This window comes from Perognathus longimembris, chromosome 12, assembly GCF_023159225.1.
Source record: "Perognathus longimembris pacificus isolate PPM17 chromosome 12, ASM2315922v1, whole genome shotgun sequence".
In the NCBI taxonomy this organism is placed as follows: Eukaryota; Metazoa; Chordata; class Mammalia; order Rodentia; family Heteromyidae; genus Perognathus; species Perognathus longimembris.
The window spans coordinates 33,338,339-33,410,427 of NC_063172.1; the positions used below are offsets into that span (position 1 = coordinate 33,338,339).

The 72,089-nt window shown below is 40.9% G+C and overlaps 1 protein-coding gene, 1 non-coding gene and 1 pseudogene across 2 annotated transcripts; 1 reads left to right on the forward strand and 2 right to left on the reverse strand.

Annotated features, from left to right (window-relative positions):
* The first annotated feature begins 4,701 nt into the window (after positions 1 to 4,701).
* On the forward strand, positions 4,702 to 56,576 carry Cdh17 (cadherin 17). The gene is made up of 18 exons (XM_048358949.1): positions 4,702 to 4,924; positions 14,911 to 14,981; positions 18,507 to 18,605; positions 24,544 to 24,678; positions 26,168 to 26,306; positions 28,859 to 29,017; positions 29,113 to 29,312; positions 31,682 to 31,813; positions 32,097 to 32,247; positions 37,962 to 38,177; positions 39,801 to 39,877; positions 42,417 to 42,608; positions 47,452 to 47,696; positions 48,502 to 48,632; positions 50,792 to 51,031; positions 53,797 to 53,913; positions 54,043 to 54,156; positions 55,645 to 56,576. The coding sequence occupies exons 2-18, from the start codon at positions 14,934 to 14,936 to the stop codon at positions 55,743 to 55,745; spliced, it is 2,496 nt and encodes an 831-aa protein (XP_048214906.1). The 5' UTR covers positions 4,702 to 4,924; positions 14,911 to 14,933; the 3' UTR covers positions 55,746 to 56,576.
* LOC125361103 lies at positions 27,548 to 27,654 on the reverse strand. The gene has a single exon (XR_007212889.1). It is a non-coding gene; the product is annotated as a U6 spliceosomal RNA (small nuclear RNA).
* Positions 56,577 to 71,691: 15,115 nt separating the features above from the next.
* Positions 71,692 to 72,089, reverse strand: part of LOC125360600 — a 938-nt pseudogene continuing 540 nt past the window's right edge.

A 72,089-nucleotide genomic window follows, 5' to 3' on the forward strand; every position in this document is an offset into this window, starting at 1 on the left:
AGGATGGTTGCCTCCCCTTCACTGTTCCTCAATAAGCACTCCTTGCCTGTTGAGACTGAGTCCAGCCTGTTCCTGTTCTTTCTCCTCCATTTTCCTAATAACAGATGTTTCACCATTCCTAGCTCCTAAGAAACAACTCCTTCAATTTCCATTTCCTTCAACTTTTCTCCTCTTCCTTCTCTCTCTCCTCCTCTTTCTTCTTCCTTCATACTGGTATTTAAACTCAGAACCTTGAGGTTTTTTGGGGGGGAGGGGGGCAGTCCTGGGGCTTGGACTCAGAGCCTAAGCATTGCCCCTGGCTTCTCTTTGCTCAAGGATAGCACTCTGCCACTTGAGCCACAGTGCCACTTCTGGCTGTTTTCTATATATGTGGTGCTGAGGAATCGAACCCAGGGCTTTATGTATATGAGGCAAGCACTCTTGCCACTAGGCCATATTCCCAGCCCTGAACCTTGAGCTTTTAAGGTCAGGCACTCTACCACTTGATTCATGCCTACAGCCCAAGAAACATTTCTTTAGGGCAAAATTTCCAGAGGTAATCCCATAGGAAGACAAGGGAGAGGGAATACATACTGAGACCCTATTATCCACACTACAGAGCCCTTCTAGACAAGGCAGTGAGACTTAGGCATGCATGCCCATCTTCTACGTGAACCCATGACAGGACATATGAATGAATGAAAGCACAGTGAAGGCCGTGAGATGCTGAGAAGGCACCACCTAAAGACGGTTCCTCCAATTATCTCAAGATAAGCTGCAGTCTCTGTGGAGGGAAGGAGTGGAAGCTGGATGTAGGGATCCTTCGTGGACACTGATAAGAGAGACAGCGTTTGTTCTCAAGATTACTTTCATTCCTAGGAAATGAACTCAAGGTCAAATGAAAAAGTTCAACTGACTGGAAAAATGTCTATGGAAAAAGGAACGTGTGTGTGTGTGTGTGTGTGTGTGTGTGTGTGTGTGTGTGTGTGTATTCCAGGTAATTCAGCTTGTGTGGTTAATGTCTGAGCAGTCTTATTGCTGTCTGGGACACTGCTGTAGAACAGATCCTCCATGACAGGATGTTTAATCTCAATTAAGCACGGGCCTTCCTAAAGACTATATTGACAGATAAAGAAAGCACAGAATCACTAAGCTAGTATTTCTCATGGATGAGTATTTTTAAAAATATTGATTCCAGGTGCTGGTGGCTCATACCTATAATTCTAGTGACTCAGTAAGCTGAGATCTAAGAAGCACCATTCAAAGCCAGCCCTGGCAAGAAAGTCCATGAGACTCTAATTTACAATAAAAAAGTCAAAGGTAGAGCTGTGGCTCAAATGGTAGAGCACTAACCTTGAGAACAAATGCTCAGGGCATCATCCAGTCCCTGAGTTCAAGTCCTAGGACCAATACACACACACACACACACACACACACACACACACACACACACACACACACACAATTCCCTGGGATTCTGGGCCTGCCAATCCAAGATATCACAGTACAAGCCTAGGTTTAATCAACTCTCTAGGTCTGGAAAGCCTGGAAGTTACCTGTTTAATGTGCAGCTGTTGATATAAATGCTACCGCTCCTCCCAGCGGGTCTCCCTAGTGGCATGGAAGGATAATTGCAGCCAGATGAAGGGCCCTGAACTAAGAGTTAAACTATACCTGGAACAAACAACTGCAAACTGGGGAGACTACTGTCAAAGGAGATAATGGGGAAAAGGACTTCATTAACTTGAAATTACTTTTGTTGAATTTTTTTTTTTCAGGAAAAGCAGAAGGTAGCTATCAGCTAAAATCTTAAAATCATGCTAAATGTAGTTCAAATATTTCTTCCTTCGAACTAGTGACTCATTTTATTATCTTAGTTTTAAATTCATCAATGAATCCACTGGAGTGATTTGGTTTAAAATATTTCCAAAATACAAACAAAACCAACAACAATAAAACAGCCACAAATCAACAAAACTCCTAAATGAACCCAGAAATAGGTATGAGAACTATATAAAACTAGAAGCTATTTTGTTTTAATTGATCAGAAAACCAATCCTGTCCAATAATTAGGGGTGGGCCAAGAACGATAGCTTTTTCCTATAATCCTAGCTCCTTGGAAGACAGAGATCTAGACTATCAGAGTTCTATAGTAGACTAGGCAAAAAGTTAGACTTAATTTCCACAAACAAGTCAGATGTGGAACTCACATGTATGATCTCAGCTATACAGAAGGTATTGTAAGGAGGCCCATGGTCAGAGGCTGGGACCAGAAAAAAGCATAAGACTTTATCTGAAAAATAACCTAAAGCATAAAGGGCTGCTGGCTTGGTTCAAATGGTAGAGTGCTAGCCTAGCAAGTGTAAGGCCTTGAGTTCAAACAGGAGTACCTCAAAATTAAAAACAAAACCCATAATCAGGGAAGATTCTTCAGTCTAAAGCGTTAGGGAACAAAAAACATAACAGACTGGTATAAAATCATTTGCTTGTGAAGCTGCTCATCAGCCTTGGGTGGGCCTGTAGGTGAATTTGCCCGTGCTCAATTATTGCATGAAATAACTGAAAGTTCAGTACTAAGATGTATTTTGCTACAAACCAAGGGGACACAAGTTGTTTTTATTTCCTTGCCATCAGTAAGTTAACAAGAGAAAGACAGATAGTAATTAAAAATATCATTGTACACTTCTGTTAGATGAGCCTTATGTGTTGATCAGCTCATGACCAAAGGTTCTCAAAACACAGGAAGTAGAACACATTGTGAACTCATATTCAAATGTAAGTCCTGATTTTTCTGTCACAGGCTGAGCAACTTGGGCAAGATTCAGTACCTCTGTTCCTCTATAGTCTATCCATAAACTGGAGCCTACTTCATAGATATATAAAAGTTAACTGAGAAAAGAAATTAATTCATATACCCATTTGTCATAAAATACTCAGTGTTGCTAAAAATAAGAACTTGTTTACCAAAAAGAACTTGTTGAAAAACAAGAAATTATTATACATAAAGGCACTTTTATTTAAAAAACACACAACAAAACAGAAAGCCTTGTGGCCTTAAAAATTTTTTTTTTTTTTGGTCAGTTGTGAGGCTTGAACTCAGGGTCTGGGCACTGTTCCTGAGCTCTTTTTGCTCAAGGCTAGCACTCTACCACTGAGCAACAGCACCACTTTCAGTTTTCTGGTGGTTAATTGGAGATAAGAGTCTCATAGACTTTCCTGCCAAGGCTGACTTTGAACAGTGATCCTCAGATCTCAGCCTCTTGAGTAGCTGGGATTGTAGGTGTGAACCACCAGCGCCCAGCCTTAAAATAATTATATATATACATATGTATACATATATATGTATATATATTACTAAAAAGCTTCCAAAGAAGAAACAAACCTTTTTCAATGTGATGCCATGATGCCAGAGGATACTCATTCTGGAAAGTGAAGCACATTGCCAGTGGAAACCATACTATTGGGGAGGTCCTGCCAGCCAGTAATGGAAGGGCAGAGGTGGTCAGAATTTGGGAAATACTGTCCTGGCTCACTTGATTCCCTGAACGTAGTGATGCTAGATGTGTGAGAGAGGAGCAGGGGCTCTTCCTGGACCCTACTTCCACTCCAGAAGCTGTTCAACCCTGTGCAGTGAGATGCTTTGACTTTTAGAGTCCCCAAGAGAAACAAGCTCTCCTTGCTGCAGTCACGTAGAAGCCCTCAAGCCAAAGACTTAGCTTGTGCTTTAGAGAGAGTTGACTACTGACTGTTTCATGAAGACCTGGAGAAAGGTCTTTGAACAGCTTTTCATGAGAGCTGGGAAGGAAAGAACAACCTTGCGAGGAGGCCAAGACCTCTACTTGGCCTGCGCTAGAAGCTCACAGCCAACTCCAGAAGGTTCTACAAATGGTTAAAATGTGACACAAGTATTTCTGAAATGACCTAAATTTTCATCTTGAATGTTGATTCCCAGGCAATGAAGGTATGAGAATCTCACTAGACACTATGTTGGAAATGAACTTTTTCCTTGGGAGAAGGGGAGTTCCTGGGGTGAGGGGGGACAGAAGTGGGAGAAAACAAAGGAAGGGGTAACTCTGTTAAAAAAGAAATGTACTCATCACTTCACTTATGCAACTGTAACCCCTCTGTACATCACCTTTATAATAAAAATTTTAAAAAGTAAAGTATAAGAATCAGCGATCTATCTAAAAGAGGGCTTTACTTAAGAAGTCTGGGCTATTAGCTTTTATGCATTAATTTGAAACCTCTTTTTTAATTGAAAAAATGAAGAACTTGCTTATAAGTAAGTCTGTTTGCAGACAGTGGGGGGCAAGGCTCAGTTTGTGTTTGGAGAAGATTTACTATTGGTAATTTCATGGGAGACTTTGTATTCCAGAAGCAGGGGCAGCCATGCATCCAATCTCACCTTCTGAGTCATTTATGACATCCCCTGTGGCTGCTTCCCAATGGATAGATGCCATCTCAGCTCACACACGGAGCCCCACGTGTTTCTCACTTAGAATCCTCACAAATAGTTATTGGCTTAGTGCTCCCTGTGGACATTAGACTAAGTGTTGGGGTGGGGGTGGGGGTGGGGGATATATCACAGAGCTAAAGATTGTGAATACCCAACAATCTTTTCCACTCTTCTTCCTTTTATATTTGTTCCTCCACACTAAAAATTCAGTGATTGAGTCTTGCGATATATTAAACATGAGTGGAACTTCTTTGGAACAAACTTATTTCTTTCCTGGACTGAATGTAATGATACCTTTTATGATACTCTGCTTCTCACAGATCTATAAAAAAAATGTTCATGGTTAATGATTGATGAAAGGTGGAGGGAGAGGCTGGTAGGTAGGCCGCTTGGGGCACAGGGTGTGTTCCCTACCAGTCCCCAGCAGTTGTCTCCACAGCCGAATGGAAGCAAAGAACGTTTAACCACCACTTTCCTACGTATAGAAAGGTAAGTGTGGACCTATCTTCACTATATAGAAAAAACTGTATTTCATCAAGAATGAAAATGAGTTGAGGGGTACTTAAGCAGTTGTTGGATGGGCACATTATGTATTTCTTTAGGTGGCCTGTGGAGCTTTTGCTGGGAAAAGACATTTGTCCCCTGGTGTGATAAGTTTTGTTTGTGGAGCACAGTTGCTTTCTCTTGGGGTTCCTTTTCATTGGTCCACATCTTAGACATTCATTGGATGAAATAACTTTGGTTGAATCAAGATTGATAGTGGAATTAAATGAAAGATTGGGTTCCCTGATGTTGAAACAAGGATTAGATTCCTTCTTTGTGATCAACATATAAAGCTGACTGGTCTTCACAAATGCTCTGCGGTTCTTAGAATTGCTACTTGAATCTTATTTTTGTGAAGTACACCATCTCTTGGATGTGAGCTTTAGACAGCTGAACTCCTTGTCTGCTTTTCAGACAAAATTCTTTTTGGATCCTTAGGACTTTCTAGGACACCATGGGGAGGAGTGCACCAAAGAGAAAAGAGCCTCCTTCCACCCATTTTAGTGCCAGTCCTGGGCCAGGGCCTGGGCACCATAGCTGAGCTTTTTTGTTCAAAGCTAGTGCTCTATCACTTGATCCACAGCTCCACTTGCTCTACCACTTGATCCACAGCTCCACTTCTGGCTTTTTGGTGTTTAATTGTAGATAAGACTCTCACAGACTTTACTGCCTGGCCTGGCGTCAAACCACAGTTCTCTGATGTTAGCCTCCTGAGTAACTAGGATGAAAGGCCCTCAATGCTCGACTAAAAGGCCTTTCAAAGAAAATTCTGGAGTATGAATTAAAGACAGAGAGCCAGGCGTGCCTTCATCATTGGGAGAGAGAAGCCAGCTTTCGGTGCTGCATTTGGCCTACCTGAGGATGAGCTATCTGCTGAGTTTATCCTGAGATGTTGAGTCATGTGTTCCTTATTGGAGCCTTCCAAGTTCCAATCCTGTCCTCTGTCTTGTTTGTTGCTTCATTATAGATGACTTTATAGGGACAGACACCCTCTGCCGTGATGCTTCAAAAACTAAATTAGCAAGCAAGGCATTGTTGGAAAGCAGAAGAAAATACATATTTAGATAATATGGGCAGTGGATGACATTCTGCTCTTACCAGGAAGCAAAATGTCATTTCCTGGGGGGAGAATTTGTAGTGCATTGTGGGCCATGTAGTGGATGATTCGGTCAGATGGGTTGGGCCCATTTCATAATTACCAGCCTGAGGGCCCTGAACAGAATACTTAAGCTCTCGGAACCTTAATGTTTTTAATCTTTAAAACAGAAATGACCTGCCTAACTGGGTGATTGTGACAAGCAAGGATTAGAGCTTATTACATTGCTTTGCATATGGTAGACATTCCACGAATGTTAGCTATCTTCTCCAAGAGAAAGTTCAAGTGGCTCAAGAGAAACTATGAAGTTACTATTCATTTTGTAGGGAAAAAGAAAGGAAAAACAAAACAAAACAACTTTTTATTTTATTTTTCAAAGATAGGGTCTTGCTATGTCACTTAGGGTGACCTCAAACTTGTGTTGCCTGGGTTAGATTCAAACTCTCAATGCTCTTTTCTGAGCCTCACAAGTGCTGACTACAGGTATGCATACAAGTGTGTGCCACCACATACTTGTAAAAATATCTCCATTGCACAAAAGAGGAGGGGGCAGGATCAACAATATAAAAAGAGAATGATAAAACTATTTTATTCTGATAAATGGTCACAACCCAATAATTAAAAGCCCCTCAAATGGTTCCCACGGGTCTTCAGGAGCAGTGTGGGTGTGGCATCCTTTGAAACTAAGATGTTGTTTAAGGTGCGGGTTTTATTTCTTTATTTCTGGAAAGGGCCTCTCTGTTCTTCCCTGTCAGGGAGGTTATACTGAGAAAGGAAGCTGGTGATATCTTTTCTCTGAGGTGGTGATATCTTTCCTCTGAAGGCTCACAAGTCAGCACTTATTTAGGTGCTAGTTTATCTGGGTAGAAATTATGTAGATTCGTTGGTGGGCATACAATTATATTCCTTCAGAAATCTTCTCAGGTGGGATTGAATCTAGAATGGGGTTGGTTGTTGTGTGGCCTAGTCATGTTAAATAGCTACCTACCTACTTGTTGGTTGTGAAAACAAACAAATATTTATTTCCATACAAGAAACATAACTTAGTAAAAGCAGACTTTAAAAATGATTTATTTTTCCACTTATGATCATGTAACAAGCTAAACTGTACTTGGTGATTATGTATGTGGGACAAAGAAAACTGAATTTCTTTTAAAATATTCTCTGAGGCTGACATTTTGAATGATCTCATCCCTGACACTTAGGGTCAATAGTTTTTTTCACATATTTTAAGACCTCAGCACTTGGAGTTCTCAAGTAAAGAGAATTAGAACTACAGACTTGTGCTTTGAAAGAATGTTTAGATTAACTATGGGCACACCTTCTTCCCATGGAAGCAGTCTACCCAGAGGCTTAGCCATTCTCTGCAGCCAGATGTCCTTTCCTCAACCTCTCAGAGTTTAGCATCCTGCTAAGCCTAATGTAGACCTACATAGGTCTATTGTGTTTAAATGACTAGGCTCCCCAAAGTGCTTAACTTAGCAAATGCTCAATAAATGCAAGCTGTTTTTTGTTTTTTAACTTTCATTGAACAATGAATTCATGATGAGATTCCATAGTGGTATGGTACTCTTTATTAGGGAGAATGAAATTAAGTTAATTTTCCTTACTCCTCTGCCAGTCATGAGTTCTGATTGAATTATAGAAATCTGAAAGTTAACCTGCTATATTTGAGCAGGACACTAGTTTTGCCATTACAATTCTTGCCTCAGAGTCCTTTTGTGAATGAGTGAGTATGGCAGCAAGTGGGGTCTGTTTTTAATTCTTCAACATCTAATTTAGACATACCTGAATGGAATCTAATTTAGGAGAATGGAATCTAATTTAGACATACCTGAACGGAATCTAATTTAGGAGGATGGAATCTAATTTAAATTTACCTGAACCTGAATGTGTGATCTCATTGTCTTGACAAAGTACTGGTCTGTACACTTTATAGTCCATGAAGAAGTGTAGAATGCGTGAAGGAACATTCTGTGAAAATAATGAAGCCGTCTTTTATGAGAAAGGGTGATTCCTTTTCTTTCATTAGTCCAGACGTGGAGTTCTGCTAGAAATGAAGAAAAGAAAGTTTTGGCTCTTGTCTTCCTCCCTGATGTTCTAAGAGGAGTTTGCCCATGAAGCCGTGAGAGGAGCCCCCTCAAGGATAGCTAATCTAGTATCTGGGGGTCAGCTTTTAGCTTAGGCTGGCATACTTTGTGTGAATGATGGCCTTTTTAGCACAGTTGTCCCCTTTCTTGCTCAGTTTGGGAAGAGCTTCGGGTAACAAAAGCTAACCCAAATGAGCCTTGACATTTCTGAAAGTACTCCTTGGAATTCATTCTTTATTGGAAAGAATAATACTTATGCTAGTCATTTCTATTGTAATTGATCATATAAATTTAAGACAGGTTGTTATTTAGAGGAGCCAACTCTCCTCCCATGAGCCCATCTACCCCATCATGAAAACAAATAATCACCACTGAGTTTGCATGAGTAAATCCAGACTTTTATATCCAGAGTGATAATTCAGTAAGAGAAGAAGAATGCTTATGTGTGAGTTGGGGTGGAGCTTCCTCCTCCCTCCCTTTCTATTTCCCCTTTTCCCTCCTTTCCTCTTCCTGGACCGGAGCTACAACATACAGCCACTGCTCCCTCCTCAGGTGGAGTTGGCAGGCTGAAGGGTGAGGCAGCAGTCTTGATGTGATGCCTCAGTGCTTGTTTCCAGTTTAGAAAAGTCGCTTTAATTGGGTCCTTAATTTGTCAAAAGTGCAAAGTGGTCAGCTCTCCTGTGGTTTCTCTAAATCTTCAGTGACGTAATTGGTGGCAGTGATTTGTGAGCCAGACCAAAAGACAAGAGTGAGTGATCTGGACCTGACTTCATGAACAATGGTCTGAGCCAGCTTTTAATCTGATCTTTATTCAGATCCGGCTTCACTTTATGATTTATGCTGTACTTAGCAATATATTATGTGGATGCAAAATAAATGACATACAGAATATGTGGCAATGTTCGGGCCCAGTGGTATTATAAATTCTAGTCACATCTTTTCCTGTTCATATCACCCTATGATTTTGGAAAACAAAATTTGTAATTCTGTCCTCCTGCATCTTCTTTGCTCTTAGGAACTGCATGACTCAATATTGGTATTGGGTGAACTATTTTAATTTTAAATCTTCTCCTGTTGTTTCTTCTTTTTCCTTCTCCATCCCTCCTTTCCTCCTCTCCTCTTCCTTCAACAAATCAAAGCAACATGATAAGAGATGACACACTTAAAACGCTGTCCAGCATTTAACTTTCTATAGGTGCCTGGGGTGGGGGTGGGAAACCAGTGTTGGTTGAATTATTTGTGGGTTTAGAGACCCGAAACTAGACATTTCTATCTTTATTCAAATAAATGTAGAAATGACACTAGTGTCTAAACATATCTAAAAGCCCCTTAGAAGCATTGGTGGCCAGCAGGAGACTCAATCAAGCTCCGAGTGGCCGAGTGGAGGCCATGGGCACTAGGTCAAACCCCCTTTGAGGCTGCCCAAGTCCTGGCATGGCAGTTCCTTACCCAGTTGAAGCCAGGGTTGTTTGGTGTCTTAGTTTCCTAGGGATGCCATAATGAACCATCAGAGAATCAGTGGCTTAATTGACAGAAATCTATCATGTCACAGTGCAAGAGTTGGAAGTCCAAGGTCAAGGTGAGCAGGCTCAGCTCCTTCTGTGAGCCAGCCACGGAAGGATCTGCTCCTCTCTCCTTGCCTTGCAGATGGCCATGTTCATGTCACATGGTGTTCTCTTGGTGTCTGAGTCTGCTCCAAAAGGACAGCAGACATTTTGGATCAGGGCCAACTCTTTTACATTCATCACCTCTGTAAAGACTAGAGCAGGTGGCCTTCTGAGGGACTTGGGACTCTTATATATGACACTGGGAGGGGAAATACAATTCATCTCATGACTTTTTTGCTTGATTAAAAAGAAAAATACAAGACTCCTTAGGTGAAGTTCAGTGGGGAAATGAAGAAGGAGGGAGTGACACAGTACTATATTGGCTGTAAGAACAAAACCTTCTAAGCTGATGCCGCCTTTCTTCTGGGTGGTAGGAGGCATGTGGTAGGGGGATGAGAGAAAGTTATGATGTTAAAAACAAAAACAATGGCTCAAGTTGGTAGAGTGCTAGCCTTGAGCAAAAAGAAGCCAGGGACAGTGTTTAGGCCCTGAGTTCAAGCCCCAGGACTGGCAAAGATAAAAAACCACAACAATATTTGGAAAGATAGAATATTTGGAAAGGTGGAGTGGATGAGGTGAGATTGGGTATTTCATTATCAGGATGCTCATGCTTTCAGAGCTAGACTAGATGATTGAGAGCTTAGGCATGGAAATTAGCTAGCAGTGTGACCTTGGGCAAATCTCTTAACTTTTTTGACTTTCATCTTTTGATTAAAAAATTAAAATGTAGATGCTAATAATATCTGCTTCATGATATTGTTCTGAGAATGTAAGATACTTCATACAAAAGTCTCAGCATGGTGTGTTTTCAGTAAATGTGAGCGGTCTTTGTGTTGTGATCCTGGCTGGATACAACTTCAGGATACGTAGGGATTTCCATAATTTCTGGGTGATGAGAATTGAACAAAGGAAGCTCCTGCATAGCACGGGACCAGTGCTCACAACTCTGCCTCCATAAACCAAGGCTCATGGTTAATAGATAAGTACTGGTGGCAATGTCTGCTAGGTGAGGTCCATACACATTTTTAGGGGATCTAGGTTTTTAAAAAACCGACCCCCACTGCTAAGGGTATGTTTGGCCATAAGATAGTGGCCATAGGAACAGATGGAATTAGTCCTTGCATCTGAGGGAGACCCTGGCAAATAGCAGAAATTCCAAGCAGATGGTTGGGCCAGTTTTGTCAGATAATTCAGATAAAAAAATGTCACTGAATTATCTAAATTATCTGGGTGTTCTATGCAAACCCTTTCCAAGTAGTGTTTGTGAGGAGACTTCCCCTGTGAATGACTTGGTAGTTTTAGGTTTTTCAGGCATACACAAAAGTTTCCTGTCAGCATCCTCCTGACCCCAGGTCTGATACTCATGAATGAACCATGTCCTTGAAAAGAGGAAGTAAAAGCAAGACTTGTTGGAGAGAACGAAGTCCTCTCTGGACATAGTCCCAGCCTTAATGTAGTTTGCTCTGAGTCATTCAGAAAAGGCTCTGCCTTGCCTCTCATTTGGCCTTGAGGAAGTTGCTGTGCTGTGGAGGCTTTTGCTTGAAAATTCTTAATAGTGGGCAGCAGGAAGCTGACTTCCTGTAGGGCAAGGCTTGCAGTTCTGACGAAGCATACTTATGTTGTCAAATGAATTTTTATTTGACAAACACTGCTCCAAGCATGAAGTCATCGAATCCGGTAACTCTTAATAGTGGGAGCCATCATCGTCTCCGCCTCATGGAAGAGTAAATGGAAGCAATGGAGGAATGAGCAACCACACTAATCAATCTAGCTTGAGTCTATGGCTTGAAATAAATCGTGGCACCCCATGCCTGGGAGTGAAAAAGAATGACTTCTCTTTCCCACTGGAAACTCTTCCTGTGAGTGGCAAGACTAAATGTAAATGACAAAGTAAAGTTTAAGCATATTTCCATTAAAACATCCCAGACAGTGGCCTGCCTGAGCATCTGACTAAAATAAGGCATTCATTTTTGTTGATATTGACTTTTCTATTCTTCAACTTGTATTTTTTTGCAAGATTAAATGTGCCAAAAAATCATTTCAAAGAAAATGATACATTTCAACCATTTCTCAACTATTACTAAGCAAAGATCTGGTAATGTATTTAAAAGGAAAAACACTCTTTGTCATCAACAATAAAAAATGCATTACTATGCTTTGCATCAAAATAAGACTTTATAGTTCAAATTCATTTCTTTTATATTAATAATTGGTTTTTAAAAATACGTGGGTGAGGGCTTTGGAGAAGAACAGGTTTCTGGCTGTTTATTAATAAAGTAGGAGTTAGATTTTAGCTCTCTGATGGCAAATCAGGAACTCCTTATTTGGTTCTTCTGGTTCTTAGCAGATGTCTGACACTTGTGAGAAGCTTGAGTCAATGATTTTATTTTTGTTTTGTTGAAATGGGTAAGTTGGATCAACCTAATGAGACAGGAGGAAAAGAAGCAGAGGTGTGGAAGGATGGTCTTAATGCAACTTCGCTAAACAAATAACCATTGTCCATTTTCTCTGGGCCAGGCCTGTGCCAGGTGGGGAGGGCAGCCAGTGCCATGGCTCAGACCCAGGAGAGCTGGGCCAAAGTGCACAAAGGAAGGCAGCAGGTCTGTGTGTGGGGAGGGTGTGGCAGATAAGACAGAGAGCTAGGAACACATGTGAAAGATGGCAAATGCAGAGGAGACTGAAGAGAAAGATCCCCAAATGTGTCATTTTATCTTCTGTGTTTTTATTTTGATTTAGCAAATGTCCATAGCTGATCATGTGTATTTTGGTAATGTTAAAAGACACTATTAGCTAGTTAGACTTTTTTTTGGCCAGTCCTAGGCCGTGAACTCAGGGCCTGAGCACTGTCCCTGGCTTCTTTTTTGCTCAAGGCTAGCACTCTGCCACTTGAGCCACATCGCCACTTCTGGCCATTTTTTGTATATGCGGTACTGAGGAATCGAACCCAGGGACTCATGTATAGGAGGCAAGCACTCTTGCCACTAGGCCATATTCACAGCCCCTAGCTAGTTAGACTTTAAGGATTCCAATTTACACACACACACACACACACACACACACACACACACACACACACATCTCCTGTATGCCTAGACTTACTCCTAGGATATCTATGGATACCAAAATCCATGGATGCTCAAGGCTCTTCTGTAAAATGGTGTAATATTTGCACGTAGCTGACACACATCCTATCATTTTAGATTCTTAAATACCTAATTCACTGCAAATGCCAGGTATAAAGTTGTGATACCGTATTCTTTAGGGAATAATGACAAGGAAAACGTCTCTACATAGTCAAACCATACATAACTCTCCTCCCTGCATACTTTTGAACCATGTGGGGTGGAGGGCTGGCTAGATCTCATCTTGCAGTTTTCTAGAACCTGGGATTATGTATTACTTGTGTCTGTGTGCTTCCAAACCAGATAATCAGTCTCCAGCAGTGAAAAAAACATTGTGTTTAATAAGTTTATACTAAAACGATGTTTAGACGTGCCTACCAAAGTAAATTCCATTGCAAAAGATAATTTTCAAACAGTCAAGGGATTTATGAATCTTACAGTTCCAGAAGGATTTTAGTCCTAGCTTTTCCTTAAAATAGCTGTGGAAATTTGGAGTAAAAATGTAAATTTACATGGCATGTAAAATATATACATACATCATATATGTATATATATATAGCGTGAAATATATATGTGTATATACACTTACAAATATATATATATATATATATATATTACGTTGCTATATCTCTGTCAACATTTCTGACCATGTAGTTAGCATACCATACAGGGCCTGGTAGAAAGTGCTGACAGAGGTTTTGAGTTTGGAATGGACAGAGCTTGTGGAAAGCCTGACGATGTTACTGCTTAGCTAGGTGACTTTAGGAAACTTACATCGGTTCTCCATTTTCTCATCTATGAAACTGGCATATCAATTCTTTATAAGAATGTACGTCATATTGATTAGTGAGCTGCTGCTAGGTGTTTTCTATGTGAGGAAACTGAGGCACAGCGTGGAGGAGTGGCTCATGCATGGCCAGGGCAATCTGGGCTATGCGGCAGCACGTGTGCAGTCTTCTGCACTGTGCTTAGCCCAGTCTATGAGCCTTCCTGTTTGATGCTGCTTGTTTCCTTCTTTACCTCCCAGGGGATTTGAGAGACTAATGTGGGACTCTCACCCATTTAAAGTTCAAATATCACCTATCCAAAATGTAAGGCATTTAAAATTTTGAGAATCTAAATGTTTAGAGGGATTGAACATTTAATAACCTTTCCCCATACCAATTATATTAATGATAAACGTTAAATGTGGACTTCCAGAAACTAAAGAAAAGAGGAAATAAACAAGGGCCACTTACCATCCCTCAATGTAACAATAATGTTTGAAATTCAGTGACATGAATAAAGTTTTAATTATTATTTTATTACAATATTTTTATTTAATATTTTGTTACAAATTATTATTTATTACAATTAGCAGCAATGTGGAAATTTATCTCAGCACATCATGACAAGTCTCAGGATGAGAGCTACAATTTCTCTGCAGTATGAAGACAAAGTGGACAGACTTTGGGTGTTTATTTGATCTGTATATTCCATGTGTTACATGGGTTAACAATATTTAGGAGACCACAGAGACAGTTGGTGAGGCTTGTGAATTGCAGGATCATGAACATTCTTTGGTTCTTTCTGATTGAGGGATCTCACACATTTGTAGCTTTGAGCTGGAATCACTAAAATTATTTCATATAGCTATCCTGGCATTTGACAAAACATATATTCCTCAACCATATAAAAAAGTAAAAACTATAAACTCAACCAAAAATAATTTTTTAGAAAATCCAAGAGTGAAAATTATACTCTTTGCCTGTTATAGAAAACTCTTAAGTGAAGGCCTAGAGTGAAGCAATGAAAGGAATGAAATTACAGACAGTTCATTTGGAGATATTGACTTGTACAAATGATGGGGGATCAGGAAGCTTCTGGAAGACTGGCTATGCCATGCAGAGGCAAGCTGGTCTGTAGAGCTCCATTTATCTATGTTTGGGACTGGATGTCAGGTAGCAGTTCTTCCTAATTGGAAAGACCTTGTTTCAAAGGCTGATAAATGATCACCCCATCTCTGGTCTCTTCACAGGCATTTGAACAGAGAATAGCAAGATGACTGGAGCCTGTCTTCGCTCTCTGTGTCTTCTTATGCTGTGTTTGGTAAGAGCAAGGGTGTGCTTCTTTACTTCTTCATTGGGATATTTCCCCATAACAGGGAAAGAACTTTTGCACAGAATGGGCACTGTATTTTGATTGATATTTTCAGTGAAATGGCTACAAATCACCTGTGTATCCTTCAGCTGAAGGAATAATTTATCCTCATTTCTCCAAAGCAGACACTGTATAATGGACAAAGTTTAATTTTATTTTGCAGTAATAATAGTAGAAGCTAGGCCTTTCACAACTAGGCAGATGCTCCATTACTGAGCTACTTTTCCCAACCCCATGGACAAATCAATTCTTTACATATAAAAGAACAGGAACAAAGCTGGGTGCTGCTGACTCATGCCTGTGATCCTAGCTACTCTGGAGGCTGAGATCTGAGGTTCCAACTGCCTGGTTCTAAGCCAGCCCTAATAGGAAAGTCTATGAGACTCTTATATTCAATTAACCACTAGAAAACTGGAAGCAGAGCTGTGGCTCAAAGTGGTAGAACAGTAGCCTTGAGCAAAAAGAGCTCAGGAACAGTGCCCAGACCTTGAGTTTAGGCCCCATGACCAAAAAAAGTAGGAACGTTATAAAGTATGTATATATTTGTCTATATTCCTTGATTTTGACTGTTTTTTTTTTTGGTACTGGGGATCGAACCCAGGACATTGCACTTGCTAAGCAAGTGCTTTGCCACTGAGCTACATCCCAGCCCTAATTTTGACTGTTTTTAAACTTTGAAGACTTACCATCAAGACATCAAGAAATCATCTTCTGTGTTTTAGACCCTTTTCTACTTTGCACTTTTCTTCTTACCATTCGGAATTTTGTTGAATGTTATCTTTTGCCATTTGTTGAGTTCACCCTATTGTCTGGTAGGCTCTGAAGCTTGATGGGAACTAGACAGTTTTAGCACTTGACCTTGGCTAGGTAGAGGGGAGTTAGTTTTGTTTTACTCTTGAGGCTCCTGAGGTTCACAAAGGTTGTCAAAATTTTGTTGTATTATGAAGTGAGATTATGGAGCTGTATTTTCTTTCCTTAATTTCTATATCCTCAGAGCTCAAGTATTGCTTCATTTCTTCTAGTATTAAAAGAATCCTACATGAAATCTCAAGTGCCAGAAAGCACTGTAGTGCCCATTCAATTCCAAGTATTTACAATGTGACAGATATAAAACCAGATTTGTCAGGTTATCAGTGTCTTTCTCTGGCTAAAAGGAGGACTACAGTTCAAACTTTATGAACAATGGGACTTTTATGGCTTGAGAGCTCAAAAAATGTCCCCATTTTTGTACAAGTATGTTGTCAAACATCCATTTTGACCCTTCTCTTCTTTCTATCCTTTCAAGTGTTCTTTTTTACTTACATTATTGTAGGATGGTGTAGAGTCAGATCCAGTTTAAAGTTGTCACTGTTCTTTACCTATCATATGAACTCAAGTGAGATATATTAAACTTTGAAGCCCAGTTTTCTTCTATTTGAGAAGGATCTAATATAGTACTTGAGTTATGGGATGTTTGAATTAAATAAGACAATGCACTTTCTCAGATCAGTGACAAGCACAGCCTAAACATTGAATAAGAATTATTATTTTTTTGGCCAGGTGCCAGTGGCTCATGCCTGTAATCCTAGCTACTCAGGAGGCTGAGATCTGAGGATCAGTATTTTAAGCCAACCAGGGAAGAAAAGTCTGTGAGTCTCTTAGCTCCAATTAATCACCAAAACCCTGGAAGGTGGCTCAAGTGGAGGAAAGCTAGTCTTGAGCAACAAAGCTCAGGAATAACACCCAGGCCTTGAGTTCAAGTCTCAGGCCTGGTGCGCGCGCGCGCGCGCACACGCACACACACACACACACACACACACACACACACAGAATTAGGTCTTAGCCAGGTGCTGGTGGCTCTCATTTCTAATTGTAGTCTGAGATCAAGAGGATTATAATGCAAAGAGACTCATCAGAAAAGTTGGTGAGTCTCCATCTCCAAAATAACCAGCAAAAAGCTGGGCTGGAAGTGTAGCTAAAGTAGTAGAGTACCAGATGAGCAAATGCAAGGCCATAAGTTGAACCACAGTACTAGTGAAAATATTTGTTTTTAATTTAAAAAATATCTATCAGTATAATATCATTTTAAAATTTCAGTATCTATATCCACATGAACCCTGACCTCCATGAAGGAGGAACAGCTTCTTATTCACCTCTATAGCCTTAGCGCCTAGCAAGTTCCAAGAACAGGTTAGAAACAGAATACACAATTGCAGAGTTATATTAGGAAGTGATGATGAGACTTAAGAGAGTGAGAAGATTCTTATCTAATACTTGGTGACTAGTGGCTCACTCCTTTCTTGTCTGAGAAAGAGACATGGATTTCTCCTCCTGGATGAGATGAGTCTTTTTGCCAGGCGATCCCACATTATTCCTCCAGGCTCTGTTGGTGTGGCTTGGTGACTCACTGTGTGCGTTTGCATGTTGAAATCTATATAGCCCCAATAGCCATATTAGTAAGCTGGAGGAGAGATTCATTGCCTGATATAGGATGCAACTTTGAACTCTAGAACTGAGACATACTGTACCCCTCCTTTCCTGTGGTGAGTTAGCTTGTCCTTATAGGAAAAGCAGAGCTTTGTTCAGAAGTCCTTTTGGCCTTGGTAGTTTCCACCTGCTGGGTGGACCCAGGGTTGAGGGAGGTAGTTTGCTGATGAGCAGTAACTCCACAGAAAATACTATTCCCATCTTGGATCAAACAAGCTGCAACCTGGGCATCTGTCTCACATTCCCAGGGAGTGGCAATGGAATTGGACAAGATGTAGAAAAGAAGTAGAAGGCAGGAAGAGTTCCCCAAGAAGGCACACAGAAAGGAGGAGATGGATAGAAGTCTGGAAAATTCATTGTGTGACCTAAGAATACTTTTAGTCAAGTCAAACCAACATTTAGAATCTATCCTACCATAGTGACATTGGCCAACAATGAGAATTTGAACAATGACCAATGCTGGTGGGGATGTGGGAGAAAAGCAACCCTAGTATACTGTTGGTGGGTATGTAAACTAGTACAACCACTCTGGGAGGCTGTTTGGAGATTTCTAAAAACAAACAAACAAAAACCAAACCCATAGATCTTCCCTAGGATACGATAAAGACGCTTGCACATCATGTTCATTGCTGCATTATTGACTATTGCCAAATAACTCAGTTGCCCTACAACAGTGGATCAAGAAAATGAGGGTACATATATACAAAATAATTTGACCTATCCATTAGAAAGAATCATATCATTTGTAGGGAAATACATGGACCTATTAAGTGAGGTAAACCAGGCTCAGGGACAAGCCACACATGTTTTATGTCATATGTGGAAACTAGATTCAAAATGCAACTATTAACTACAATATATCCAGGGCTCAATGCATTTACACACAAACAAGCTGACTAAAGGAGGCTATACATAGGGGTTTTATATATTGCTTCAAACCCTTAAGAAAATCAGCAGGTGACACCCCCATGTATGACCAATGCTAATTCTCTCCTTCTTTGTTAACAGACAACTGGATATGGTCAAGATGGGAAGTTTAGTGGACCTCTGAAGCCCATGACATTTTCTATATTTGAAGGCCAAGAACCAAGTCAAATCATATTCCAGGTAAAGGTTACCCTTGATGGCTATTGGTTTGATTTCTCTTGCTCTCCCAATGGACTTCGGCTCCTTTCTCTACTGTACAGCAAGAAGGAAAATAGAAATGATGGCAAGCCTCATTCTCTAGAATGATTTCAGAAATGAAGTAAAACAGATGGGTGGCCATCGTGGCAAATGAGTTGGACCTGACATCCTCACTTGGTCTTCTTCAATCATGAGGCGAGTGCCTCCATCCCTCCCACAGGACTCTACCTCTCCCCTGGGGTAGAAAGGGTGCTGATCCCTAGAGAGGCTCTGGTCCTCTGTCTCCATTTCAAGCATTTGAAGGTGGGCCATCTCTGTGTGGATGGCCTGCCTTTTCCTCACCACCTCCTCTGTGCCCAGGACAGAGCCCTTGTCTCTATGTGTTGGCGAAAGCATGCTGGTGATGTTAATTTTTCTGTCACTGTGAAAAAAAATGCCTGAAAAAAAACAAACCAACTTAAAGGAGGAAAGCCTTATTTTAGTTCACGATTTTTCAGGGGTTTCAGTCCATGGTCACTGGGCTGGGGGGTAAGGCAGAGCACTCATGGTAGTAGGTTGTAGTGGAAGAAAGTTGATCAGCTCATGGTGGCCCCAAAGCCCAAAAGGGACTAAAAGGGTCTGGAGATAAGATACATTTCTGAAAGCCCCGCTCCCAGTGCTTACTTCCTGAACTAGGCCCCACCTCCTATACCCATTCTGCTATAAGCTTTTCAAGAGGCCCATCCATTGATAAAGTCAGCATTCTCATGATCTGGTCACCTGTCAATAGCACTGCCAGTTGGGAACCAAACCTTCAACGATGAATCTTTTGTGGGTACACTTCCTATCCAAACCATACCACTGGGAGGTGGTCATCTCACTGAGTTAGACTGCTGTGAAAAGCATCTGGCTGAAGGGTGTGCTCTAGGTGGAGTAAAGGACTTTAGCTACCAAGGGCATTGGAATAATTCCAGAAATGTATTGGAGAAGGAGAAAAACATACAACTGCATTTACTAGACTAGTTTCCCTCCAGAAACTCCTTGGCTTTGGAGTGGTTGGAGGACCTTCGAGGAGCCTCTGGGGTTGATAATGGCTCCCACAGCCTGCTACACCATCATCACTCCATTCACGGGACAACACACAGAGGGCTTGCTGAAACATCTTCTAAGGCACAGGAATCAATTTGATGAGGAAGGAAGGCGAGTGCAGCAAAGACCCTGCAGGGACAGCAGCCTTGTGCTATGAGGGGAAAGGGCATGAACAGAGGACTGAGAACAGCTGACATGGCTGGGGAGAAGAGGGTAGGAGGAAGCTGCAGTGACAGGAAGGCCTTGCCTATTGAAGCTCTGAGATTTTATCCCCAAAGAAATGGACTAGACTTAAATTTCCCTTCAGAAAAGACCCTCGCTGGGATGTGGCCAAAAGGGAATCCTACTTCATTGTTGGTGGGAATTTAAACTGGTTCAGCCACTCTGGAAGGTGGTATGGAGATTCCTCAGAAGGCTAAGCATATAGCAGCCCCACTTTTGGGCATCTACCCAAAAGACCACAAACAAGAACACACTAAAGCCACCAGCACAACAATGTTCATCACAGCACAATTTGTCATAGCTAGAACATGGAACCAACCCATATGCCCCTCAGTAGACAAATGGATCAGGAAAATGTGATACATATACACAATGGAATTTTATGCCTTTATCAGAAAGAATGATATTGCCTCATTTGTAAGGAAATGGAAGGACTTGGAAAAAATTATACTAAGTGAAGTGAGCCAGACCCAAAGAAACATGGACTCTGTGGTCTCCCTCATAGGGAATAATTAGCACAAGTTTAGGCTAGTCACAGCAGAGGATCACAAGAGCCCAATAGCTAAACACTTATGAACACCAAAGATGATGCTAAGTGAAATGAACTCCATGTATGGAAACGACTGTTATATCACTGTTGTAATTACTTTCAACATGCGATGTGAAACTGTAGCTTCTATTATTGATGATCTTCTTGTATCCTCTTCCTGTGGTTGTACTTGCACTATCTCTGTATCTTATCTGAGTACATTGGAAACCGTGTATACAGGTATTAGAACTAGGAAACTGAAAGGGAATACCAAAATAGAGAGACACAGGGTAAAAAGACAAATGATTACAAAAGCAATACTTGCAAAACTGTTTAGTGTAAATCTACTGAACAACTCATGGGGGGAGAGGGAAAGGGAAAGGGGGAGGGGGGAATGAGGGAGGAGGTAACAAACAGTACAAGAAATGTATCTAATGCCTAATGTATGAAACTGTAACCACTCTGTATATCAGTTTGACAATAAAAATTGGTATTGAGATATACCTATAGGAGGTCATTAGGTCATGAGGGCAGAGAACTCAGGAATAGGATTTAGAATCCCTGTGAAGAAGGACTGATGGGCTTGTTCGTCCCTGCTGCCATTTGAAGACATGTCAAAGGTGTCATCTACGAGGACAGATTCATCTGTCTCTTGGTACAAATTGCCTGGCTCCTTGCTCTTAGACTGTCCTGCCTTCAGAACTGTGAACAATATAAATCTATTGTTTGTAACTTGTGTAGAATGTTTTGTTACAGCATTTCAAATGAACTAAAATAGGAAAAGAGGAAGAGGTAGACAGGAGGGAGGTTATCCATGTGGATTTGACTGGTTTCTGAGTAAGTACAGGAAGAGGAGGGCAGGATAACTCTTAGGTCTTTGGTTTGCTTGATTGGTGATGTGAGTGCCTGTGTGTACTAGTGAGGAAAGCAAAGGATTGTAGGTAAGACAGCTAGAGGAAGAGTCATATGAGAAAGTGACCATTTCAACCTGGAGAGAAACTATGGAGGCTTCCTCGGTAATATTCAAGTGCTTGAATGTGACAGCTCTAAGTGCTTCCAAGATCCATTCCACTGTACACAGATGCAATCTCCAGCTACCTTTGTAGACATCCAGAGCTAGAAACTGTTGATAAGTTCATCTCACTATGGGTGAAGATAGCAGCCAGACGAAAAATGATTCTTTGGGCTATTCCATTTCTGTTTTGTGCTTTTTTTTTCATTGGTGTTACTGGGGCTTGAATTCAGAGCCTCATGCTTGATAGGCCAGTGCTCTACAAGTTGAGCTACATGTAATGTTTAATTATGGTCTGTGTAAGTTTGGGTCTCTTTGAGTTTAACTTTTTTTTGGAATTCATTCATCTTTTGGGATATGTAGATAACTGTTTTCTTCAAATTTGGGACATTTTTAGTCATTCTGTCTTCAAATAATTCTTTTTCCCTCCATATCTCTATCTCCTGAGTATCTGGGATTATAGGAGTGAGACTCTATATCCAGATGATTGAGAAACTTTTTCTCCATTTTTTAAAATTTACAATTATTATATCTTCTTTTTTCTTCTTTATTGTCAAAGTGATGTACAGAGAGGTTACAGTTTTATATGTTAGGCATTGGATACATTTTTTTTTTTTTTGCCAGTCCTGAGCCTTGGACTCAGGGCCTGAGCACTGTCCCTGGCTTCTTTTTGCTCAAGGCTAGCACTCTGCCACTTGAGCCACAGTGCCACTTCTGGCCATTTTCTTTTTTTAATTTTATTAATTTAATTTATTTATTAATTGAACACAATTTTTTTTGACAAGGTGTTGTGCAAAAAGGGTACAGTTATATAGTAGGGCAGTGTGTACATTTCTTGTGATATCTTACGCCCTGTTTTTCTATCCCTTCTCTAGGTCAGGTAGACATATATACAATATACAATGTATCAAGAACATATACAGTAGCCACGTGGCCACGCCCAAGAAAGTTCACCAAGAAAGCCTAGGGCTTTAAATGTAATGTCGATATTAGACCATATGTCGACAGTAGTCTTATATGAACGTACATACATAGCTTTTGAGCTATTGTATTCCCCTGAGAGGTCAATTTTTGACCTTTATATGTTGAGTAATTGTTTGGTTTTAGTTACATACTGTTAGGTCGCTGCCCCAATCCTGTGGGGAATACTATTTGACAAGCAGTTTTTGGTTTCACAGACTTGTTCTCTACTGTCTCTCTGTCTCCCTTTGTTAACAGTCATATGTCAGGGCGATCATTCCCCTTTGTTTTCTGTGTTCTAGGCTTGTCTCGCTCAACATTATTTGTTCGAGTTCTGACCATTTCCCTGTGAATAACAATATTTCACCATTCCTAATCGCTATGTAGTATTCCATTGTGTATAAGTACCATATTTTTTGGATCCATTCGTCTGTGGAGGGGCATCTGGGTTGTTTCCATATTTTGGCTATTGTGAATTGTGCCGCGATAAACATGGAAGTACAAATGTCTTTTTGATATCTTGGGGTTTGCTGTTTAGGATAGATGCCTAGGAGTGGTATGGCTGGGTCATAGGGTAGGTCTATATTGATCTTTTTGAGAAACCTCCATACTGTTCCCCAAAGTGGTTGTACTAATTTGCACTCCCACCAACAATGGAGAAGGGTTCCTCTTTCCCCGCACCCCCGCCAGCATTTGTTGTTGCCTGAGTTCAGAGTATAGGCCATTCTAACTGGGGTGAGGTGGTATCTCAGGGTTGTTTTTATTTGCATTTCCTTTACTACCAGGGATGTTGAACATTTCCTCATGTGTTTCTTTGCCATTTTTATATCTTCTCTTGTGAAGTCTCTCTTTAGCTCCTTTGCCCATTTCCTGATTGGTTTATTGGGCTTGGAGGGGCTTAGTTTTTTGAGTTCTCTGTAGATGACAGATATCAGGCCTTTGTCTGTTGCTGGGCTGGTAAACATCCTTTCCCATATCGTTGGCTGTCTTTCTATTTTGGTGGCTATGCCCTTAGCTGTGCAGAAACTTTTTAATTTGTAGTAGTCCCATTTGTCGAGTCTTTCCCCTATTTGTTGTGACTTCTGGCCATTTTCTGTATATGTGGTGCTGGGGAATCGAACCGAGGGCTTCGTGTATATGAGGCAAGCACTCTTGCCACTAGGCCATATCCCCAGCCCCTGGATACATTTCTTGTACTGTTTGTTACCTCCTCCCTCATTCCCCCCTCTCCCCTTCCCCTTTCCCTCTTCCCCCATGAGTTGTTCAGTTGGTTTACACCAAACAGTTTTGCAAGTATTGCTTTTGTAGTCGTTTATATTTTTATCCTGTGTCTCTCAATTGAGAAACTTTTATATCTTCTTATTTTAATGGAAATGCTCTGGCTTTGTTCTCTTAAAAGCGATCCCATGAATAGTGGTTAATAGCTTTTTATATTTGAAAAGGGAATTGAGATTATTATATAGAAAGTATTAGGTTGAGGCCACATTTTTAAACTGTTTTTCTTGATTTTAACGTGTCTCAATCTTTGTCATAATATTTAAAAGTACTTACAGGATAGTTTTTCATTCTAGTAATAAAGTTATTCTTCTAATGTTTCAGAGTACTATTATAGCTTTCAGATATTCCATGAAAAATATTCTTTAAGCCTGCATTAATGTCTTTTGTCAATGTATTAAATGATATAATAACATTGTTTCTTATTCCCTCCCCCCCGCCTTTTTTTGTATCGGTCCTGGGTTTGAATTTAGGCCTGAGCACTATCCCTGAGCTTTTGTGCTCCAGGCCAACTGAGCTCCAATTTCCAGCTTTTCTAGTATTTTCCTGGAGATGAGAGAATTTCGGGCTTTCCTGCTGGCTTCAAATGGTGACGCTCAGATCTCAGTAGTTAGGATTACAGATGTGAGGTGCCTATGGCCAGTATGATGCAATAATTCTTAAAGAACAAGTATTTTGAGTGTTATATAATTAATACATAAGCAAAGTTTCGGGACATATCAATTACTTAAATGAGCTAAAATTTTCGTTTTAAATGATTCTATACATAAAAATAGCCTGGAGTGGGTAGCTTTCTACAAATTCCATAGCCTTGTTGTTCCTGACAGCCGCATCTATCTTTTGCTTTTTTCCAGTTTAAAGCCAATCCTCCTGCCGTGACCTTTGAACTTACGGGAGAGACCGATGACATATTTAAGATACAACCAGATGGACTGCTGTATTACACGAGAGCCCTGGACAGAGAGACAAGAGCTACGCACCATCTTCAGGTAAACTGAGTCCTCCCACCTCTGTGGTGCCCTTGATCCTATAGCTTCATTGGCACCTTCATCCCCTGCCTGCCATTACAGCTGTCCAGACATTCATGACACACTTTGTTATCCTCACATGACCCATGTGCCTGTGTGTGTGTTCGTGTGTGTGTGTGTGTTCGTGTGTGTGTGTGTGTGCATGCACGTGTGTGCATGCGCCAGTCCTGAGGCTTGAACTAGGCTTCATGTCATTGCTTAGTTTTGTTTTTGCTTAAAGCTCTACCACCCTGAGCCACATGTCCACTTCTGGTTTTTTTCTAGTTAACTGGTGATAGAGACTTGGGGGGATTTTCCTGCCCTGGCTGGCTTTGAATCCCAGGCCTCAGATCTCAGCTTCCTGAGTAGCTAGGATTACAGGTATGAGCCATAGCCGCTCAGCACTCAACGATCATTTTTAACAACTACAGATGGGCAAGACAGAGGTGCCCCTTTCCTTTTCCTTTTTTCTTTCTTTTTAAAATTTTTATTTTTGAGGTACTGGGGTTTGAATTCAAGGCTTGTGGATTTCTACACTGGCACTCTTAACACTGGGCTAATCCATTGGATTTTTTTTTTACAAAAAAAATTGTTGAGATAGTGTTTTACTTCCAGCCCAGGCATATACGTGGGCCTACCCACCTAAGTTAGGCTTCCTAGTAGTTAGGATAGTTAGATGCAGAGCTGTGTACAGCTGCTTCTGCCTCTTCCTTGAGAAGGGGTCTTGCAACTCTTTTTCTTCTGCCCAGGCTGGCCTTGAACCTCAGTCCTACCAGTTACAATCTCCTGTATAGCTCTTAGTCATTGGCATCCAGCCCTTCTTTAGGCATTTTGACCATAGTAAGTGAAATTTACATGGCTGAGGCCTGGGATGGCCTTCAGACACTGAGCTGAAACCTCTCTGGTGTTTCTCTGCTGTGTCACTAGGCATTTGCTGGCGGACGTAGTGTGGAATCCATATCCAAAACCAGGGCTCTGATGAAGTTCTTTAGGCCTCAGCTAGAGTAGAAGGAGCCGATAGTGAGAGGCCCACTAAAGACCCTTTGCCTATCTCTTCACCCTGGGTTTCAGAGTTGTTATCTGAATATCCAGGAAAGGCAGAGAACTAGCTGTGTGAGGAGCAGGCCCACAGCTTCCTATCAGGCCCCTTCTGCCATTGGCTCCCCAGGGAGACCACCGAACACCTGGCTTTTCCATAGCTTTATGCATCAGCTTGCTCTGGGGCCTGGACTCCAGTCACTCAGAACAGAAACATGCCCAGTGTCCATCCAGCACCCTCTGCTGCTAGCCAGGCTGAGCTGATTGGACCCCTACTTTGGCAGCCTTCAGTTTGGGCTTTGTGGGCTCTTTATTTCCCATAGTCACCAGGCCATTGCATTGGTTCTTTTAGTTCTAATTCCCTTCATGTGAGCCTTGGGCTGTGATTGGAAGTCCAATCTCACCAAGGTGATTTTCTTTTCCTCAACATCAGCTTGCTGCCCTGAATGCTCAGGGAGCCATAGTGGAGGGCCCAGTCCCCATCATCATAGAAGTGAAGGACATCAATGACAACCGACCCACATTTCTTCAGGAGAAGTATGAAGGCTCAGTAAGGCAGAACTCGCGGCCAGGTAACAGGCAGCTGACTGGAGATATTTGTGGAAAATGGGAATAAGGTGGAGGGGGAGATTTGTATGGCTAATAGCTGTGGTTATCACTCATTAAGAATTTATCATCTTATCTAAATTTCACAATGATCTTCTGGGAGTTACTCTTATTATTATTATTAAATTTATTTTTGGTGCTGTCCTGGGGCTTGAACTCAGGGAGGGCCTAGACACTGTCTGAAAGTTCTTCTGCTCAAAGCTAGTGAGCCAAAATGCCACTTCTGGCTTCTTTTGGTGGTTAATTGGAGATAAGAGTCTCACATACTTTTTTCTGCCTAGCCTGGCCTCAAACCATGATCCTCAGATCTCAGCCTCCTTAGTAGCTAGGATTACAGGCATGAATCACAAGTGCCTGACTGGGAATTGCTTTATTATCCAAAGTTTAGGTAAAGGTTTTTCATCTTTGGCACTATTGACATCTTGGCCCTGATTTAATAAGCAGTTTTTGTTGTTGCTGTTGTTTTGTTTTGGGCTGTCCTATGAACTGTAGGATGTTCAGCAGCTTCTCCTCTGGGGTAGGAACATTCCCTACCTCATAAGTTGTGACCATAAAAATGTCTCTAGTATGTCATGTATACTATAGGGTGGAATAGGAGGCAAAAATCACTGTACTACAGTGAACTTTAACATGTCTCAGAGCTCAAGAATGCCCTAGGACAGTCTGGAAAGATGAGCTTACTCTTTCATTTTTTTGCAAGAGCCTATTATAAACTCTGGTTCCCAGTTCTTTTCCCTTGTCCATCGACTTGTCCCTTCTTTATGCTTCTGTGACCTTTTATCCTTTATTTCTGCAAAGCCTTTCACGGAGACAGAGAGGGTGCAGCAGGATCCCAGAGGAGGCACTGCATCATAGCAGTGCACCAAGCACCAAAGAATGTTAGACTTCAAAAATTTCGTATTCTCAGCCATTTCCACGGACTCACAATTGACAAATCCTTAACCTGACCCAAGCTTTTCCTTTTCTCAGCCCTCATCATCCATAACCAATAATTTGAAAAATTCTTTATGTGGAGTGGAATCTCACAATCCCCATGATCCTGAAGTTGCCACCAAATATTTCCACACACTCTCTACTGATCCTCCAGCCTTACCCTTGTTCTCATCACTAATAAAATCTTCTAGAGAAATAGTCTCCAAGTTTTTGGTCTCAGGAGTCCTACCTTCTCTGAAAAAAATTGGAGAGTCTCAATAAGCTTTTTTTTTTTTTTAATATGGAACACTTCATGAATTTGCATGTCATCCTTGTACAGGGGCCATGCTAATCTTCTCTGTATCATTCCAATTTTAGTATATGTGCTGCTGAAGCGAGCACGCAATAAGCTTTTTTTTTTTTTTTTGGCCAGTCCTGGGCCTTGGACTCAGGGCCTGAGCACTGTCCCTGGCTTCTTCCCGCTCAAGGCTAGCACTCTGCCACTTGAGCCACAGCGCCACTTCTGGCCGTTTTCTGTATATGTGGTGCTGGGGAATCAAACCTAGGGCCTCGTGTATCCGAGGCAGGCACTCTTGCCACTAGGCTATATCCCCAGCCCGCAATAAGCTTTTGAACATGCAGGTTATAGCCAATGGTGTTAACCACTCTTTCTGGGTATGTTTACAAATTGCCATGGTGCAAATATTCTCACTATGGCATATTTCAAGCTACTGGTGGTGTTAATAATTGATCTCAAAACTTTTGAAAATTCAAAATGACCTGTAATGCACTAACTGCAGTACATCCCTGGTTATATTTACCAATACAGTATCTGTGATTAAAAATACTAAATCAATGAAAACACACATTGTAATGAAAATTGTATTTTCAAGGTGAAAACAATTTAGTGATAGAAGCAGCACGATCTTAATCCTTGCAAGTTTCTTTAATGTCTGGATTAACAGGAAACAATTGGGTTATCACATCTGTTTCTGTATTTATTCTGCTGTCATATACTATTTGGATTGATGTTTTATATGAAGAAAAGTTGACCTCACACCAATAGGTAGTTGAAAAAGAGAATATTTTAATAGTCTTTCCAGATAACTGTGAACATTCTTTGATAGGTTACCAAAACTTGAAAAGTGATGGCTTCTTAAAGATTAGTTGCAGTGTGAAATCTGAAACATATCAATGACAAGTTATTTATTCTTTTGTATTGAAATTCATTACATTAGTGTGTTCTTTGAATGGCTTTTATATGATTTTTATTTATTTACTGCTTATGTGGTACCAAGGAATTGAACCCAGGGCCTCATGCATGCTAGGTAAGCACTCTACCACTAAGCCACTTGATTTTTTAATGTGCACGATTGTAACTCAATAGACATCTTGGAACAGACTCCGGAATCTCTAGAGACTTCTTGGGACCACACTTTGAGAAACCCTGTCCTCTGTGAAGGAAGAAAGATAAAGATTGGTTTCTCCACAGATGTGAATTATACCCCTATTCTATCTCTACTTATTAAAAGGCAGAAGGATCTGTGCTTGAATTGGGTTTCAATGACCTCTTTTCCCTTTTTCTGGGTATGTTTTTATTAAACAGGGAAACCCTTCATGTATGTGAATGCAACAGACCTGGACGATCCAAGTACCCCCAATGCGCAACTCTTTTACCAAATTGTTATCCAGCTTCCCAAGATCAACAACATCATGTACTTTCAGATCAACAACCAGACAGGAGCAATATCACTTACCCTAGAAGGTAAGCCGAGGGACGCCCTCGTGAGTCAGAGAATGGGACTTCCACCTGCTGCCGTCGGTGGCATCTGCTCTGCTCCTCTCCCTTTCTTCCTGCAGGGTCTCGGGAACTGGATCCAGTTAAGAATTCTAACTACAATCTTGTGGTCTCCGTGAAGGACATGGGAGGCCAGAATGAGAATTCCCTCAGCGACACGGCGTCTGTAGATATTACCGTGAAAGAGAATATCTGGAAAGCACCGGACGTCGTGGAGGTTGTAGAAAACTCCACTGACCCTCACCCCATCAAGATCACTCAGGTAGCATCTGTGTGACATCTAGAGCCTGTAACATACACAGCCTTGCTGAGTGGAGACCTACCCCTGAGGGTCTCCAGTGGCATTTATTAGGATGTTTGTGCATCACATAATTACAAAGCAAATTAAATCACACTGTATCTCTGAAAATTATTATGGGGAGAAAACTTGCATTCAAGTATCTCTCTCTCTCTCTCTCTCTGTGTGTGTGTGTGTGTGTGTGTGTGTGTGTGTGTGTGTGTACTTCACTCACTGGGTTAACTGTGGATTGTATATGGTGCACATATTATGTACAGATATGCAGTTTAAATTTGGAGCTGCAGGTATTTTTCTTTTGAATCAGCTTTCGGATCTCGTAGCCTCATCCTTTCTGAGGGACAGAGACAGTACTAGGTCAGAGTTAGAGTCATGGCAGGCAACCCTTCTCCTTGGAGGCCTCCTGATCCCTCTCCTGTGTGTGTCTCTCAGTCCCGGTGTCTCCCTTCCCACCTCCATAGTGGGTGCTCTTATCAGTGACTTCCCCTTGCCCAAGCTCCTGTAAATCCCGTCTGGAGCCCAGCACCGTCTCATCTGTTCTGGAAGTCCAGGCATTTCCTTGGCAGGAAGTCTGTGAGTGGTGGTAGAGCCTTAGATTTGAGATCAGATGCTTGGAACCATGTTCTTGCTCCATTAATTAATGACTGATAACAAAATGTCATCTAAGTATCTTGAGACCTAATTTCTCCTCAGTAAATGGAGGGGAGGAATAGCTCACTGATTTATTGAGAAAACTCACAGAAGGTAGAATCTGTGAAAGTGGATAGATGTTCATCTAATGAAAATAAAAGCACACAAGTTTATCCAGTCTACAGTTCCCCTTAGTTCAAAGACACACACACACACACACACACACACACACACACACACACACACACACACTCTTCAGTGTTCTGGTTAAGAACACTGGGTTGGCCAGACGTTATCACATCTGTTGTCTAAAGTTATTGGGTACTGAATTAATGAATGTGACCTTCAATAAACAAAATGAATAATTCAGGAGCAGTTCTGCCTTGTTACTTAAACAAGAATGCCACCACTCATTCATTACCTTTGGAATTTCCAATTTGGTGCCTGGACAAACATTTTCATAAATGGGATTCAAATGCTACAAAGAACTTATTCATGTGCTTAGGTATTCTTAGAACTCTCAAAGAAAAAAAAATCCTAAGGTACCACATAGAAATTCCAGCCAAGAGAAAGTCTGCTCCGAAACCCATGAAGACCCAGCAGGGGGTCTTTAGTCTTGAGGGGTGCTGCTCAAGAGAAAAAGAAAGGGAGCTCAGTTTAGAACCAAGAATGCACTCCTTGACAAGGACAGGTGATGATGCTTAAATAATGAGCAAGCACAAAACTATTTCTGTCATAACTTTCTAAGTTGGGAGAATAGTTCTCTGTGGAAATTTCAAAGAGTTCCAGGATCCCGGTTTTTTTTGGGGGGGGGGTGGCGGGGGAGGTCAGTTGTGGGGCTTGAAACTCAGAACCTGGACACTGTCCCTGAGTTTTCTTTTTGCTCAAGGCTAGCAATGTGCCCTTTTGAGCCACAGATCCACTTCCTATTATCAGGTGGTTAATTGGAGCTAAGAGTCTCATGGACTTTCCTGCCTGGACTGGGTTCAAACTGTGATCCTCAGATCTAAGCCTCCTGAGTAGCTAGGATTATAGGTGTGAGCCACTAGTGCCTGGCTTTCACATCATTTTTTTGTGTCTCAGTTTCCTCATCTGTAAACAGGGTATAACAGTAGTCTATAGTTCATAGGGCCATTTGATGATTAAATGAGATGATTCATGGAAGTATTAAAAATTGTATGTGACATGTGATATATCCTCTATAAATATTATTACTGGTATTAGAAATACAACAACAGAGAGGGCAAGCTCTGCCTAAACAGCAAGTAGACTGTTCTTACTTTGGAGTTTATTCATTTATTCTTTATTATCTTGCTTGGAAAACAATTCTAGATGTTGGAGATTATATTTTAGAAATTCATTTTATATCATGACTTAGTTCTCAAAATGCCAGCTACAAAGTCCACTTGGCTTCCTAAGTTGAGGTTTCAGACATGTTAGCCCCTTGGTCCAAACTTCTACAGGAAAACAAGCCATAAATTTTTGGAGAAAAATTGCATTAGAGAAAAAACATTCTTTGGTTTTATTTTATTTTATAGCAGTGGAGCTTTTTTTTAAGTCTTACTTTAGGTTGGAAAGAATTCAATTATCATAAGAAATGCTGGACATGGAAAGTTGTCAGAGTTTCAAATGAGAAATGGGAAGTTGCTCATTTCCTGTGTAATTCCACTCTTGTCCTTCCTGATCGTGTACTTTGGGCCCCTCAGGTGCAGTGGAATGAGCCAGGTGCACACTATTCCTTAGCTCAGAAGGAGAAACTGGAAACATTCCCATTTTCAATTGATCAGGAAGGAAATATTTATGTGACCCAGCCTTTGGATCGAGAAGAAAAGGATTCGGTGAGTAGAAGGGCAGAATTTTTGTGAGATTCTGACAATCCCCTTTCAGTGAAAGTAAAGTTAATTTTATTTGAAAGAAATCTAGGTTCCAGACTTGATGTATTATTAGATCTCCAAGACATCATAGTTTGATAATTTCCTCACCTGTTTTATCCCCCCCCCCCCCCATTTCTTGGTTCTAAGTAAGTTGGCAATAAGGGAGTGGGAGCAAGTAGAACAGTCATTTTCTCTGCCTTTTAAAGGGGACAGGGAAAGTCTTCTAACTCTGACCTTCCTGTTGTAGTATGTTTTTTATGCAGCTGCAAAGGATGAGTATGGAAAACTACTTTCATACCCTCTGCAAGTTCATGTGAGAGTTATAGACATTAACGACAACCCACCAACATGTCCATCTCCAGTAACTGTATTTGAGGTCCAGGAGAATGAAATACTGGGTAAGAAAATAGAGCTGCTCAGTGCCATGCTAACTATGATCTCTTTCTCCTGTCTTTTGGGTAAAACATGGGCAGGTCAATCGCCTGTATCTGAGGTTGAATTTGCCATGAGAATTACACAGGCACAATAGCTGATATCAAACTATATCTATTCTTTTTTTTAAATTGACATCAATTGCTTATGTATGGGGGTTTTATTTTAACAACTCCATGTATTCATACAATGCTTATTTTACTTTAAATTTTGTCATCATTTAAAAACAATTTTTAGCTGTAAAAATGATTTTGATTCAACACACCAATTTATCTGTACATAAATGGATCAGAGTTACCCCTTCCACCATTCTCCCTCCCCTACCTATACCTATTGTTACCTAGTTCTATTTTCATGTAGATACATTGAGTATTATGACTCAAAGTATTGAGTACTATTCACCCACCTTTTCTTTCTCCATTCATCCATCCCTTCCCCCCTAATCTCCAGCCTCCTCAGGCAAGACCTGTTTTAGCTCCCAAGTATTCATTTTGGTAAATGATTGGTTAGTTGTTTGAAGGCATTACTTCATGGGAATCCACCCCTGTGTATGTCAGTTTGATTGTGTGTTATGTGCATATGGCAATGTATTTGTTTTCATATTTGGTTATATTTAGATCCTACTTCCACATATGAAGGCACATGTGACTTTGTCTCTCTGAACCTGACTTACTTCACTCAACATAATTTTTTCCAGGCCCATCTTATTTTCCTGCAAGTGATATGATATTATTATTCCTGATGGATGAATACAATCACACATACACATAACTATATATGGAATATATGTTATGTATATGTATGTAGAGAAGAAATATGTATTTGTATATATCTCACAATTATTAATCCATTTGTCTATTGTAAAACATCTGGGCTCTTTCCATAAGTTGGCTAGGGCAAATAGTTCTGCAATGGACATGGGTGTGCAGTTGTTCTTACTGTATCCTGATGTACAATCCTTTGGGTAAATGTTCAAGAGTGGTATTGCTAGGTCGTAAGGTAGTTTATGTTTAGTATTTTGAGGAATCCCCATACTTCTTTCCATAGTGGTTGCACTAGTTTACATTCCTCCCAATAGTATATAGGGTTCTTTTTTTCTGCACATCCTCACCAGCATATTTTTTTTTTTAAACACCTGCCCTGGGGCTCAAATACAGGGCCTTAGTGCTCTCCCTGAGCTTTATGTGCTCAAGGGAGTTCAACCACTTGAGTTATGTGTTCAACCTCTTGAGCCATAGACTCACTTCTGGAGTTTTGGTGGTTAACTGGAGATAAGCATCTCATGGACTTTCCTGCCTAAACTGGCTTTGAACCCCAATCCTCAGATCTTAGCCTCTTGAGTAACTAGGATTATAGGCTGGAGCCACTGGTGCCCAGCCCTCAGCAGCGTTTGCTGTTTGTATTCTTGATGATGACCATTCTGACTAGAGTGAGATGGAAACTCAATGTTATTTTGATTTGTATATTCTTTAGGGCCAGGGATGTTGGTCATTTCTTCATATATTTACTTATACTTCTTCTGAGAAGTGTCCATTTAGCTCCTTTGCCCATTTGTTAATTGGGTTACCGAATTTTGTTACTGAGCTCTGTGTATATTCAGTTTTTTTAAACTCTTGTCAAATGTATATTCTTCCTTTCAAGGTTGTCTTTAACTTAGTGACTAAATTGTTCCCTCGTAAAAGATTTGCTTGATGCTATCCCATTTGTCAGTTCTCTCTACTTGTTGAGCCCTGGAACTCTATTCAGTCTTACCTATACTTTGCTTCTTTTCTTGCCTGTCCTGAGGCTTGAACTCTGGGCTTAGGTGTTGTCCTCGAGCTCCCTTTTGCTCAAGATTAGCTCTCTACCACTTGAGCCACAACTCCATTTCTGTCTCTTCTGGTAGTTAATTGGAGATATGAGATTCATGGACTTTTCTATCTGGACTAGCTTTGAACTGTGATTCTTAGATCTCAGCCTCTAGAGTAGCTAGGATTACAGAATTATTTTGTCTTCTTCCTCCTCCCCATTCCCCTGCCCCTTCCCACTGATGCCTATAGCCCAGATCAGAAATATTTTAATTCCCAAATATTCTTCTTTGTTAAAATATATCTTAATTGTTGAAAGGGGTGTTTCATCATGGGGTCCCCCACATGCCTGTTGAGAGGCACTCTGAGCTGGAACTTTGACAACCATGGTAAGTGTGATCACCACTACTATTATTATGAGTTCTGTCTCTCACTCACTGTCAAGCTACTTCCACGCCAGTATCCTGAGTACATATACTGGGATTTATCATTTGCAAGATTTTCCCTTAAATAATCTTATTTGGCCTCTAGTAAGATCATTTCAAAAAGATGAAATGTCATCAAACTTGCTAAATAACAAATATTAATACCCAATCAGCTACTCTACAATAACAACACAAGAGAAATTGAATCTGACCGTTGAGCACCTTCTCTAGGAAACTAATATTTCAAAATGCTGGTGGATGAAGTCAAGTCTCATTTATCATCCCTCTGGTCATACTTCTTTTCTTTTATCTCATAGTCAAAACTTGAAGTTGGTAGGAATGCTGCTGTAAGCACCTTATCATTTCTGGGATTTTATGACTTCCCTTTACCTGTTTCCCCTTGGAGTTGAGCCCATTGACTGAGCAGGATAGCATGTCTTGAAATGCTTTGGTCTATGTGCTGTGGAAATTTCTGAGGCTCACAAGCTTAGCAGTCTCTTGTGAGTATCATTTTAGAGCTTTGCTAATCATGCAGGTGGTTTATTTTTTCACTCTCATCTTTTTGTTTTAAATCTATTTACTCCTCTCATTACACACCTCTGACATAAGGAGCTACTTACTGTCAGCACTATCCATGTCCATTCTATTTGGTTCAGTTCTAAGTCCTGGCCCCAAAGGAAGAATTAAATGACAGCTTGAAATAATAATCTTATCACAATAACAATTGAATAATATTAGAATGAGGAGCAACAGTGGATTTCCACTTGCAGTATCATCGTTTGTGGAACTGAGGGATGGCCTATGAATATGAATGAAGGTAGAAAACCTTTGAAGATTTAAAACCTTTCCAGATGATGCCTCGTCACTTTTCATTAGGCTGAACACATGATGTATTTGTTGTCTGTAGGTGTATAAGGAATTTCCCTGAAACTTTAAGTAATAGACATTTATTATGTCATAGTTTCTGTGAGTCAGCAAAGGAATCTAGGTGTAGTTCAGGGAGAAAGAGACAGTAAGAGAGAGAGAGAGAGAGAGAGAGGGAGAGAGAGAGAATGAGTACCATGAGTCAGTCTTCCTTTCTATAAATTAATAACCTAGTCTTGGAAGTGACAATCCATCATTTATACCATATTCATACCAGGAATTTAGCCTCTCTTGAAGTCCCTGCCTCCCCAAAGTATTCTAGGTACTCTCAGGTGATGCTGAGTTCTCCTCTGAATGGCCTGGGCTGCCACTTGTCCTAGCTCAGTCACTCAGAGGCATGGTACTCTTTGAACTCTTGCTTATGCAAGAGTCTTCTTGCTCCCATTAAAGGGGTGCTCCCAGACACCAGTTGTCCTCATGATGTCCCTGACAGGTTGAAATTTTTTGTGGAGTGAGAGAATAGTATCCTGTGTCATACTCACTTGCTAAGTGGAAATATCTGAAGCAGAGCTGCTCAAATACCAGTGGATCACAGAATTCTGCAGGGCAGCCTTTCATCTCACACAGATAACTTCCTTACAAGGATTGTACATCCCACAGGTGATGGATTCAGAATGGCAGTAGGTGCTCCACTAGATACATGTTCTTTTATCTGTCCCATTGCTCACCATGGCCCATTAACCCAGTCCACAAGACATGCATGCCAGGTCCAGTTCCATTGAAGACACAGTGTAGGCACTTTGCTTTCCCAGCTCACCAAACCAAGAAACTCCTCTCAGTCTCCATATGAGGCAGTGCATGCAAACAGGTAGGGGACAAGCATATAAACTATCTTAAAAATGGTTGACTCTTCCAGGCACTGATGGCTCATGCCTGTAGTCCTAGTTACCCAGGAGGCTGAGATCTAAGGATTACAATTCAAAACCAGCCTGGGCAGGAAGTCCATAAACTACTCAGAAAAAGCTGGAAGTGGTGCTGTGTCTCAAGTAGTACAGCACTAGCCTTGAGCACAAAGAGGCTCAGGGACACCACTCAAGACCAGCACACACACACACAAAAAGGTTGAGTCTGGGTGTGGTGGGTTATACCTGTAATCCCAACACTTAGGAGGCTGAGGCAGGAGGATGATGAGTTAAAGAAGAAAGTGCAAAGTGAGACCTGTCTTAAAGAAAAAAAACTGGAATGAATTCAAGTCTTCACTGTTAGGTGGGATTCTTAACATATGTAAACCCCCCCACAATTCCCGTTTCATGGAACAAGATGCTCAGGAACTTCTCAGAACTCACCCAGAGCTGGCAGGGCACAGTCATAGGCACTGACCTCTGTCGCTCCCGGACCGGCAGTTACAGGAATAAAATACTCAGTGGGTGGCCTGCAGCATGGCAGGCAGGGTGTGTGCCTGCTCTTTGCCCTGTGCTATCTTTTGGGTGGAGTCAGTTACTGAAGTTCCATGAATATCTTTGAAGTTGGTCCCTTCTTATTTCTTTCAACCATGTGACATGGGTATTAGTGTCCTGGCATTGCTGTAGTGAATCACCACACACTTGGAGGCTTAAAACGAGAGAAAAATCATATTCTCAAACCTGGAGGCAGGAAAAATAAGGAAACCAGTCTTTAGGGGAGAATCTTTGCCCCTTCTGGCTTGCATTGGCTGCTGGTAGTAGCATAACTCTAATTTCTGTCCTCCTTTACACCATCAGCTCCTCTCTCTGTGTTCCTGTGTCTCCCCTTCTTGTAAGGATCTAAAAGTTAGTATAAATCCAGAATGATTTCATTTGAATATCTTTAACTAATTATGTCTGTAATGGTCCTGTTTTCAAAGAAAGTGTGATTTCGAGAATGTGGGTGGATATGGATTGAAAGGTCCTGAACTGTGTCCTCCAGATTTCTATCTTCAAGTCTTCTTGCTGTCGGGGCAGAAACATGCCCCGCCCCCTTTCCTATGGTGAAGCTCTCACTTCCAGGAATTCAGAATGTGGTTCTTTGGAGACAGGGTCTTTAAAGAGGAAATTAAGGTAAAAGGAGGTGCATATGGTTTGCCCAAATCCAATTTGATTGGTGTTTTATAACAAGAGGAAATGTGGACACAAGGAGGCAGACAGAAGATGACAATTTAGGAAAGAGAAAGCTGGAGAGAAGCCTCAGAAATAAACAGCTTTGTCAACAACCTTGAGCTGTCATGCATCCTCCAGAACTGAGAAAAACCTAGATTTCTCTTGTTTCAGTCACTTCGGCCACAATACTTTATGGCAGTCCTGGCTAACTAATATACTACAGTATTTTTTTAAATCACATCATAGGAAAGGTTAAGGAGTTAAAATAAAATTAAAAGCTAACCCAACTGTTCCATGTGTTTCCTAGGGCCTTGATTATCCAGTAAAACTGTTTCTTCTGTCTTTTAAAAACGTGTGTGTGTGTTAAATGGCATATTGTAAAGGGGCTCATTGCGGAGCTTCCATGCATGTCATGTGATTTGATTATATTAGTGAAACAATTTAAAAATATGTCACATGGATCCTGGTTTCCTTCTTTACTCGTCTCCAGGTAGCAGTATTGGAATCTTCACTGCTCACGACTTAGATGAAGCCAACACTGCCAATAGCATTTTAAGGTACAAAATTGTGGAACAAACTCCCAAAGTTCCTATAGATGGACTCTTCATGATTGAAGAATATGAGGGGAAGTTCCAGTTAGCTAAACAGTCCTTGAAGAAGCAGGATAGTCCTCAGTACAACTTAACAGTAGAGGTGTCCAATGGAGGTCAGTATCACATTCGCTATCATAATCGCAAGTGATTGCTTTGCTTCGGTTAGGATTGGTTGGGTGCTTGAATATCTCATATTGTTCTGTTTTCTGTGGTTGCTCCAATGCCTGGGTGTATTACAGAATGGTGCCATTTAAGAAATCGTTGCTTCCTGTGTGAAATGCATGTAACACTGGGGTATCTGTTTTCATGAAGGCCAGAGTTGCAGCTCAAGCAACACTGCTCTGCTGCAGGGCAATTGATACCCTAATTGCAAAAGATCCTCCAGGCATAATCTTGGGACCACCATGATCACAAACAGGGGAATGTATTGTATTTCCTAATCTTGCTTTTGGACTCAGAGGTAGATATGAAAGTGGAAGAGAATTGCATCTATGGGGAAGTGCAATCTTCTCTCATCAGCTTCAATATCAGGAGACACTCTTCCCTACTTCTTGCAAACTTTTAAAACAATGATTGTTTATCGCTGTGCATCCCAAGACCCGTATTCATTCTTAGACAAATGTACACAGATACACAAAAAGACCTTCATTCCAAAAGACTCGTAGCAATGCTTGCAGACTCCTAGAAGGTTAAGAATCTTGGAGTTAGCAGTAACTCAGTCTTAAAATAGGAATCAATTCAGTACTTGCTATGCTAGAGGACACAGGTTGCATGAATATGGAGAAGAAAAGAGTATCACTCTTCTTGTATTCCATATTCCTTTTCTTCCCATGGATGTAGATGTATTGGGGGAACTTAAATTTAGCAAGCACCAGTTCAGAAGGTTTGAAAGCCAGTAATTCTATAGTGATTGAAGGTCAAATCCTTGTTTAGCACTGTGTTAAGAGGTGCAGTGGGAATGAATCTAATAAACCATCCCTGTCCTGATGAAGTGACAGTTTTACACTATTAGATGTCTATTCTTTTGGCAGTTACTGAGGTTTTTGTCTTATTTGGGGCACCAGTTAGGTACTGGAGATGCACAGTTGAGTAAAAAACCCAGTGTCTGTCCCTAAGAGGTGCTTGTTCTGGGAAAGGACTTGAACATGTGAATCAATAAATTCCAAGGAACACATGCAAGGGAGTTCTTCAGGATCTTGAGTACTAACTCTGAGCTTTCCTTGGAGTAGGATAATTGTGCAACTTCCTTACTAGGAGAGGAGGGATAAGGAGCCTTTGAGCCTCTCCACCACAGTGAGCAGAACTGATGTAGGGTAGATGCATGGATTGAAGGAAGGACAGCCTGCAAGACCTCCAGAGCAGGCTTCTTGGAAGGAGAGCTTTGCATCAGATTTTGAAGACTGTACATTTTCCATTAGTCAGAAAAGGGAGGGTGCTACTGAAAAAAAAAGAGTCCATCTTGATCAGTACTATGCCTTCCTTAAGACGTGCCAATGGGAACCCAGGGAGAACTTCTGTCACATCTTTCTTCAGCTTCCACCTTCCTCTTAGAGACCTGCTTGTTAGTCCAGGTGGGAGCAGAAAACCCTTCATCTGCCTAAATTAAATGTCAAATGCGAATTTGTGGCCATGACTGTCATTTTATATGACTGTCCTTGCCAGTTTTTCTGTCAGTGTTCTGATTTTTCTATATGGTTTACAGTGAAGATGTCTGTGATGTGACTTTGGTTTTTCAGATTTCAAGACCCTCTGTTCTGTGGAAATCAACGTAATCGATATCAATGATCAGATTCCTGTCTTTGAAAAATCAGATGTGAGTAGCTGTCACTGTTGGCTCTTTCTTCACTTTGTTCACATTACTCTACCCCAACTTCTGCAGTAAACCCACAGACAATAGTTAAGAAAAAAAATGACACACATGACTGGTAGCCTTGGTGGATGCACCAATAACAAACCCATACACCATCTTCAGTGGAAATCTTCAGGGAACAAAAACAATCACTGCACTAGTATCTGGGAATGTCTGCTTATGAATTCCTACAAACAGCTCATGTATTCCCAGGACTGCTTAAAAGAAGCAACAACAACCTTTGACAAATTAAAAGGAGTCAAGTGACCACTTGTGACTTGTTGTTATAGATTTTGTGTATAGTAGAACAATAAATAAGTTATGACTAAGTCTCAATCAAGCATTTGAGTTTAAAAAGTTAGTATTTGAGCCTGAGAATGATGAAAGAGGTGATTTCAATCAAGATTCATTATACTTAGGAGCTGATTCGTTGAATGGTAACCTCTTTGTACAATTATTTAACGCTAACAGAAAGTATAATTAAATATTTGAAATATGGGCAACTTTAACTCATTTTATAATAGTTGGGTACAAGAAGGACAAGAAAAACTGAATCTATAGCTTAAAGCAAAGACAGCATGCATTTGCATGCTGTGACATTTGCAAAACTCAGGAGAATCGGACATAAAAAGAAAAGTTGATTCAGAGCATCAGACATCGTAGATGACTGTGTTCTTGTCTTTGGTACAGGCTGTAGACTTGATGTGGCTTTATCACTACTTCCCTTCAAAGGGATGTCTCAATTTATTTAGTTTGAAGGAGAAACGAGCTTGTTTGACTAGATTGTTATGTCATGTTTAAAGCCAGTTATGAGGCAGTGTAGAGCCCTCTGATAATGCTCATAAATCAAATTAGGGACAAGGTTGTGACAAGAAGGGAATTGATTTATGACAGGGCTCAGGAGGGTAAGCGGTGTGACTGAACATACCTTGTGTAATAGGCACTGACGTTAAGCAAGCATGAAATAAAGAACCCATTTCTTCTCAGCCTCTATTCTCTCAGGTATTTTAACCTTTCTCAGTGTTGTGATTTCCTGCATTCCATCCAGACAGTAGTTGAGAACTCTGCTTTGGGAGCCTCAGAGCTTACAAATGCTGGCTCTGGACAATGTGATACGGCTCCTTTCATTGCCCCATCCCATCTTAGACTCTTCCAGTTATTGTCTTATAAATTGTGGTGCCTGGAGAGCTGGTCTGGACAGTTTCCAGGGGAGTGGGAAATGCTTTAGGCCAGTCCTAACAACACCAGCTGTGGAGTTGGACACACCTGAGTTTGCATCCCATGTCTGTGACCCCCATCTGTGTAATACTGTCTAGGTTTGTCCCACCTAGTTCTTTGCTCTTCTGCCAAATGGAGCTGGCAATGAAGTGCCTCCGCTTCAATTTTTGTTGCTTATCTTTTTGAAGTACTATGTGGCAAGCATGGAGGGACCTTCCTTTGCATACATTAACTTTCCTAATCCCCACAGACAGAAGCTAGGTTCTATTATTGTCTCCATTATACACATGATCAAACTGATGAGTGACTTAATATGATTATTACTCAACCAACGAATGGTAAGTATAGGACTCATTCCTAATTCCTTGACTCTAAAGTTCTAGCTCGTAACCGCTATTCCTTAGTTAATTTAAAATTTAAAATAATGAGCTGGGTGCCGGTGGCTCATGCTTGTAATCCTAGCTTCTCAGGAGGCTGAGATCTGAGGTTTGTAGCTTGAAGCCAGCCCAGGCAGGAAAGTTTGTGAGACTCTTATTGCCATAAATCATGGGAAAAGCTGCAAGTGTCGCTGTGGCTCAAGTGATAGAGTTGTTGCCTTGAGCAAAAGGAGCTCAAGGACAGGGCCCAGGCCCAGAGCTCAAGCCTCATTACTAGCAACAAATTAATTAATTAATTAATTAATTAAAAGAATATATTTGTATTCAGCATCTGTCACATTCTGGGCATTTAAGCACATTATAGCTATTTACTTATAACATTATTAGCATAACATTTATAGTTATTCAACATTGGAGCCAGGAGCTGGTGGGTCACACCCTGTAATCCTAGATACCCAGGAGGCTGAGATCAGAGGATTACAGTTTGAAGCTAGCCTGAGCAAGAAAGTCTGTTAGATTTTCCAATAAACTATGAAAAATCCAGAAGTGGAGATAGGGCTCAAATGGTAGAGTGCTAGCCTTGAGTAAAAAAGCTCCCGGTCAGTGCCCACGCTCCAAGTTCAAGCCTCAGAACTGACACACACACAAATGCACACACCCTGTATTAGATATGGGAGAGATGATCTGTTTTAGAATTCTGCCAGCTGGTCACTGAAATGTTTGGATTCATAAATCTGATTGTTGTGAAAATCTACAGCAACATGTTTATCCGTAGGAAAAACTCACTTGGAAAATATTGATGTAAACCATGATGTGGGTCTATTCTGAAAGTACAAAGACAGGCTTACCCTTTAGCAGTTACGTTCTATGGCAACGGACATTTTCAATGTTCCCTGTTTCTCCCTTAGTATGGGGTCCTGACTTTCCCTGAAGACGCAGCTGTTGGGTCTGTCATCTTAACCATTCAAGCCACCGATGCTGATGAGCCATTCACTGGGAGTTCTAGAATCCTGTATCGGGTTATCCAAGGAGACAGCAAGGGAAGACTAGGAATTGACACAGATCCCCAAACCAATGCAGGATATGTCACAATTAAAAAGGTAACTATCCCATTTGCTGAATGTGTCTTTTTTTGGTGGATTGACTTGCTTCTAAGTGTGTGAGGACCACAGCAGAGGGGACATACCAGTGGTGGCCTGTCAGGTGGTATCTGGCCCACTGTCATTCCTGTACTCTTGAAAGACAGAAAGTAAAGGTTCTAGCTTGAGTTTATCACTAACTGGGCAAATCTGGCCCCGTAACTTTTATAGTGAATTTGTTTTTTTTTTTGCCAGTCCTGGGCCTTGAACTCAGGGCCTGAGCACTATCCCTGGCTTCTTTTTGCTCAAGGCTAGCACTCTGCCACTTGAGCCACAGCGCCACTTCTGGCCATTTTCTATATAGGTGGTGCCTGGGACTCGAACCCAGGGCTTCATCTATATCAGGCAAGCACTCTTGCCACTAGGCCATATTCCCAGCACTAGTGAATTAATGTTAATACATTATAGAAGGAATAATTTTTGGTATTAATGGGATTTGAACGTAGAACCTTGAACCTGCTAGGTAGATATTAAACTGCTGAGCTATGCTGCCAGTCCCTTTCCAGTGTCCCTACCCCCACCCCTTGTTCTCTGCAGAGCTGAGGGCGAAACCCAGGGCCTTGCACTTGCCAGGCAAGTGCTTTTCCACTGAGCTAAACACCCAACCCCCAGATGTATATTTGAGATAGGGTCTCCCATGGCACAATCTCCTTTTGAATGATGATTATGCATCACTGGATTTTCTTTTGAGGGTTGATAGACAAGTTTATACTTTTATCTCTTCTCTCCCTCTCTCCCTCCTTCCCTTCCTTGTTTTCATCTATCTATTCATCCTTTTTTTTTTTTTCAAATTTTTATTATCAAACTGATGTACAGAGAGGTTACAGTTTCATACGTTAGGCATTGGATACATTTCTTGTACTGTTTGTTACCTTGTCCCTCATGCCATCCTTTCTTTCTTTTGTGGTACTAGAATTTGAACTCAGAACCTCACACTAGCTAGACTGGTATTCTACCACTGAGCCATGCCTCCAGCCATGTGTTCCAAAAATTGAACTTTATTTTTAGGATAGGATCTTACTTCCTGCCTGGCCATTCAGCAGCACTATGATCCACTTGTTTTAGGCTTCCTGTAATTGCTGGAGTCAGGTTCACACTATGACGTTCAGCTTCCCTCTGTTGAGATGGATTCTCGCAGACAGTTCTGCCCTGGTTGGCCTTGAGCCACAATCCTCCCATTCCCATTCTAGCTAGGATTATAGCACAAGCCACTGGCATTCAGCTCTACTCCTTGCTTTTATCTTTGATGGCGTTGCTAAGCCTACTAGCTCTTGCTTTGTGTCTTTCTCTGTAGGACTAGGTAGTCTGCAGCTAACACATGTCACTTACTACTTTATGTAGATCCTCTCTGTCCTTCTTCAGCCTTGTCTCCACCATGTTCCCCCTAAGTCTTCAGTCTATTCTCGCTGTCTACCTCACCTGTATTAGGACACATAATGGGCCTGCCTGAATTTCAAAGCTGTCCAATATATTCATAGTTAAATTACCTTTCTTGGGAGAAGAAAGGATGCTTTCCAGTTAAGAGGTGCCAGAAGTTCAGCAGTAGGGAATCAGCAAGCATGGTTAGCTGTTGAAGGATTGCGGGGCAGCCATCTGGAGCCTGCAAAGGAAGATTCTAGAAAATAGTTTTGAGCCGAAGTAAAGAAAAACTGAAAGCAGAGGCTGAAGGTGAACATGAATAGAATGATTTCACAGGAAATGGATAAAAGCAAAGGGGTAAAAGTCCTAGTGTTGAAGCCAGCACTCAAGAGAGTGTGTGTGTGTGTGTGTGTGTGTGTGTGTGTGTGTGTGTGTGTGTGTGTGTGGTCCTGAGGCTTGAACTCAGCTTCTGGGAGCTATCCCTGAATTTTTGTGTTCAAGGTTAGTGTTCTACCACTTGAACCACAGCTCCACTTTGGACTTCCTAGTGGTTAGTTGGAGATAGTGTTTTACAGACTTTTCTGCTGGGGCTGCCTTGAAACCACCATCCTCAGATCTCAGCTTCTTGAGTAGCTAGGGTTACAGGTGGGAGCCACCAGCACCTGCTCTGGAATGTGTGTTCTTAAGTATGGCTGAGCATTATTCCTGTGTCCCTCATTATGGAATTGTCCAGGGATGACCACAGCTTCAGAACAATTGTGTTGATCACTTTTGTTTAAACACTCCCCTCCCCACATCCACACCAGCCCCCACTCTGGGGACTGTTGCCTCCCTCGCTTCTCCAGGAGGAGACTGGAAACCACGAGTTTTGGCAAGTCCTTCAGGCAATCCTTGGAAACATGGGCTCACTCCACCACCTTTACGGTGTCTGTAAACAGCAGTGCGGGCTTACGTAGTATTGATCGTGAGTAGGACAGTTACTTTCTTGAGCCCTGCACATCTATAACTCTCCTTTCTTAAAATGCAGAGTTTTTCTTCAGCTTTATCTTTATTTAACTGTAAATTTGTCCCTTCTCCAGTATGAAGTATTTGGTTCATGATTTTTTTTAACCAATGGGAGCATCATTCAGAAAACGAATGTGCATTCTTCGTTCTCATTTCCTATCCTTGGGGAAAATGTTGAACATCTCCCATCTTGGCCCCTCTCCCTGGACACTTTATCTCTCCTTCCAGATTGAGTCTAAATCCCTGCTTCAGCCTTCCAGGCAGCTGTGCACAGGCAGGAATGAGGGCAAGAGCAGATGTTCTAGCTCATCTGATAAATGTGGCTTACCAGACTGAGATGGGCCTCAACTTTGCCAACCTGGAAAACAACACCTCTGGGCTCAGTTTTGCAGATTACCATTTGCTAACTTAGTACCTTCCCTTTCTAATATTTCTGCTCCTGGCAGGTTTGGCTGGGTGTTTTTCAGGTGAAGAAGTTAAGCAGACAGGGTGTTCAATGCAGACTCCTCCTTTGTTATTTACCTCTCCACTCTATAACTGTCTACCAACCATGTCTCTTGGCTGATCTTCTCCCCCAGTCTTCCTATCCCATCTTCCTGTCCTGCTTTGGATCAGCCTGAGCTCACCCCTCCTTTAGCTGTACCAGGAGCTATCTTTCTGAAACACAAATAGGACATTAATCTCAGGCAAGGATAAAGTCCCAGCTCTTTGGCTTGGCACCCACAGTCTTCTCTGCTATCTTTCTCTCCCTCCCTTTGTCCTCACATGTTTCATTCTGCTAACACAGGCTGCTTCTCATTGACTGACATTCTGTCTGAATTCCTACCCCTGTGCTTTTGGGGCCATAGTGATAGGGTGGAAGAATGAGGCAGTTGACATAGGGCCTGTTTGGTGATGAGAATAGGAAGGGGAGTGTAGGCATCTACACAGTCTGCCTGAGCCTGGGCTGGGCTGGGCTGAGCTGACAAGGAACAGATCTGTGTTCTTGATAGGTAGACTAAGAACAGAAAGATGTACCCTTGTTCCACATCATGGGACAGTAGATGAAGTTAAGGTGCTGTCTATTTTTGTCCTAACTTCTCTTCATGGGGAGGAGAGTTGGTGAGGATCTACAGGAAGAAAAAGGGAAATCAATTAGAGTTCTGGGTTAGGTGCTGCAAGATTACAGAGGACATGCAGCCTGTCTGAAGGGGTCAGGGAAGCAGGGACAGAGAGGACAGAATTGTGGTGCTCCAAGGGAGAGGAAGGCTGAACCAATACAACCATGTCTCCATCTTTCTCTTTATGAAGGGATAATGGTCCTGTCTGTGTTTGAAAACCTGGTATGACCTAAGGATGAAAGCCTGACAGTTGACCAAGACATTCTGGGTCCTCTAGAACTAGAAAAATGAACACAATAGAGCAAGGGGTCCATAATACACATTAGGGCTTTGCATTGGTCCTCTCTTAATGAGGTCATAGGTGATAGTATGATAAAAGCCACATATTTTCATATCCCCCAGATGCACACGAGCTCATATATAGGACATTTAGATTTCATTTCCCAGGTAGTCACAGACACCTGAGGCCCTTGAGTGCAGTTAGCAAGGCCTGTGGCAATGGCCATCTGCTCTTCAGCTGGCCTCTTATTGGAGAATTTCTCAAGTCTTCAGCTTTGAGAGGGATTATGAAGACCCCACAGAGCCAGTTGCTTACATAATAATCATGTTCTTTAAGCTATCAGATGTTTTAAGGCCTATACTTGGAAACTTCCAGAACTGGGAACTTAAGTAGTTCCTTTTTTGGTCCAAGATCAGGCCTTGAACTCAGTATCTGACATTTGTGTTCATTGGCTGGCACTCTTCCACCCAAGCCATGCTCCCACCTCCTTAAGTATTTTTTGAATCAATTCTTTTCATTTTAGATAGCCCTACTTGTTAAATACTTCCTCATACTGCTTTTCATTCCTGGTTTCCTGGTGTTCATTTCTGGTCCCACCTTGCACAACCTGGATGGAGAACCAATCATCCATCTTCAATGGTGCCTGCTCACCTCTCCCATCTTCCATGATTCTAGAGTGTTTTATTTTGGGGCTCAGATTCTGAGGGCCCCTCAGAAGTCATTGTCTGTATAATGCTGAGAGCTCTGTAATCTGAGCATTTCTGAACTGTGGTCTAAGCATCATCTTGAGAATGTAAGTATTTAATGGGTAAATGAATGGAGTCCCAGGGTTCAATGAATTCGGGCTAGGTTTCTTCTCCTAGAGTCATCATGCACATTAAAGTATTCAAAGCTCTGATAAACCCCACAGTGAAGACTTTTTATGGCTCGGTTATCATCCTGAGGAGTATGTTTTGCTGATGCTGCATTAAGAAGTGCTGCTCTGCATGAGAGTTTTAAGAGTGTAGAGGGGATGACTGTTTTCATGGAGATAATCCCTCTTCTTTCCAATTCTCCACAGCCTCTTGATTTCGAAACAGCAGCTATTTCCACCATCGTGGTCCAAGCAGAGAATCCTGAGCCTCTGGTGTCGGGGGTTGTTTACAACACCAGTTCTTTTACCTCCTTCAAACTTATTGTGACAGATGTGAATGAAGCACCTGTGTTTTCCCAAAATGTATTCCAAGAAAAAGTCATGGAGGATGTGGCTGTGGGCACTAAAGTGGGCAATGTGACTGCCAAGGATCCCGAAGGTCTGGACCTAAGGTACAAAACACAGGGCTTGGCAGGTCTAGCTATGTGCTGGGGCCACTGTCCAAGGGGATGAAGAGGGCTGGGCTCCATTGAAAACACAGACATAACGGGTCACTTTCCCACTCAATATCATTTCATGGCTGCTCATGGCTGACCACTGTTTGCATGTCTGGATCCTCAAACCATATGCATCCCAATACTGACACATGGATACTCCCCAAGCCCATTAAGCTTTCCTTTCACCCTCTTCTGCTTGAGCTCCCCCCTCATCTCTGTCAGCACCATTCTGTGGTTCCATATACTACTCTAGATTTCTCTCCATGATATTTACCACAATTCAATAGAATTCTCTGTTTCCATACTGGCCTAAGAGCCCCATTTGGTAAATTCTTCCTGTGGTCCACTGCCTGATGTGAAACACTCAACTGGTATTCACTGATTCTTCATTCATTTCACCCATGTCTCACCACTGGGGGTTCAAGTTTTGTTAGAAAGGGTGGTGTGTGGAGAGATTTTAAAAGATGCTCCTAGACTGCTTAAATTTGAATACTTCAATTGCCAGGCAAGTTAACATTTCTTACAGAATTGATGACAATAGACAAGCACCAACACCATGTTGTAAAGATGAATGAGTGCTCACTTTGATGAACAATGATACTCAAATAGGAATTACTGAGACAGTGACTGATCCTTCCAATGTGTTGTTAACAGCATACAAATGATAGTGCTGATCAGGTTGTATGGTGATGGACAAACTATCTTTTCATGCAAAGTAATGTGGGTTCTTTTCTTCCTCTGCTCTTTCCATTTCATGAAGGTACTCACTGAGGGGCGACACGAGAGGTTGGCTTAAAATTGACGCTGTCACTGGTGAGATCTTCAGTGTCGCCCCGCTGGACAGGGAAACGGAAAATGTGTACCGAGTGCAAGTGGTGGCCACTGAATTAGGTGAGCAAAAGGAAAGAGACACAAAACAAATGATAGGAATATAGATTATCTGGGGATACATCCGTAGAAATGAGAGGGAGTGTAAAGAACCCAGTGAAGTCAAATCAGTAGGCCTGACCAAGCTTAAAGCAGAAGGATGAGAGGGGGTAGGTACAACAGCACAGGGCAGTGTTCACCCCTTCCTGGTTTTGATAATAAACTCACAGGAGTACCATACTAACCGGGGATGAGACTATAATGAAAACATTGAGTCTCTTGTATCTAAATGGAATTTTCTGATTTACTGTAGGAATTTTGTGATTCTTAAACCCAGTGTGGGGGGGCTCTATGTTTAGTAAACACATCTTCTTGGTTTTTAAAAAAAGAAACGAGAATGGAACAAATTACTACTCAATAAATAGTTTTAGACTAAAAAATAATTCCATTAGCATGTCAAGTCCTAAATTGGAGGTTGGATGGGGAACAGAGAAAAAAGAATCATAAAAATGGTCCTTGTAGGTGAAAGATGAAGAAAGGAAAAGTGGGCAGGGATGTGTGGCATGATGGGCCAGCTGGAGGGAGGAGTTGCCTGACACTTGCCTCAACTTAGCACATTCTACTACCATGCTGTGCACATGCAACTCTTGATTTCAAAGCTTCCAGCTAATCAGTGAAAGGTTTCTGGCTGGGACTTTGTCATACCGTGAGCATCAACACTTCACTCTGGGTGTCTGCTAAGAGAAGCTGCCTGGATAGAGACTAGGGTCCAAAACATTGCCTCGCTTCTAGTTGTTGGCACTGAAATCACAATGTAAATAGACACAATGACTTCAAGGACATCCGTAGAGATGTTCCCCCCCCCCTACTGGTTTAAGAGTGTTTAGGAATATAGAAGACAATTGAGAAGAAAACAGAGCTTACTGGAATCAAAGTAGGAGCCAGGAAACAGGATTTACTGGCACTGGAGTGGAGTCAGACACTGTAGAAACAGAATCCATGTTTGATGTCAGAGAGAAGGCAGTCCGTGTTTACACTGCCCTGACAGCCCCGTGCTATGCACCTCGCCTATTAACTTACTCCTCACCCCACACTATGAGGTCGGTTCTGTGACTGGCCATGTCTTATGTACTGAGAAATGGAGTAAACTGTCCCAAGCTATCAACGGATTCTGCAGCAAGAGGAGGCTTTTTCCCGCTGTAGTATGACAACATTTGTGCAGCTGTTTACAATTTCTTAGGACATTTCATTTCTCAGTGAAATAGTCACAAAGTCACATGTTTCTCAGCAAATAAATGAAGCTTAGAAAGCTAGATTCTTATTTGTAAGGCAGTGGTAAGGAGTGAGAGAAGATGTGAGTGACAGACAGCTAGAACCCCCAAATTGGAGCCCTTCCATTGCTCTCAAGTTGTGTGACTTTGGGTAAGTCACACAACCTCTCTAAGCTTCAGTCTTCTCATCTGTACACATACATCAGAGTTGTTTTGGTGTGATATATGTAAACAATTGCTGTCTGCAGCTTTGTTAATATTCCTATGCTTTAGACATTTTTTTTTTTTGCCAGTCCTGGGGCTTGAACTTAGGACCTCAGCCTCTTTATGCTCAAAGTTAGCATTCTATCACTTGAACCATAGCACCATTTCTGGATTTTTCTAAGAAGCTTATTGGAGATAAGAATCTCCTTTCTGCCTGGGCTGGCTTAGAATCACGATCCTCTGATCTCAGCTTTCTTAATACCTAGTATTACAGGCGTGAGCCGACAGCACCCAGCTAGGTAGGGGTGTGTGTGTGTGTGTAGTATATGTGTATGTGTGCCAATACTGGGTTTTGAACTCAGAGCTTAGGTGTTGTCCCTTAACTTTCTGGCTCAAGGCTGGCACTCTGCCATGTTTTAATGATTAGAGATAAGAATCTCACAGACTTTCCTGCCTGGGCTGGTTTCAAACCAAGATCCTCAGATCTCAGCCTGTTGAGTAGCTGGGATTACAGGCATGAGCCATCGGTGTCTAGCTCTCCATTAGACATTTTTATTCAGCAATCAAACCAGGTCTTTGACACAAAGGGTCTCTTCTTTCCACCACCTCAATTGACTGGACTGCCTGAGTATGTTCTTAAAAGGCAATGCTCTTTGTTGTTAAGGACCGTGACCGCACTGATGCTGTTTCCATCACTCCTTGCCGTAGGTGGGTCCTCCTTGAGCTCCATGTCACACTTCCACCTGACGCTTACAGATGTGAATGACAACCCACCTCGCCTAGCCAGAGAGTACACCGGCTTGTTCTTCTGCCATCCCATCTCTGCCCCTGGAAGTCTCATTTTCGAGGCCACTGATGACGATCAGCAATCATTTCGAGGTCCCCAGTTTACATTTGCCTTGGGCAGTGAAAGCTTGAAAAGAGACTGGGAAGTTTCCAGAATCAATGGTGAGTTGTCAAATGTACATGGAGAACGATGATGGATGGTGTGTTCTGTTTTATTGTCTTTGTGGGCTTTTAGAACTCAACCACAACTTTCATACTCATTCCAGGAAGTCTATCTACTTATACTAAAAGTCTTTTTGTACTAAAATTATGTAGGTTTTTCTGTGTTATCTGGAGATAGTTTCTATTTCCTTTCTTTTTATTTTAGGTTATTATTATTATTATCGTTAAGTAGTTATAAAAAGGATTTGCCATTCAACAAAGTCATTTATGAATACGGTAAGTCTCGATCAGTGTCACTCCTTTCAACATTCTCACCCCTCCAACCCATCCTCTCCCTCATTTCTTCCATGTCAAATGGTCTTGCCAACATTGGTAAAAACCATGTGATAATGTGTATAGGAAACTACTTCTGATCTTTCTACTTCATTGGACTTTGTGTTCATTCCAGCACTACATTGTCTTTATTACTAGAGCTCTATGGTAAGACTTGGCTTTAGGTGGTGAAAATTTTCCAATTTTGTTATTTCTTCTTGTTTATTTATTTTCTATTAAAAAATATCTTTAACTGGTTGTGCAAAGGGGTTGCCATTTAACAGAGCAGTTTATGAATAAAATGCATCTTGATCAATGTCACCCCTTTTAACATCCTATTTCTTATTTTTGATGCTCTTTTATATAATATTTTAAGGTTTATAGTTATATTTCTAAATATTTCTATACTATAATAGCATAATTGATGATTTTGGATATTGATCCTATATTCTACAACTCAACCTTGCTCATCTTACTGTTATACTATTTAGAATCCATAGATTTTCTTCTCTCTTTCTACCACTGAGATATGACCCCAGCCCTAGTAGATTCCATAGATTTTCTATGCAGAAATTATATTGTCTTTGAATGACAGCCTGATTTCTTTAATCCATCTAGTGTATTTTTCATATCAAGCTTTTTAATCTTTCTAAGTTAATTTGGGTCTCTTTCTCATTTTCCACATCTGTATTTAATCTTCCCAATCCTTCTTTCTCCATGAACATGGAGAATATGACTATAATAACTATTTTTTTAATGTTGTCCACTATTTCTGTCTTAAATGTCATTTTTGGAAATATTTCAATCAATTAGTTTTCCTCTCCATTATATTTCTCTTTTCTTACTTGCCTGGCAAATTTTTCATGTCAAGCGTTTAGATGCTGAATATTTTTATATACTCATAAATATTCTCAAGTTCTTCTCTGAAATGCAGTTCTATTACTTGGAAATAGTTTGGTGCTTTCACATATTGTTTTAAAGCTTCATTAGGCAGGCTTAGGGCAGCATTTATTCCAAGACTAATTTTTCCCAATTGCTGAGACATAATTCTTCAAGTCCATCTACCCCACAAACCATGATGTTTCTATGGTGCCCCTTTGTAAAGTCGAAGAGTTGTTCTAATTATTCTTCTACATTATTCTTTTTGATGCCTTGGGCTGTCCCCTCATGTGTGTACTCTGACATGAACTCAGCTGAGGATCTTTGGAGGTCTTCAGTGTGTGTGTGTGTGTGTGTTGTACTTGTTTTCACCCTTTCTTCCTCAATCTGCTTGTAACCATGACCTCTCTTATTACTGTTTCATTGCTTTAACTCAGGAGCATGCCTAGGTTCCCTGTCTTGCTTTGTAACCTGGATATTATTTCTAGCTAGGGACAATTATAAAACTTACATCATTTTATCTTTTTACAAGGACCATTGTCCTTCACTATTTAATATCCAATGTTCCTTTTTTGTTTTTGTTTTGTTGTGGCAGTACTTGTGCTTGAAGTCAGGGTCTGGGCACTCAAGGCTAGTCCTCGACCACTGGCACCATAGCTCCACTTCCAGTTTTTTGGTGGTCAATTGGAGAGAAGAGTCTCTCAAATTTGTCTTTCAGGGCTGGCTCTGAACCTTGATGGTCATATCGTAGCCTGAGTATCTGGGACTATAGGTGTGAGCCACTAGTGGCTGGCTCTAATGCTTTGAAAACCTTAGTTTCCTACATTTGTTCTTTTTATTGTTCTTGGTAGAATGATGAATATGGTCCCTATTAATCTGTCTTCTAGGAATGGAAGTTAAAGCTATAAAAGTTTTCAAAGTCTGAAAATTTTATCCCTGACTTAAAAAAAATTCTAGGCATAAATATGGTTGGGAAGAGAGTATGAGAAGAAGATCAAAACTCTCTTTGGAAATTTGAGACTTGGTATTATTTTGCACTCTTAATTTTTTACATAGGAAGAAAACAAAAGAAATACCCTGAAAATCAGGGTGACCACCACATGTTCCCTACTTCTGGGCTCAAAGGGACCCTTGAGGCTATGGTGGAAGGGCTTACCATATCACAAAGCTCAAAAAGGCATACATAGTCATTAAAATGTGATGAAGGCTCACAGGAACCTAACCCACTATTTTCCTAACAAGTAAATATTTAATATTAACTAATTCAGTGTTCGAGGGTAATTTATAGACCACAACTACTAAAAATGATGAGAACTGATTGTATTTACTATTCATTTCTACCAAGAAATCATGTTAAGCACTTAAAAGTTGCTGTGGTTCCTCCTCCTCACCTCTTTCTGTTCTTCCTCCTCCTCCTCCTTCTTTTTGATGATGAGAAGATATATACAGGAGGATATAGGTAATACATTGATAAACTTAACTCCTTCCCAGTCAACTCTAGTACACAATAGTGAATGTTATTCCTGTGAAACCAGGAATCTGAGTTCTGTTTTCATTTTTCACCATTCTGACAGGGACTAGTGCCAGACTTTCCACCAAGCACACGAATTTTGAGGAGAAAGTCTATGAGATCCCCATCCGCATCAACGACGGGGGTCGGCCGCCCTTGGAGGGCACTGTGTCTTTATCAGGTAGGAACTTTGCTACAGGACACTTAGGGTAGTCGCTGTCACCATGGGAAATTTAAAGGGCTTTCTTGTCTTTGATGTGGGATTCTCTTCTCTAGCGGTTCACTTGGAAGTGTATCCTTCTGTTTTCAGTGACTTTCTGCAAGTGTGTGGAAGGAAGCTGCTTCCGGCAAGCAGGTCACCAGCCTGGGATACCCACGGTGGGCATGGCGGTCGGTATACTGCTGACTACCTTTCTGGTCATAGGTGAGTATGGTTTCCCAAATTCAAGGATTTTTGGCCCTGGCCTCAGAAATGTGAGCTCATCTTAGAGGTTCATCTAGTAGCTGCCCAAACAACAATTTAGACACTAACCAAGGACAGGTCAGCCTGTCAACCTGTCAAGGACAGATCACAGGTCAACCACCTCAAACTTTCTTGGAAGACATTGCTTTGGAGCCACTCTTTACTACGTATTGTGGTTACTTGAGTTGTAGAATAGGATGTATTCCAAAGAGCTTTGTGTTAATCAGCTTTTCTTAACTGTAACAAATACCTGAGATAATCAAGGTATACAGAGAAAATGTTTAGTATCACAGTTTCAGAGGTTTCCATCCATAACTGATTGGCTTGTTGCTTTGGGGCCTGTGGAGAGGCAACACCTCATAGCAGGGAGCACATGGCGGAGCAAAGATGCTCACTTTGGGACCAGGAACAAATGGGCTTTTAAGGGCTTTCCCTCAAAGAACAGAAGAGCTCCAACCATGTCTCATCTCTTAAACTTCCTGCCTCTCCCAAATAATGCCAACCTGGAGTCCAAGCCTTTTAGCACACGGTCCTAACCCAGTCAAACTATAAAGCATCAACCGTTACATTTCAAGCCTCAATGCCAAGCTTCTGTGATGAGGGAAATGCAGTTGCTATGTCCCTGTGATACATCTGACACTGGGCTTCAGAGTACAGATAGTGATGGGTGGGTGTGACAACAGAGATCTTTCATCCATGGAGGTCAAAGTCACAGAGTTAATGGTCTCAGCTGCCAGTGTTAGGATGGATAGAAGTTGGTCTTCCAGTGGAGTTGTTGATATACCTGAAATGTTGTATAACTTTCCTTTACAGATTTTTTTTCCACTGGTGGTTTGTTAAAGCCTGTTATATTAATGGCAAGATTCTTCCTAGAAACTTGCTAATAAGTAATTTCCTTTCAGTAACTAACTACCTTTTCCGTACAGGGTAGTACAATCAGTCCTAAGACACACAATATTATTTTTGTAGGAGTTAATAAGAAGCAGAGACAGTAGAAAGCGTATGCAGTCTATTCAAAGTTCCTTTGCTGTGGACACATTCAAAGTAGGCTGTGGGTAGGTGAACAGGTCCTAAGAGGTCTCTGGCTATTCTGTTTGGACTGCTGGCTCTAGGGAAGATCAGCTGACACTATGTGTGTATGAAGTTCAGAAACTCAAATGCTTTCTTCTCAGAGTGCAGAACACATATCCTGTATTCCTTTTGATAGACTTGGTGACCACCCCCAGGTTGGATACTATTGAGACATGATGCTGTACTGAATGATAAGCTTACTTATCCAAGACTGCTAGCACCGAGGGTCCCTCCTTCACTTGAACAACTTTGTTGAGCCACAAACAAAAAAAATGAAGCAATATGAGTCATTTTTTCCTCCCAAGACATTAGTTTATAAGTGACCGTGACAGTACACTTGAAGATTCCATCTCTTTGACCCTGGGTTTTCTCTTGTAGGTATAATTTTAGCAGTTGTGTTTATTCGCATGAGGAATGATAAAGGCAAAGATAATGTTGAAAACGCCCAGTCACCTGAAGCTACCCCTCTGAGACGCTGAATTTGAAGAGAAATGGTAGGGTTCATCCATCAAATGCTACTTCAGTGACCAGCTGCTTCATTTCATAATTCTACTTCGTGTCCAACATGCATTCTATAATTTTTTTGTGTTCTATAATTTTTAAAGCTATTCCCTTTTTCCCTTTAATATTTTATCACTCTTAGATATTTTATGTGCTGTAGACATTACAGATATTTTGTATTTTCCCATGACATTGTTTTCCCCTTTGCAAAAAGTTTTAGCTATTTAATCCAAACCAAAAATATGTATTTTCCCCCTTTGGGGAAACAAATGAACTGATTAACATGTCTGATTCGTTACAAAGATGCAACAGTTGTCTCCCACAGAACTTTCTGGATGCTGTTTATGATTTTTCTCATTCCATCTTATGGCCCCTTGGTCCATATCTCACTTGGTATCTCACTGAATCCAGACCATTTGTCAGACTAAAGAACAAAGTGAGCTCTCAGAAAAACACTCCAACAACCTGGTCCCTTAGTATGGGCAGAAGCTGTTCTAGGTTGCTGTTCATCACCTTTATCCCAGTGTGGCTGATTTGGCTCTTCCCTGGAGGGGCTACAGCTTGGGGATAATGCAAAACCCAGCATGCCTCCAACACAGTTGCTGTTTCCATGAAGGCCAAGTTCAGAGGCCTGGGCATAGACCTGCAGCTGCCTAGTTCACTTACTACCTACCATGCTTACATGCTGCGCATGTTACCTTTATGTGTATATTGATGAAGTTTTGGTTGTTATATATTTAACATGTGAGGAAAATAAGGAAGCATAAAAGCAGTGACCAAAATTGAGAATAAAAAAATGTTGTTGTTTATATTTCCCTGATCTCTTTGCTGTTTCTTTTCATTTGTTACAGGTGGTTCTCTACTCTTTATCAGAATTTCCTACCTGCCTTATAGAGCTACCCAGGAACAAGGTGGTTCTATAATAAAGTAAAAACCACTAAGTCCTAATTTCTGTTTTTAAGACCACAGCATTATTTTCTTATTACACTGTGCCTCAAATGTCTTTGTCTTTTCACATAGTCTTCATTGAGGCCCTATAAGGGGTAAGGGTCTCTCCAGGATTATTTCATATTAAAAGGCAATGCCAAACAAAAATACAGAGGCACTGAAAGTTATTCTTTTAGCCCAAGAGATCCTTCAACTAAGAGCAGCCTGGGTCTCTGTGCCAGTACATCGGAACCTGCACAAACCTCACCATTAAGCCAGGAAGGAGAAGCTGGTGGTCTCCTGTAGGTGGGTAGCCTCCCCTTGTGGGACAACCAGTGGCAAGGCTCTGTTCATGCCCTCAGCTCTCAAAGTGATCTTCTTGCAGAGATGGCTACTTCAATGAATATCACTGGGTTATTCAGACTTTTTCACTGCTGTGACCAACCACCTGAGGGAACAATTTTAGAAAAAAATATGAATTGATTGTAGCTTGAGATTTCAGAGGTTTCAGTCCTTGACAGGGAGGATGTACAAGGTCAGCTTACATCACAGCCTACAGGAAGCAAAATAGAAGAGTAACAGGAAGAGGCCATGATAAGATATAGCCCACAAGGACACCCCTCCCCCCCAGAAACAGACTTCCTCTAAGCAGGCTTGACTTTCCTTGTCCCACCACCTCCGAAAAATCTATTCCAATTTTGAATTCATCAGTGGATTTGATCTCTGGAAACATTATCACAGACATACCCAGAGATGTGTTTTACTCATTTTCTAGGTACTTCTTTTTGTCCCTGGCTTCTTCCTGCTCAAGGCTAGCACTCTGCCACCTGAGCCACAGGCGCCCCTTCTGGCCGTTTTCCATATATGTGGTGCTGGGGAATCGAACCCAAGAGCTTCATGAGTAGGAGGCAAGCACTCTTGCCACTAGGCCATATTCCCAGCCCTCTAGGTACTTCTTAATCTAACCAAGTTTACAATCAGCATTCACCATCACTGGAAATGTATAAACAAAGAGACACCTTATAATTTCCCTTTTATTGATTTTTCCATGTTTATATTTTTACACAGCCACATGCCCCAAGCTTTGTTAAACATTTCAGAATGATTTCCTGAGTATCTGCTGTATATTAGTCATTTGTAACCCATCTGGGCTCTTAAAAAGGATGGCCTCTTGAGATGATGGATAATTCTGAAGAATAAAGGGCTGTCTTAGAATTGGTATAGTAATTTTGACATCTGGTGCCTAAGTCATACTTGAGGCCTCCACGTGCTATCTCCAAATCATCAGTAATTTCTTTGGATTGAAACCAAACCTCCTTTTTCCATGTGTTTGTGACTGTGGAAGAGCCCACTGAGTGGACAGTAAGGCAAAGGACAGAAGGTCAAAGGAAGCAGGGGTGGGCGGCTGAAGTAAGTGCGCATATGATCGAGGGGAAGCATCTTCATTTTTTCCATTGCAACAGCGGGTTGATGTGTGAGCCCTGGATCTGAAGGCTACATTTGGAAGAGGAGAAGAGTATGCACATGGGATATGGGAATAAAAATAGCACATGTGTTTACCCTGCATTTTTAGTTACTCTTTTGAATTAAGTACAAGACTGAAAAGAAACAGAATGTATTTTTGGTAGGAGACGAAACTGGGCCTCTTTGGCTCCTGGCCAAGAACCAATCCCAAAGGCAGAATTTCCTAGGGCTTGCTCAGGAACAACCAAAGTCCATCACAGCCTTGGTTCACAGGGGACAGAAAGAACCAGGGGAAAGGTCTGTCAGTGGCCAGGTCAGCTGTAGGGCACAAGAGAAAGGCCTTGGCTGAGGTTCTGTCTTCTGCATTGAAATCTCAGACAGTTTTCCTGGGGCCTACAGAAGGAGAGGGCAGGATTTCCTTGTAAACAACCATGGGCTGGTGGATGCCATTGAAGTCCTGGCATGGTTATTGTTGAAACTTGGCACACAGAAAGCGCTTCCTTGGGGGCTTAAGTTCTTCCTAGCTGTTTGGACATTCTCTCATCTCAGCTTCTTTAGCAGGACCACACTTGTCAAGGCAAGAAACTGGGAAACTGTTCCATGGGTCCAAGTAGGCACCAGCATGGTCTGGGAGATTTACTAGTAGGTTAGATGACCCTCCACAAAGCAGAAGCTGTGATAGAATGACACAGGCAAGAGATTTCTGGTGGAGAAGGCCTGTGAATGGTAAACAGGAGAGAATAAGTGGGAAAGCCACAGACCACCATGAAAGCCTGACTGTTCTAATAGAAAGGCGATGAGGAAGGAAGATCGATAGGAATCTCATGCCATCATGTAGTTCTGAGGAAGTCAGAGCTGGGCTGATGAGAAGCCTCAAGTTTAGATAGACTTTTGGGGGGGGGGCTATAGGAGGAATTCCTACCACAATCTGTCATTACTCTAAGACCTAGTTATCCAGCACAGTTTCCAGTGTGAGGGTGTAACTGCTATAGTCACCAGCTGGCTCCCCCAGCATGAGTCTCTTCAGGGAAGAACTGAGCATGTGCCCTCTTATATTATAACATAGTTTACTGTTCAATCTTTAATTTATTCATCATTTGTTGAGCCTTATTATGGCCAGATAACAAGCTGGCCACTGGGAACACAAATAACAACAACTTACAAATGTGCATCATTTACCATATGCCAGGATCTGTTCTAAACAACTTCTAATACATTAAGTCATTGAATCCTTACCAGGGCTGTAAAAATTAGAGACAATTCATAAGTCTATTGTTCAGATGAGCAGCTGCTACAGAGGAAGGTTAAATAGTTAAATACTGAATGATTCCAACTGTGGTACTCTAAAACCTATTTCATCTAATCTAAGGCACTGTCTATTATAAGAGATGTGACAATAAGAAAAGATCATGGAGAAAAAAAGCCTTCTTGTTCCCATTTCTTGGAGCTCATTTAGTTTAGTTTTGTTTTTTCAAATTTTTATTATCAAACTGATGTACAGAGAGGTTACAGTTTCATACGTTAGGCTTTGGATACATTTCTTGTACTGTTTGTTACCTTGTCCCTTATACCCCCCTCCCTCCACCCTTTTCCCTTTCCCCCCCCTGAGGTGTTCAGTTCGCTTTCACCAAACAGTTTTGCAAGTATTGCTTTTGTAGTTGTTTGTCTTTTTTTACCCTGTGTCTCTCAATTTTGGTATTCCCTTTCAATTTCCTACTTCTAATACCAGTATACACGGTTTCCAATATACTCAGATAAGATTACAGAGATAGTGTAAGTACAACCACTGGAAGGTGATACAAGAACATCATCAATAATAGAAGCTACAGATACACATGGGACGTTGAAAGTAGTTACAACTGTGAAATAATCGTTTCCATAACATGGAGTTCATTTCACTTAGCATCATATTATGTGTTCATAAGGGTATAGCTATTGGGCTCTTGTGATGCTCTGCTATGACTTGCCTAAACCTGTACTAATTATTCCCAATAAGGGAGGCCATAGAGTCCACGTTTCTTTGGGTCTGGCTCACTTCACTTAGTATAATTTTTTTCCAAGTCCTTCCATTTCCTTACAAATGGGGCAATGTCATTCTTTCTGATAGAGGCATAAAACTTGGAGCTCATTTTGATAAATGTCATTTTATATGATCAAATGCACATAGCTATTGAGCAAGAGAGTTTCTTTCCTTTGTTGTTATTTTTATTTTTTTGTGCTTTTTGTCTTGTTCGTAAGTTTATCTGTTTGGGGGAGAGTAAATGGGGAAGCACAGAAATGGTTGGACAAATGGTGAACAAACTCAACAGTGATATTCACCGGACAGTGTGTTGAAAATGAACTAAACAAATTGTGGAGGTGAATGGGAAGGAAAAACTGGGAGAAAAAGAGGGAAGGGGTGACATTATCCAAAAAGAAATGTACTCATTATCTGACTTATGTAACTATAACCCCTCTGTACATCACCTTCACAATAACAATTGAAAAAGAAAAGAAAAAATGATGGAGTCAGGTGCCATCATTATATCTGTAATCTTAGATACTCACTGAGGCTGAGATTGAAGGATCATGGTTTGAAGCCAACAAGCAAGCAAGCAAGAAAGTAAGAATGAAAGAAAGTATTAAAATGGTGAAAGAAGGAGGAAGAAAGAAAAATAGGAAAGGAAAGGAGGAAGGGAAGGAGGGAGGGAGGGAGGAAGGAAGGAAGGAAGAAAGGAAGGGGAAAATAACATGGTCAGTGAACTTCAACATGCCATCATTAAGATGCATGCCCAATTCAGAGATATCATACTTCAAAGGGAAACCAATGATTATTAGTCAACAGTGCCCACCTGTTCTCCTCAAGGACTTCCCATCTGGGCAAGGTACAGACGTCGACATAGTTCCCATGTGGGAGGGATCCAGTGATGCAGAGAGAAGTGCCACTACCACTGCGAGGCAGTCTGGGAACTCCTCACATGCTTAAGGGTGTCTCTGAATAGAAAGGAGAAGGGGAAAATAGGAAATTTTGAGCACTTTTCCGGGCCATGGTTAATAATAATGATGCCAATAATACTACGACCGTAGCTAACAATATCTAAGAGCTGACTGAGCTCTGGCCATGTGTTTGGCACTGTGGTAAAGGCTTTTCACATATCCTCTCCTTGAATTCTCACAGAAACCCTGAAAAAGCCCTGCTTTTAGGCCCATTTTATAGGAGAGGAACTTGAGGCTCAGGAGCTAAAGCAATTCACTCATAGCACACTGGCTAATCCAGCAGCATGGCTCTCAAATGTTCAATGTGATCCAGAAGTGAGTTCATGACGAGGTGTGTTCAGTGGTCATTCTTGCCCACTGGACTCTTCACTGTCTGGGAGAGGCCTGAGTGAGGGCTGGACAGGGTCAAACAAGGGATTGAGAGACTTTTAGGAATCTCAGCTCATGCTGAAGTCAGGCTTGGATGACTGATGGGTAGGAAGGTTCTGGAAGTGTCAGCATATGTCTGAGACCTCTGTATCATTTCAACTGTCCAGAGAGTTCACTCTGCACAAAGGTCCATGCTGAATGCCAGAAGACTATTGAAAGAAGTCCTGGCTGAGCACCGAATGTGGAATGAATGAAGTATAACATTAGGTCCTTTCACAGGCTTGCCTCAGTTCCACTCTCCCCTACCTCCAGATCTCTTCTCCTGCTTCCGCCTAATCGCTCACCAAGATTCAGTCACCCTGGCCACCTGCTACTTTCTGGAGGTGGTCATGCTCCTTCCATTTCTATTCCATGGGTGAGCCTCTGCCTGGAACATTCTCCCCACTTCAACCCCTTTTTGTGTCAACTAAGACATGTATAAAACGGTAATGGGACTTATCTTGTACTTGTCTTCAAATGTGTGGTAGGAAGACCCATGTAATATACAACTGTGAGTAATCAAATGAGGTGTTCTAGACTATGAATGCAAAAGTACAAAAGAGGAACAGCTGATTAACCATACTGTAATCTGTGTAATCCATGTAATCTTAGATTCTCAGGAGGCTGAGATTGAAGGATCATGGTTTGAAGTCAGCAAGCAAGCAAGAAAGAAAGAACAAAAGAAAGTATTAAAAAGGTGAAAAAAGAGGAAGAAAGAAAAATAGGAAAGGAAAGAAGGGAGGGAAAAAGGGAAGGAGGGAGGAAGGAAGGAAAGAAGAAAGAAGGAAGGGGAAAAGAACAGTCAGCGAAGTTCAACATGCCATCATTAAGATGGCATTAGGATGACCTTTTCTCTTGTTCTAGGTCTCCTGTAAAGATTGCCTCCCATGAGGCAGTCTCACTGTCATCATTTTCCATCATAGCAGCCTGTTCTTTTCCTCCTCAGCACCTTTTTCAATGTGTAATGACGTCCAGCAGTAGTGTGCATCTTTGGGGGCGGGGCCTCACTGATGGTTGCTTCCCAGTGGGGAGCATAGCGCCTGTCATGCAGACCCAGCTCCAATTCTCCAGGCATATAGATAGCAAAGTCAAGCTGTACATCTGACAGAAAAGAATGAAGCACAGAACTGCTCATCGAATGAGATTGCCATGTACAGAAACCATCAAGATATCTTACAGGTGTCAGAATGGAACAGGTTGAGCAGAATTCAGGTGTAGTGCTATCCAGGTAGGACAAATGAGCTGGAGAAGAAAAGGCTTGTGAGAGGACAAAGGAGTACTTTTCTGCTCTCTGCAGGTTTGCAGCATCTGCATTTTTGGTATCTGCAATCACCCTTGTCTCCCTTATGTCCACCTTAGTTGGAACGGTAGCTGAGATTATCAGGGTTGATAGTGCTTGGGGAAGCATACAGGAGTGGGCTGAACTCACATATGGATCCTCAGCAGAAGAATGAGAATGTTCTGGAGACACAAGGATAAGTGCTGTCTTCACTTCTACTTTGTATGGGGATCAAGTGACTTTCAGTGTCCAGAAAGGCTGTCAGATGGTTGCATTCTGGAGTTCTGTCAAGGTTGTTAGAAGTACAGATGGGCCTCACGGATTACAGTATGGTCCATCAGCTGTTGCTCTTTTGTATTTTTGCACTCATAGCCTAGAACACCTCATTTGATTACTCACAGTTGTACATTACATGGGTCTTCCTACCACACATTTGAAGACAAATACAAGACAAGTCTCATTACTATTTTATACATGTCTTAGTCAACATTCAATAGGCAATTGTTATTTTAATTATCTATAGAAAAAAACCCCTATGTTTATGGAGTATACAGTCCTTTTCTTGTCATTATTGGTCTGTAATGCTTGCCTCACACCAACTCCTTCTGTGTAAGAGATCAGGCCTTTATATCATAATTATCCTTCAGTAGAATCTTCGAGGAAAATCTTTACTAAATTTATTTTTTTATTGTCTTCAAAGAGTTGTACAACAGGGGTTTCAATTCAACAGGTCAATTTCTAAGTAGAATGTATGTTGATCAGTATCACCCCTTCCGTTATTCTCTCTACCACCTCCCCCATGCCTATCTTAACCCTATCCAAGTTACCAACTAGGAACATCTTTGGTAAGACTGATGTTTGACAAATATTAAATAAAACTGAAGAGTTCCCACGACTCAGGTCTCTCTTCTTTGAGCAGTACACATCTCAGGTCCCTGGAGCCCCAACTCTTGTCTGTTAACCACAGATCACAATGTGGCTGTGAAATGTGCTGTGAAGGCCCATGTGCTGAAGGCTTGGTCCCCAAATATGGTGCTGGGAAGCCTTCAGAAGATGAGGCCTGGTGGAAAGACTTAAGTCACTAAGGGATGTCCCTGAAGGGAACATTAGGACTATCCCCAACTTTCCACTACCAAGAGAACACCTAAGGTTTGGTCCACCACAGGCTCCTTGCTACAGTGTGCTGCCTAGCTATTGTTCCCCTCACCCAACACAACAACCACAACCAGGACCAGTGGGCCAGGAACTAATACCTCTGACGTTATGAGCCTAAATAATCTTTTCCTGTTTTCTCAGGTATTCTGTCACAGCAATAGAAAGCTGATCAGGAACACCATATAAACCAAGCATCTCTCCTGACCAAGACTATTAGAAAGCAGAAATCTCCTTTCAGCCTTAACTTATGACTTTGTTTGGAAAAATACTCTTTACCCCAAATTAGATATGATTGAATAAGGATCAAGAAGGAATTAAAAATAACTTTCTGCTATAGTAGAACAATTTCAGATCTAAACAAAACCCTTTGACCGAAATCCCAACACTTTTTAGAAGCTTCTGGCTACTTCAGGGTTTGAAAGGAATATTAATTGCTACATTTTGGCCAAGGACAACTTGGTGTTGTTAACAGAGCTAGGAATGAAGTCACTTTGGTATGTGTTTTCTGGAATCCTGCCTGAATATTTCCCTTTGACATATATCCAGCTCTTCAATACAGCTTGACATTAGTGCTGCTCGTGGTCTTTTAACAGAATCTTGTTTAGAATGTGAAGGAAGCATGGAAAAAATGCTCAGCACGAGGAAAGAAGAGAGAAAAGTAGTCTTTTGGGGAGAGCAGTGAGCACTTACTATGATAGTGTAGGTAATGGCATTGGCAGCCTTGCCCAACAAGTTACTCAGTGCCTGACATGATGTTTACCCCCAAACTAAGGGATTCAGCATTTAGCTAAGGGTCAATCATTGTGTTTAAATTCCCACACTACTCACCTAACTCACAAAGTACTGCTGATTGCTTCCTTATCCCTAAGGAGTCAGTCAGTAACCTTTTGTTTCTTGAAGTTTTCTTTCCATTCATCTTCTCGCCCAATTGAGTCTTATCTTCCGAAGGGTCTACAGAAAGGACTTTTGGACATTCCTGAGCTCTTCCACTAAACAATTAGCACATATTTATTGTAATGTTTGTCAGCGGAGAACATGCTGGACTCCTGTCTTTTTTACCACAATCACAGTGTGCTTTTCAAATGAACTGGGAAACAATTGAAACAGAGGAAAGGTATTAAATCTGTGAGGCTGACCTGCGGGGCTACAGAGACTTGGGTGATCCTCCCCAACTGCAGGCAGCGGTCAGGCAAGTGCTGCAGAATTCATAAACCAGGTAAAGAGGTTTGGTGCCTTGGAAAAAGCTCCAAAATGTTCTAATCATTAAATTACTCAACTTGAAATCACTTTCAGATGAGCAAACTCAGGACAAACATTATGAACTTTTAAAACGAAATCATATGTCCCCAAAGCAGCATGGAAAACAAGCTGAATGATCTGTTCTCGCCCCTACCTGCTTGTAGAGTTGATTTCAAATTTAGAAGAGCAGAGCAGACTCCACAGGAGTTCAGTATATTGTCAGAGCCAATATGTGAATACATGGAAAACTCACACCACTGAGTCAAAGGAATTTAATCTTCAAATGATTCCACCAACCAAAATGGTTGATGTCAAGGTATCTGATACCTATTCAATGCTCAGCCAATGTTCTCATTTAATTAGTACTTGAATATATCAATCAATAACCTTTGATACAGAGAATGAAGTGGAGCTACACTTTGAAAATGATGCAAGTTTGGTAAAGTAAAAAGGGCCTATGAAAAGTAATAGAAACAGTGATCAGAAGAATACTACAGGCTGGGTATCAGGATGCATGTCTATAATCCAAGTTACTCAGGAAGGTGAGATAGGAGGATTACAGTCTGTGGTTAATCCAGGCAAAAGCATGAGCCATACCTGAAAAACAAACTAAACCCCAAAAGGATTAGAGGCGTGTTTCAAGTGTTAGAGTGCCTTCCTAGCAAGCAAGAAGACCTAAACTTAATCTCTAAAAAACAAACAAAAACCTTAAGACTGAAATATTAACAAAAATTAGAGAAGGAAGTTATAAGAAGGAATGCATGTTGACAAGGCATAACAATAGTAGGAGGCTCTGGAAACAGAACTAATAGATTGAACAAAAAAATAGTAGTCTGGATGATACTAGTAGCAGTTTTCAGTTACAATTACTTTATTAGGCAGTCTCTGAGATTGCTCTGAGCGTGATTGCTCCTGGCATTCATGACCTTCTATAGTCTCCCTCCATGTTTGTGAGCTGGATTCAGGGAGTTAGGAAAAATAAATAGACCCTCACAGAAATGATGGGATGCATTTCTGACACCAGTGAGAGGAAATGTTATGGCTTCTATCTTGGGCTGCCTTCTCTTGCTGTCTCTCATTTGCTTGTTCTGGGGGAAGCCAGCTGTCATGTTGTGAGCTACCCTAGGGAAAGGCTCATGTGGCAAAAATAGAAAAAAAAAAAAAAGGTGATGTTTTTGAAAAAGAGCCAGAGAGGATCTGAGGCCTGCCAACAGTCATGTGTATTCAACTACATTCCTGCAATCATTTACTATGTTAACAATATGTCCTCATGGCTATGGATTCCTTCTTTCTTTTATTATTGAGAAGTATTACTGTTGCTGCAGTTTCTCTCACCTACCAGCCATGAGTGTTGCTTAAGGAAGGGGATGGCAGATATCATTGCCTAAATGACAGAACTGGGAAGATGGATATCTTCTCAGACCCAGTTTACATTCTGGTCTCCTATTTCATAACTTTAAGCTGTGTTTGGAAAATTCCAATAGAATTTGACTCTTCAGTTAATTAAGGTAACAAATGGTTAAAGCCAAATGTCAAGCTACTTGTGATTTTCTTGGCAGGGGGTCTCAGGTTGAATTTGGGCTCTTGTACATGCAAGACAAATTCTCTACCAGGGAACAACACCTTGAGTCCTTGGTGTTTTGAGACAAGGTCTCACTCTACATCCCAGGCTGGCCTTTAACTTGTGGTCCTCCTGTTTCAGCCTCCTGAATGTGGAGCCACTATGTCTACCTAAACTGTGCCTTTTAAAATATGGATTTGGGAGCATCTACCCAAAAGATCACAAACAAGAACACACTACAGCCACCAGCACAACAATGTTCATCACAGCACAATTTGTCATAGCTAAAATATGGAACCAACCCAGATGCCCCTCAGTAGACGAATGGATCAGGAAAATGTGGTACATATACACAATGGAATTTTATGCCTCTATCAGAAAGAATGACATTGCCCCATTTGTAGGAAAATGGAAGGACTTGGAAAAAATTATACTAAGTGAAGTGAGCCAGACCCAAAGAAACATGGACTCTATGGTCTGCCTCATAGGGAATAATTAGTGCAGGTTTAGGCTAGTCAAAGCAGAGGATCATAAGAGCCCAATAGCTATGCCCTTATGAACACATAAGATGATGCTAAGTGAAATGAACTCCATGTTATGGAAACAACTGTTATATCACTGTTGTAATTACTTTGAACATGACATGTGAAACTGTAGCTTCTATTATTGATTATCTTCTTGTATCCCCTTCCTGTGGTTGTACCTGCACTATCTCTGTATCTTATCTGAGTACATTGGAAACCGTGTATACTGGTATTAGAACTAGGAAACTGAAAGGGAATACCAAAATAGAGAGACACAGGGTAAAAAAAAAACAAACGACTACAAAAGCAATACTTGCGGGGCTGGGGATATAGCCTAGTGGCAAGAGTGCCTGCCTCGGATACACGAGGCCCTAGGTTCGATTCCCCAGCACCACATATACAGAAAACGGCCAGAAGCGGTGCTGTGGCTCAAGTGGCAGAGTGCTAGCCTTGAGCGGGAAGAAGCCAGGGACAATGCTCAGGCCCTGAGTCCAAGGCCCAGGACTGGCAAAAAAAAAAAAAAAAAAAAAAAAAAAAAAAAGCAATACTTGCAAAAATGTTTGGTGTAAATCAACTGAACAACTCATGGGAGGTGAGGGGAAGGAGGAGGGGGAGGGGGGAATGGGGGAGGAGGTAACAAACAGTACAAGAAATGTATCCAATGCCTAATATATGAAACTGTAACCTCTCTGTACATCACTTTGACAATAAATAAGAAAAAAATATCTAACATATCTAAAAAAATATCTCACATATCTAAAAGCAATTACTTTGCTTTAGAGAATAGTTTGATAAAATTGTTTTAATTTCAGTATTTGGATGCTTCATCAAAATGAAAAGTAACCATTTATTTTACATTTTTAATTTTCAAGTGAGATAGTCAACAGATTTCTGGATTTCTTTTTTTCTGACCTTCCAACATAATATCTCTCTCTCTGTCTCTCTGTCTCTCTGTCTCTCTCTCTCTGTCTCTCTCTCTCTGTCCCTCTCTCTCTACCTCCCTCCCTCTCTCTCCCTGGCTTTCTTTCTTCCTTTCCCTCTTTTGTTTGTCAGTTGTGAGGCTTGAACGCTGGGCCTGGGCACTGTCCCTGAGCTCTTCAGCTCAAGGCTAGCACTCTACCATCAAGCCACAGTGCCACTTCTGGTTTTCTGGTGGTTAATTGGAGATAAGCGCCTCACCGACTTTCCTGCCCCAGCTGGCTTTGAACTGCGATCCTCAGATCTCTGCCTCCTGAGTAGCTAGGATTACAGGTGTGAGCCACTGATACCCAGCTCCACCATAATCTTAATTTCCAGGTAGGAGATTCCATGGGTTGTAATTTGGGGGATAGGTAAGGATAAAACTTCACAGTATCACAACCTTCTTTTAAACTTTAGCAGAATGAAGTTTTTGGTACCAAATGCTGGCGAGAATATGTAAGATAGGCATACTTATTCCATGCCAGCAAGAACAAAACACACTATAGTCGTTATCGAAGAGAACATGGCAGCCAGGTCCTTGCAGAACTAAACATACTTATTTCACACTATTCAGCAATCACAGTCTTTGGTATTTGCTCAAATTAGTTGAAAATATACATCTACATAAACATCTATATGCAAGTGTTTATGGTATTTTAATTCATAATTACCAACATTTGGAAGCAACAAAGATGACTCTCAATAGGGAATAAATGAAGTATGAAACCTCCAGAAAATGGAATACTACGCAGTGCTAGAAAGGAATCAGCTATAAAACAGTGTAAAGACATGGACTAACTTCAAATGCCCTATTAGTATTTTAGTAATTTCACTATTATTGAATAGTGATTTCACTATTATTGTAGTAATTTCACTATTACATACTGAGAGATTCCAATCTGGACAGGTTCTTTACTATGTGATTTCAACTTTTTGGTAAAAGAGAAACTGCCATTAACAAGGAAAAGACGAGTGTTTTCTAAAGTTGGAAATGAAGGGAAGAAAAGACAGAGCACAGGGGATGTTTACAGCCATGGAACTATGTTGCTGGTAATAAAAGGCACTATAGTGTACTATTTTGTTGATATACTGAGCTATATTACATGTCTCACATATCTAAAAGAATCAAAATAATGCAAGGTATATTCTTTTATTAGAATGAAATTAAAAAATAATTCAATAACAGATACCTAGGAAACTCCCGAATTATGCTACACACTTATGTCTTCAAAGCATAAAAAAAGAATGCTGAGAAAATATAAAATGTTTTGAACTAAAAACACAACATATGTCAGGTGCTGGTGGCTCATGTTTATAATTCTCGCTACCCAGGAAGCTGAGATCTGAGGATTGAGGTTCAAAGCCAGCCTGGGCAGGAAAGTCCATGAGACTCTTATCTCCAATTAACTACAAAAAAGCTGGAAGTGGTGCTATGGCTCAAGTGGTAGAGCACTAGCCTTGAGCTGAAGAGCTCAGGGACAGCACCCAGGCCCAGAGTTCAAGCCCCACAACTGAAAAAGAAACCAAAATCAAAACCCAAAACAAAAAAAGACCAAAAAACACAACATCCAAAAACTTCTGTGCTATATTGCTGTTCATGTTCATACTAGAAAAGATAAGGCCTTAGATATTAAAAATGTAAATTTTTATCTTAAGAAAAAAGAAGAGTAAATTAGGTACAAAATAAGGTAATGGAAAGAACTTGGAAAGATTAAAAAAGTAAATCAGAAAATAGAAAAACTAAGGTATAGCTCAGTGGTGGAGCACTTGCCTATCAAGCGTGAGACCTTGAGTTCAAGAAAGGAAAGAAAATGGGGAAAAATAGAGAAAAATTAGCTAATATAAAAACTGATTCTTTGCAAAGATCAATGAACTCTTTAAATGATAAGAGAAGAGAGAAAAGGGAAGACGAGATATAAGTTGCCAATATTAGAAACCAAAAGAAAGTATATCACTAGAGATCTTTTTTTTAAATGAACAAACTGTTTTATTAAACCAAATGATGTAAAACAGAAATATACAAGATTTAAGTTTCCAAGTAACTTTTATACAATAAAATAATTTTAAGGCATACACAAAAGGTAAATCAATACCTATATGTAAGTTACTAACTTGTAAGAAGCACATAACAATCTCTGTAAATTACAATCAAAGATGAGGAAAATAATAAAGCAATATGTGGTTAGCTGCTGGAATAAAAGCTCAAGTGCTATGACAGAATGCAAAGAAAGATCAAATGGAGAAAAGCAAATTTCTCTGAAGAAGCAGTACTTGAGTCTTAATATAGGAGTTTAAAAGATAAAAGTAGAAGAGAATCCTTCAAATGGTGAAAGAAACAGCATAAGCAAAAATGGCTAGAAAGGAAAGGTAAAACTTGGTAACAGTGAGTTGTCCAGATTGGATAAAACTTAAGTAGAAGAGTAACAAAAAAGGATATAGGCATACAAGTGAAGATCACTAGATAGCCAAGCTGATTTTAAATAGGGAAACGAAATTAGAAAATGAAAAGTGCATTTAAAAGTTAATGTGTTATCTACTAAATCAAGTTAAAAGGCTTTATTTTGAAGTCTTGAGTTTAGGTATAATAGGTATATAGGTATATATAATAGGTATAATAGGTATATAATAGGTATAATAGGTCTAGGTATAATTTCACTCTATAATAGCAATATATTCCTTGGAAAGTCTTTTTAAAATAGTATATAACAAAAACATCCACTGGCAAATATACTCACACATTGCTTGACAGGGATACATTATGAAAAATGTGTTATTAAACTATTTTGTCCTTTTGCAAACATCATACAATGTACTCAAACCAACAAAGCATAGCCTACTACACACGTAGGCTATATGATAAAGGCTACTGATCTGCCACTGAGGCAATTAGATCTAAACATGGAACGATTATAGTAGAATACTGTGATAGAAAAATACTAATAACTTATAATCTTATCGTATGTTGCTGAGAAATTGCAAACAAAATTAATGACAACTTACTGAAAGTTCGCTGAAAAAGGATTCTAGAGATAATTTAACAAATTTAGGTGAAAAGAACAGTCTGGTAAGCAATTCAGTAACTAGGAAGCCTTATTCAAATGATGCAATATTACTCAAAAGGAGAGCAGCTACAAGTAGTTATATCCTGTATCTACTAATGAGTTATTAAAATGTTAGAACTATTATTTTTCTTTCCTAAAACAGCAGCTTGTTTACATAAGGTTTTACATTCTATCACTAGACTCATTAGAATGGTGGTTTCAAAGGAATTTGTAGTTTCTTTATTCTACCTCAACCATTAACACACATTAAAATTTTAAAGTAAGTTCATTTAAAAATTTTATTGACTTGTTAGATCCTTTCAGTTCTTCCATTCAATTTCACTGTATTGCTTTCTAAAATCCAGATCCTTATCTGTCTTATCTACTCAACTAATAATTTTTACATTTTGAAAAGTTTTGTTCTTTTTCACCACTCTTTTTCTTTCTTTTGTCATTAACCTTGGAAACTCTTGAAGCAGTTAAGGTAATTGAAGTTGGAGTATGCTGAAATGCAGTATATAATTCCACAGGAACTTCATCACCACTCTCAGTTGCACTAGTATCACCATCTGACATATTTTCCCTTTTCCGGCGTTGTAGTAGCACCGCCCTCCCTTTATCCAAACTCCTAGGCTGACAACGTTCACATAGATATGTATCAGGAATATGCTGCCTGTCAATCCCCATGCAGTCAATATGTTGCCAAACACTGCATTTGTCGCAACAGATCATGTATCCATCCTCATGTGTAAAACCACATATGCACCTGGTCACATCAGTACTGTAAT

Bases quoted from the DNA above. Each gene is read 5' to 3' on its own strand.
- Cdh17 (XM_048358949.1), top strand. From the start codon at position 14,934: ATGACTGGAGCCTGTCTTCGCTCTCTGTGTCTTCTTATGCTGTGTTTG. The intron at 18,606-24,543 runs GTAAAGGTTACC...GCTTTTTTCCAG, and splicing joins CAAGTCAAATCATATTCCAG to TTTAAAGCCAATCCTCCTGC. The intron at 26,307-28,858 runs GTAACAGGCAGC...TTTATTAAACAG, and splicing joins AAGGCAGAACTCGCGGCCAG to GGAAACCCTTCATGTATGTG.